At 37.0% G+C, this 71,175-nt stretch overlaps 5 protein-coding genes across 12 annotated transcripts in view; 3 read left to right on the top strand and 2 right to left on the bottom strand.

Annotated features, from left to right (window-relative positions):
- LOC133858159 (uncharacterized) overlaps positions 1–3,479 on the bottom strand; it is a 12,154-nt gene extending 8,675 nt beyond the window's left edge. For 3 of the 4 annotated variants that reach the window (XR_009898458.1, XR_009898461.1, XM_062293619.1), the window contains exons 1-2: positions 3,054–3,479; positions 2,402–2,679 (exon numbers count right to left, since the gene is read on the bottom strand). The gene's annotated coding sequence lies outside the window, so the exon portion shown is untranslated. Of the gene's footprint in view, positions 1–2,401; positions 2,680–2,749; positions 2,834–3,053 lie in introns of those variants that run through there. The other variant, XR_009898460.1, reaches the window with a different exon arrangement.
- Positions 3,480–3,892: 413 nt separating this feature from the next.
- Positions 3,893–23,519, top strand: LOC133857162 (transcriptional corepressor LEUNIG_HOMOLOG-like). 2 transcript variants are annotated; one of them, XM_062292306.1, is made up of 18 exons: positions 3,893–4,048; positions 4,653–4,735; positions 4,836–4,933; positions 5,174–5,283; positions 5,406–5,698; positions 5,801–5,876; positions 5,998–6,109; positions 15,492–15,541; positions 15,636–15,893; positions 17,060–17,125; positions 17,315–17,536; positions 17,848–17,989; positions 18,075–18,184; positions 19,908–20,057; positions 20,272–20,427; positions 20,519–20,635; positions 20,791–20,988; positions 23,164–23,519. In XM_062292306.1, exons 2-18 carry the CDS (start codon positions 4,704–4,706, stop codon positions 23,305–23,307), a joined length of 2,334 nt encoding a protein of 777 aa, XP_062148290.1. In that variant the 5' UTR covers positions 3,893–4,048; positions 4,653–4,703; the 3' UTR covers positions 23,308–23,519. The 2 variants fall into 2 exon arrangements, with proteins under 2 accessions (XP_062148290.1, XP_062148291.1); XM_062292307.1 differs by lacking the exon at positions 3,893–4,048 and adding an exon at positions 4,151–4,519.
- A 5,289-nt stretch (positions 23,520–28,808) lies between these two features.
- On the top strand, positions 28,809–36,728 carry LOC133857159 (E3 ubiquitin-protein ligase PRT1). 4 transcript variants are annotated; one of them, XM_062292302.1, is made up of 8 exons: positions 28,809–29,205; positions 30,836–30,864; positions 31,028–31,128; positions 33,398–33,748; positions 33,864–34,055; positions 35,195–35,292; positions 35,827–36,301; positions 36,420–36,728. In XM_062292302.1, the coding sequence occupies exons 1-7, from the start codon at positions 28,942–28,944 to the stop codon at positions 36,190–36,192; spliced, it is 1,401 nt and encodes a 466-aa protein (XP_062148286.1). In that variant the 5' UTR covers positions 28,809–28,941; the 3' UTR covers positions 36,193–36,301; positions 36,420–36,728. The 4 variants fall into 4 exon arrangements, with proteins under 4 accessions (XP_062148286.1, XP_062148285.1, XP_062148284.1 ...); XM_062292301.1 differs by having other exon boundaries at positions 28,810–29,205; positions 33,864–34,067; positions 35,827–36,290; XM_062292300.1 differs by having other exon boundaries at positions 28,811–29,205; positions 33,864–34,067.
- A 12,750-nt stretch (positions 36,729–49,478) lies between these two features.
- LOC133856563 (cyclin-dependent kinase inhibitor 3-like) lies at positions 49,479–52,909 on the top strand. The gene is made up of 3 exons (XM_062291617.1): positions 49,479–50,176; positions 51,897–52,097; positions 52,476–52,909. The coding sequence occupies exons 1-3, from the start codon at positions 49,710–49,712 to the stop codon at positions 52,543–52,545; spliced, it is 738 nt and encodes a 245-aa protein (XP_062147601.1). The 5' UTR covers positions 49,479–49,709; the 3' UTR covers positions 52,546–52,909.
- A 6,552-nt stretch (positions 52,910–59,461) lies between these two features.
- LOC133857726 (uncharacterized) lies at positions 59,462–70,071 on the bottom strand. The gene is made up of 5 exons (XM_062293055.1): positions 69,745–70,071; positions 68,980–69,092; positions 67,327–67,424; positions 59,748–59,929; positions 59,462–59,633 (listed from the first exon to the last, which is right to left on the bottom strand). Exons 1-4 carry the CDS (start codon positions 69,932–69,934, stop codon positions 59,791–59,793), a joined length of 540 nt encoding a protein of 179 aa, XP_062149039.1. The 5' UTR covers positions 69,935–70,071; the 3' UTR covers positions 59,462–59,633; positions 59,748–59,790.
- Positions 70,072–71,175: the final 1,104 nt, after the last annotated feature.

Raw genomic sequence — 71,175 nt, 5'->3', positions numbered from 1 at the left:
TGGATGGGTTTCAGGAGGCTTTGGAGGACTATCAACTTGGGGACTTGGGATAGTTGGGGCCGAGATTCGCGTGTAGCAACCGTAGACAATATGGTAGCTTTACTAAGGAGAGACTTGATAGGGTTGTAGCAAACTTGGAGTGGTGGTCTCAGTTCTGGTTGTTTCGATCCACATCTTGGCAGCCAAAACTTCGAATCACAACCCTATTTTTGTGGAATTTTTTGAGCAACCAGCAAAACCCCACTCCTATAAACGCAGCTTCAAATTCGAGGCTAGTTGGACTACCGATGAAGAGTGGAAGGATGTTGTACAGTCTGCTTGGGAAAACTGTCTACCCGAGAGGGATCCTATGCAGGATGTTCAAGCCCATTTGTCCCTCTGTCAACAAGCTCTTTCAAGGTGGAGTTGGAGGAAATTTGGGAACGGAGCTGAGCAATCAAAACGAAAGACTAAGCAACTGGCTGAACTCAAAAAACAAGAAAATCTGGCAGTGTTTGCAGAAATCAAAAGGCTACAAGGGGAAATCGATGACATACTTGAGAGGGAGGATATTTGATGGAAACAAAGAGCTAAGCAGAATTGGTATTCAAAGGGGGATCGCAATACCCAATATTTCTACTATTTGGCTAATCACAGAAGGAGGTTAATACTATAAGGAGCATTGTCGATGAGAACAACAGAAACTGTACTAAAATAGATGAAATCAGCAAGGCATTCATTGGTTACTTTGAAAAGCTATTCACCTCCCAACAACCAAAAGGTATTGTTAAGTGCATCTCTAATGTGGATTGTCGAGTCTCTGAGGCGATGAATGCAAAATTGCTACTTCCTTTCACAAGTGCTGAGATCAGTATTGCACTTGCTTAAATGCACCCTTTGAAATTCCCCGGGCTTGACGGATACTCTGCAGGGTTTTTCCATAAAGCTTGGCAAATGGTTGGTGATGAGGTAACAAGAGCAGCCCTATCTTTTTTTTAATGGGGGTCATTTTGACACCCCTATAAATTCCACTAATATTGTGCTTATCCCTAAAGTGGCTACCCCTTCTAAGGTGACTGATTATAGGCTTGTACAAGATCATTGCAAAGGTTCTTGCAAATAGGCTTAAAGTGGTGTTGCCCCATATTATCTCCCCGGAACAAAGTGCTTTTATTCCGGGATGACTCGTCTCGGATAATATCTTGGTTGCTTTCAAAACCCTACACATTATGGACACTCGGTTGAATGGAAAAGAGGGATTTATAGTTCTAAAGCTCGATATGAGCAAGGCCTACGATCGAGTAGAGTGGGACTTCCTCTAAGCTATGCTTATCAAGTTGGGGTTTGCAAACCATTGGGTTAATCTTTTCATGTCATGTGTAAGGACAGTTTCCTATTATATTATTATTAATGGTCAACCCCATGGTCATATTGCATCCACTCATGGTCTATGACAAGGTGATTCGTTGTCACCCTGTCTTTTCATTATTTGTGTGGAGGCAATGAGTTGCATGCTCCATCCAGCTGAATATGAAGGGCATATCACAGGTATTCCTATTTCTAGGGGTGGATCATGGATTAATCATCTGTTTTTTTTGTAGACGATAGTCTACTGTTTTGTATAGCTAGCACCCCATAATGTAGACATATTCAGGGCTTGTTGGGCATGTATGAGGCAACCTCGGGGCAGAAACTTAACTAAGAGAAAACTTTGATGTTGAAGAGCGTGTTGTTTTCTTAAATGAGGCAGAACTTAGCCATACTAATCACTATGAGAGGTACCAAGGTATTTCGGCTTTGATTGGGAGATCCAGGATTTCTTCTTTCAATAGTATTAAGGGCAGGATTTGGAGTCAGATCAATGGGTGGAAAGAAAAATTTATTTCCGTTGCAGGGAAAGAGATCCTCCTAAAAGCAATTATCCAGGCTATGCATACATACACTATGTCTATTTTATGGTTGTCGAAAACCCTAGTCCATGAAATTAATGTGATAATGAGCAAATTCTGGTGGGGTTTCAAAGAAAACACTAACAAGATTAGTTGGATGGACTGGAATGGGTTAGGCAAGAGTAAAGATCGGGGCGGTATAGGCTACAGAGAATTGGAGAATTTCAATGGGGACCCTTCTTGCCAAGCAGTGTTGGAGGCTTGTCCAATTCCCTAATACTTTGGCAGTAAAAGTGATCCGAGAGAAGTACTACACAGGGAACTCTTTCCTGGATTCTCATCTAGGTAAGAGATTGTCTTTTGCATGGAAAAGTATATGGGGTGCTAAGGACCTTCTCAAAGAATGGATTATGTGGAAGGTGGGGGATGGTTCACAAATAAAGATATGGGGTGACAAGTGGGTGAATTTTGTGCACACAAGGATGCTAAAGTTTATGAATTAATTGATCAGGTGGCCAACTGGTGAAATGTACCTTTAATTGAACAGATTTTCCCGCCTGCAACAGTTGAACTCATCTGTAGCATAGACATTTGTCCTAGGCACCAATCTGACACTCTTATTTGGGCTAGAACTACAACATGAATATTCTTAGTGAGGAGTGCCTATCATCTTGCTTTGGAATCCAGGGCCAGAGATTATAGCAGTAGCTCCTCCGACCCTACATTACACCAAGCTTGGTCCCCATTTGGTAATTGAAGGTACCACGAGCTGTACAATTACTCTTATGGCTGGCGTGCAACAACATATTACCTACAAAAGAAAAAGCTATTCAAACGCAAGATAATGCAAGACCCACTGTGCCCTATGTGTGGGAAGGTACCAGAATCAATTGGCCTATCCCTCTGGTGGTGGGAAGTAGCCTAAGCAGTTTAGATAGAAGCAAGCAAACGACTCCAAAAAAAGTACTAGTTTGGAGGAGGATATCCTTGCCATATTTGGGCATTTAAGCGAACAGCTGGAGTGCAAGGAAATGGACCAGTTTGCCATCATAGCTCAGTGAATATGGTCCCGGCGAAACAGGGTGGTTTTTGGGGGCAGTCTATTATCCCCATTTGCTCTAGTGTTAGAAACTGTTGAGAGCCTATCAGACTACGAGAAAGCTCAAGAAGCAGCTGTAAACTCACCTTCGGCTGCTCGACCAGATATCCAGCTCTCTTGGACTCCTCCACCACCGAGGTACATCCAAACTGAACTAGGACGCCTCGGTTGATAGAAGCCAGAAATTCATGGGGGTGGGTCTTATTGCTCGGGATCAGACGGGAATTGTAAAGGTCTGCATGTGCACTACTCAATCATACATATCTGATCCGGCCACGGCTGAAGCTTATGTAGCACGGCGAGGTTTGGATTTTTGCAGAGAATTAGGGCTTCGATCAATAATCCTTGAAGGGGATTTGAGGGAGATTGTCATGGCACTAAGGAAGGAGGAGGGCTGGCTGAGAAAGTATAGCAACTTCTTGATTGATGCTCACAACACTTTGTCGACTTTCCACGACTAGAGTACGAGCTTTGTTGGATGAGAAATACTCTATAAAATTGATGTAGCAGGGTCTAGTAGCCCTTGTATCGGTCGTTGTTAAAGAAAAAAAAAATCCAATGATTATTAGAACTTGTCACATCAGCTTTATGATATATTTGTAGCTCGTTTATGTTGTATGTAACATTACTCATATTGTATACTACATTTTTATCTTACAGTTATTTCACAATACTAACGTGCTAGTTCAATCTGTTATTGATTTTTTTTTTTTAAGAATGATTGATATAAGGATTGGTTGAGGACTGCCACATCAACATTGCAGGATAGTTGTGGGATAAAAATATGGTTTCTAGTTTTACTATTTTTATAATTTTATCCATAAAAAAAATTATTATCTCAATAATTATCATAAAATCAAATTTTAAAAAATTATTAGCATCGAATGAAGTGTGTATCGCTCCGAGCCACAGGTTCGGCACCCTCCATAAATAAGCCCCCCTAAAATATCTCCCTATCCCTCGATTCTTACACACCTTTTCACTTTAAGTGTTAAAGCTCGAGCTGCTCTACTTCATTTGCACTCAAGGAAATTCCGTCACTTTCCAGAGAAAAATTAAAATTTTCTCGGCCGAAACTATTGTAAGAGTGTAGACAATTCATGCTCTTCAAGTGTGTATAAGCATTTAAGGTTTTCAGATCAGTGTTAATGTACAGAATGCACAATCTATTAGGAAGAGAAGGCTTTCAATTTTCTTTTTTTTTTTGTTTGAATTTTGTTTAATTACAGTTGTCTTTGGTTGGATTTAGTTCGAGTAAGGATTTTGTGAAGTGGAAATACTTTGGGATGGTGTTGTAGGCTTTGATCCATTTCACTGGTGTGGTTTTTGAGTTTAATTCTGAATTGGAACAGTTTGAATTCTGTGATTTTAGTTCTTGGATTTCACTCTGTTTGTTTTCTGAGAAAAAGCTGAAGAAAGGAGGAGGAAAATAAATTGTAATGGCATACTTTGTGGTTCTTAGTTAGAAGCCAAGAGAGTTCAGTTTAATTCAGAATAGTAGTAGTTCAAGACAAACTTGAGCTGATAATTTTGCAACAAGAAAAGATATAAGGTTTGGGATTTTCCTTTCTTCTGGTTTCTCGGGAACCAAACGGAGAATTTTGGTTGCTTTTAGTTTTTTGGTTCTTTTGGGATGTGAATTATGCTTTATGAGGGATCTGATGCTATGGATGGCTTAATGGCAGGCAATACCAGTGCTGATTCATATTTCTTTTGTTTGTTGTTTGAAACAAAACATGGGACAGAGTAATTGGGAAGCCGATAAGATGTATGTACACTGAATTTGTTTTTGTTCTCGTTGTTTTAGTTGTTTGAAGTTATCGTTGTTGCGAACTTACGTTTGCCTTGGTTTGCTTATCTTGCTGTAGGCTTGACGTTTACATTCATGATTATTTGTTGAAAAGAAAGTTGCATGCTTCTGCAAAAGCTTTTATGACCGAAGGGAAAGTTGCCTCAGATCCAGTAGGTAATGTTGTAAGCTAATTCTTGCCAAAGCTCGAGTTTTATTTTCCATGAATTATTTGGTTGTTTAATGTATTAATCCATGTTGCTTGTTAATAAATGACAAAATATAGCTCAGTTTCTGTTTTGGATAATTATGGTTTACATTGTAATTATCACATTTTTCATCCACTATAAAATTATGATTTCCATTATTAAGAAAGAGAATGATCTGGGGTTGTTAAGTTTTAGTCTGGATGTGCAGCAATTGATGCTCCCGGAGGATTTCTCTTTGAGTGGTGGTCAGTCTTTTGGGACATATTCATTGCAAGGACAAATGAGAAGCATTCTGAGGCTGCTGCTGCTTACATCGAGGTGCTTTGATATTGTATTATGTAGATTGATTTGATTTGTTTTGTCTTTTATGGGTAACGAAATAAGAGAAACATGTCCCTTCTCTCTTTTTGTTTTATCTGTTTTATTTTCATTAAAATTAGGCTCAGCAAATTAAGGCAAGGGAGCAACAACAGCTGCAAATGCAGCAATTGCAACTCGTGCAGCAGCGCAATGCACAACTACAGCGCAGGGATCCTAATCATCCTGCTCTTGGCAGTTCTATGAATGCTATGAACTCTGAAGGAATGTTGGGGCAGCCATCAGCCAGTGTGTTGGCAATGAAAATGTATGAAGAACGTATGAAACACCCTCATTCAATGGATTCAGAGACATCTCCAGCTCTTATTGATGCAAATAGGATGGCTCTTCTTAAATCAGCAACCAATCATCCAGGGTAAGTTGGCTTTACTTTCTGTCTACGTACCAGATCTCTAATTTACCAATCTTTTTGATAGTTGGACTGGATCTACATCTGTGGTTATTGTTGTTGATTCAGCCAGTTGGTACAAGGTAATTCAGGGAACATGTCTGCAGCTTTGCAACAAATCCAGGCACGGAGTCCTTTGACAACTGTAACTTCTTGGACTATACGCTCTGGTTAAATTTGCCCCATCTTTCTTCCTCCCCGCTCCACCTACATCCCCTCTCCCTCCTACCAGCTCATGCTGACGGTTTAGTATATGGAGTTTGTAGGACATCAAAAGCGAGGTTAGCTTGGGTGGAACTCAAAAAAGTTTGCCTATGGATCCTTCATCAATTTATGGACAAGCAATTTTTCAGTCAAAAGCTGGACTAGGTGGTGCAGGTAACATTTCCCGACTCTCAGTAACTGGAACAGTTTACCCTGTAACCACATTTTCATCTTTTTGACAGTAAGCGTAGTGTGTGAAATGTTGTTCTCATTTGCCCCCTTCCGCCTATTTTCTAAAGAACGTATGGGTTTGGGTTAGTGACACCATTTAGAAATACCGTACCAAGCTGCAATTTAAATTGCCTGACTGTGGTACTTTCTATTCCAAAACAGTGTATCTTGAGACCCCCTAATGGCATCTTTGAAAGGCATGATTGATGTCAACTTTTCTAACGGTTGGGATGTATTTATTTTATTTTATTTTTTTGCTTACCTAAGGGAGTATTTAGTCACTTTTTAAACCCATTGAGCTATTTGTCAAAACCTCAAACCACATGGACCAATTTTGCATTTTTCCCAATCTTTAGTGTGAATATTTTTAGCCCAAGATGGTGGGTCTAGAGGGTCTGTTAGGGAGAAAAACATCCAGGGAGTCAAACAAGAGTAAGTTAATATACATATTAGGACACTACTTCTAGGCTAAAAGCTTAAGCTAATGGGCTTTGGTCCACTTAATTATATTAACCACTCACTCTTTTTATACTTTACCAATGTGGGACACAAACCTCATAAGTGCACTTACAACAAATCTCTCTCTTACTTGTGAGTCTCTTTCACATTGACCCAACTCCCCCTCGTGTATAAATTCTTTTACAAACGTCATGCGTACTCCAAGAGCGGCCGCACACTTTTACCTGAGTCAAACTAAATGCATCAAACCAAGACATTCGTATCAGCAGCAGTGGAAGGCTAACATGGCTTTGATACCAATTGCTAGGGAGAGAAACATCTTGGGAGTTAAACAAAAGTAAGTTAATATACATATTAGCCTATTAGGACACCACTTCTAGACCAAAAGCCTAAGCTAATGGGTTTGGGTCCACTTAGGTATATTAACCACCCACTTCTCTTTATATTTTACCAATGTGTGACACAAACCTCACAAGTGCACTTACAACAAGGTCCTTCCTGAAAAGTCTCAAATTTAAGGGGAACTATTTATGAAAGACTAAATGCCTAGATCTTTATCTTATGAAGCCTCCTTTTTCAGGTAATATAGGTTCAAATATAAATTTCAAGATTAGTAGTTTGGTTGAGAAAGCAGCAAACAATTATGACAAATTTGATTCGACATGATTTTTATATAGTAGCTTCTATGTTAATCTTTTAGGGAAAAATGCAAATGGATCCATGTGGTTTGTCAAATATGATTGGTGCTGATGTGATTAACTGATTTTGTCAACTTTTTTAACAGTTGAGACCTTTTTTTTTTTGCTTACCTAAAGGAGTATTTAGTCACTTTTTAAACATGTGGAGCTATTTGTCAAAACCTCAAACCACATGGACCAATTTTGCATTTTTTCAATCTTTTTTAGCCCAAGATGGTGGGTCTAAAGTATCTATTAGGGAGAGAAACATCTAGGGAGTCAAACGAGAGTAAGTTAATATACATATTAGGACACCATTTCTAGCCCAAAAGCCTAAGTTAATGGGCTTGGGTCCACTTAGGTATATAAATTACTCACTCTCTTTATACTTTACCAATGTGGAATACAAACCTCACAAGTGCACTTACAACAGGGTCTTTACTGAAAAGTCTCAAATTTAAGGGGAACTATTTATGAAAGACTAAATGCCTAGATCTTTATCTTGTAGTGGATAAACTATTGGATGCATCTGTCTTAGTATAAGCACATATGGATATGTGATGCAAATATGTGTATAGTTATTTTAATAGGGCAAAGTTTGAATGTCAGGATCTCTCTCTCTCTTTTTTTTTTTTCTTTTTTTTTTTTTAATTTTTTATTTTTTATTCAAAGAGGGGGAAGAGGAGATTACAAGAAAATAAAAAACAAAGGAGACAATGCTAACCGTAAAGGAGCTGGGAATGAGTCAAATAAACGACCCGGCCCCATAGGGAGAATTGGGGCCGCCATAAAAGGCTGTAAATGTTTGAGCTCTGTAAATAGAACAATCTACGGAACAACAGGGGGTGGGAAGGGGCATGAATGTCACAGTTGGAGTTAATTATTCTATTTTATTATCATAGGGTAGGCAGATGCATATATATTTTATGTGGGTGTTTGCATGTGTACCTATGTATTGAGTTAGTTTTTGGTTTTGAACACCTAAATAACAAACACTAAATGGTTGAAAATAGTTACAAATTCATTTTAAGATTGCTTTTTGAAATTCTAAGAGAAACTTTAATTATGAATATCCTTTTTTTTTTTGATAAGTAATTGTAACTCAGTTCATTAAAAGCGCAGAGGAGCGCAACCCTTATACACGGGAAGTATACAAGAGAGCTCCTAAATGGGACGAGAAGAGAATAAATTTAAAAAGTCTACAAAAGTAAAAGCGTTTAAGCAATGATGGGACGCTATCCAAATATACAACATATTAAGCAAACACTTCCTTAGCTCCACCATTGATGTCTCTACACCTTCAAAGAGCCGCGCATTCCGTTCCCGCCAAATACACCACAATAAACACAATGGTGCTAACCGCCAAGCTTCTTTATCACGACCATACCCAACCGACGCACCCCAACTAGTCAATAACTCTAACACCGTTTGTGGTATCACCCACTCTATCCCAAATAGGGCGAGAATGTAACTCCAAAGATAATGGGCGACTTTGCAGTGAAGCAACAAATGATCAATAGACTCCCCATTCTTCTTACACACACAACACCACTCAATCACTACGACATTCTTCTTATGCAAGTTATCACGCGTCAAAATTTTACCCAAAGCTGCTGACCATACAAAAAAAAGCCACCCTAGTTGGAGCCTTAACACGCAAATACTCTTCCACGGAAAAGATTGGCCATTTCTTCTAATCAGTACTTCATAATAGGAGCTCACCTCAAAAAAACCCTTTTTAGAAGGGTTCCGAACTAACCTGTCGCCCTCTCCATATCGAACATTAGAGGAGTAAATCTGATCGAAAAAAGAAATAACCATCTCTATCTTCCAATCCTAGATTTGCCTCGTAAAAAGAACATTCCATTGAATAACTCCATTATGAACGACCAAGTTATCATCCACCATCGCATCTTTGTCCTCGCAATACTAAACAGAATTGGAAAGCACTGCTTCAAAGAACTATCCCTACACCACTAATCATGCCAGAAACTAATACGTGACCCATCCCTTACCTCAAAACGAACACCACCCACCCTTTAGGCTTTCAAATTTTGAGTCAATCACCAATCGCCATAAAGCCTCTCTTTCCCTACCATATCTCCACAACTATTTACCCAGAAGAGCTTGATTAAACTGGATGAAGTTGTGAACTCCCATCCCACCTGAATGCAAAGGAGTACAAATCTTGTTCCATTTCACTAAATGAAATTTGGCCTCATCTCCAATACCACCCCAAAGAAAAGCCTTAAGAATCTTATCAGGACGATTAGCCACCTTCACTGGAATAGGAAACAGTGATGAGATATGTAGGAAGATTGGAGAGCGTACTTTTAATAAGAGTCAGCCGCCCACCCTTAGACAAATACATACGCTTCCATCCAGCCAACCTCCTTTCCATTTTCTCAACAACACCATTCCAAATGGACACGGATTTGTAAGAAGCTCCCAATGACAAACGCAAGTATGTCAAAGGCAAAGAAGTAACTCGACATCCAAGTAGGTGAGCCAACCTATCGACATCCTCTACCGCACCAATAGGAACAACTTCTGATTTTCCTAAGTTAATCCTTAAGCCCGAACTGCCTCAAAGCATAGAAAAATACACCTCAGATGTCGAATCTGTTCTTCCTGCGCACCACAAAAAATCAACGTATCATCATCGAACAGTAAATGATTCACAACTAAAGACTCGGACTCCCTGGATCCCATTGAAAACCCTGTCAAACTGCCTTGATCCAAAGCGGCAATCAGCATCCGGCTCAAAGCCTTCATAACCACGACAAACAAAAAAGGAGAAAGAGGATCTCCTTGTCACAAACCACGAGAGCTATAAAAAAAAACCCGACGGGGTTCCATTCACAAGAATAGAAAATCTCACCGTAGAAATACAAAAACGTATCCAAGCCCGCAATTTTTCCCCAAAACCACAACGGTGCAATAAATATTGCAAAAAATCCCAATTCACATGATCATAAGCCTTCTCCAGATCCAACTTACACAACAACCCAGGGTCCCTTGATCGAATTTGACTATCCACACATTCATTTGCAATAAGCACAGAGTCTAAAATTTGTCGACCACCAATAAACGCATTTTAAGTGTTGGAGATAATCTTGCCCAAAACTGATTTAAATCTGTTCGCAAGGACCTTTGAAATAATCTTGTAAATCCTCCCTACCAAACTAATAGGGCGAAAATCTCTCACATCCATGGCACCAGTCTTCTTAGGAATCAAAGAGATAAAAGTAGCATTAAAGCTCTTTTCAAACTTGCCTCGAGCATGAAATAATGCAAAAAATCCATAATGTTAGTTTTTAAAAAATCCTAACACTTTTGAAAGAAAGCCAAAATGAATCCGTCAGGGTCCGACGCCTTATCTCCATTCAAATCCTTGATCACATCCCACACCTCCTTCTCCTCAAACACTCTTTCTAGCCAAATGCTCTCATCCACATCAATGGATAAAAAAGATAGGCCCTCCACCCTAGGCCGCCAAGAACAGTTCTCAAAGTACAAATTGTTGTAATATTGAACTATATGCTCCTTAATCTCCGCAGGATTCCTGGAAATTGTACGATTAATACTCAAAGAATTCACTTGATTGAATTTACGATGTGAGTTGGCCACCCTATGAAAATTTTTTGTGTTCTTGTCCCCCTCCTTCAACCACAAAGCTCTAGATTTTTGCCTCCAACTCATTTCCTCAAAAAGAAGAGTCTTTTCCAGCTCTCTCGACATATCTACCTTTCGAACTTTTTCGTCCTCCTCTAGGCAACGACATTCTTCAATTAACTCCAGCTCTCAAATACCCTCCAATAATTCTTTCTTCTTCTTCCCTATATCACCAAACATTTATTCATTCCATTTCTTCAAATCAGACTTCAAAGCCTTCAATTTATTAGCCAAAATGAAACTTGGCAAACCATCATAAGACATCCACCACTTTTTAACTTGCTCAACAAAACCCTCGTATTTCAGCCACATGTTCTCAAACTTAAAATACTTGTTTCCCATAATCCAATAACAAAGGAAAATGATCCGAGAGAAGTCTTGTCAATCTTCTCTATGACACTTCAGGAAAGCGTTCCTCCCACTACGGAGAAACTAAGAACCTATCGATTCTAGACCATATTTGATCTTCCTGATTATTAGACCAAGTAAACTGGCCATCTTCAAGGGGTAGGTCCACCAAATTATGCATGAAAATGAAGTCTGAAAACTCTTCCATAGCTGCAGAGTAGCCGACACCACTAGATCTCTCACTAGGAAAACGAACCACATTAAAATTCCCCCAATCCACCAAGGCATCTCCCACCAACTCATCAATCTAGCTAATTCAACCCACAAATCCCTCCTCTCCCTGTCATCATTCGGACCATAAACCCCCCCCAAAAGCCCAAACTACATTATCTCCAGTGTTGCGCAAAGAACAAGCAACGGTGTATCTACCTATACATTCCTCCACTTTCTCCACCACCTTTCTATCCCACATTAACAAAATCCCACCCGACGCTCCATTGGCACCCAAATAGCACCAATCAACATGATAGCAACCCCATAAACTTCGCACCACCTCCATCGAGATAACTGTCATCTTTGTCTCCACCAAGCATACAATATCCGCCTTCAAATCCCTTAGAAGCCTTCTAATTTCCAATCTTTTCTCAATTGCATTAAGCCCTCTAACGTTCCACATTAATATTTTAGGCGTCATATAAGCGAGATGGACCCTTACCCTTATGCCTGCCTCTAACAGAATGAACCCCTTTCTTCTCATAGTTAATAGACGAAGCCAACCTATTTAATTCCCTCTGCCCTTTCACCCCTTAAGACAAATAATTAGTCTTAGGTTCTCCCAAAGTGGTCTCTGGCAGCTTCAATCTCCTCAAACAAAGCCAACAATCTGTCCTCAAATCGACTACAAGATAGCCCAATAATTGGATAAAACCTCTTGATTCTTTCCACCACCCATCTAGGTGACACCCTCTGCCCGTCTTCACCTTCCACTACCAGTGGAGTAATGACCATTGGCTCATTTCTCTCTAACTCCCCCTTACCATCCCTTACCTTGTCTTGAAGTAAGAGGCCTTCAGGAATATGTACTAGCAAATTCGAAGAACATTCAAGATGACCTCCCTCCTTAGCCACCACACCTTTTAAAGAAGACCCAATCTACATTTTGTCTCCTGTTCCTTCCCAGAGGCATTTCTCCACTTGAGACCCCACTGAAATTGCTTCTGTTTCGTTACCCACTTTGCCTTCTTCTGTGGAAAAAATCACCAGCCCAAGACTGCCTTCTTCATGCCTCTGATCCACTAAGTCCACACCAAACCCAGAATTACCCAATACAGCACACAACTGCGAACTAGATACCTGAGGAGCCAACAATAAATCTCCACCATCCTCCGACAAAGCCATATTATCTCCTTTTCCAACGACAGAACCCTTCTCCCTTAAATCGGTGGTCTCTCTAGCTACATATGAGCCGAACCCAGACTGACGAAAGTCATCTGATTCTAACCCTAGATATGTGACTGCTAACTCCTCCGATTGTCTATTGGCTAACTGCAAGACTTTTGGCTCTCCTTCTCCACCGCACAACACCTCCTCGGAAGCTGGAGAGGTGTCCTCTTCTCCAACCATCGAAGAAACCGCATCCTTCTCCCTGCTCTGACTCGTTCCCGCATCCGCTTTGGCCTGCCCTTGCTTAACTTTCCAAATAGCCGAAGATTGATGATTTCGTAATTTCCGACGCTGATAAACTCGGCCAGAAAAGCCTGGTCTAAACACGGACTTGAAATGGCAGAACCCAGACCTAACAACTCCGACTGCACAGCGGAAGTAGAAGCACCGGCGTCCAACGAGAAATGGGGAGTTGGAATAGGAAGAAGAACCGAACCAGCCTTAGCCTTAATCATAATCTTGGGCCTCTTGATGGGAAAAAGCAAAGGGGCTTTACCTTTAGAGAGTTGGGTTGGCTCTGAAGGACCTCGGGTCAAAGAGGGGCTTGTGGGCTTCATGGATTTGGGCCGAGGGAGTCTGGAGCCCAAGGAATTAGACTGGGTCCTAGGTAAAGAGTTAGGACCGGGAAGCTTTGGACCACTACCCAGCAAATCATCTTCCAGCAGGTGCAAACCTTTAAGACAATACTCGATTTCCACATGCAACTTCTCAACGTCTTCCTGATGTTGCGCAGATCGAGGCAAATCACCGAAATGTGACTTGCGTGAGGCAGAGGGCAACATAGAGGGGCTAGAGCCCACCACCCTACTCCTTTGGCCTGAAGCTAACTCTCTTTCCGACAAAGTAGAGAGAGTCGCTGGAGTTGTCATCTGTAAATTATCCTTCGTCGGAAAGGCCTTCACCATCTTTTCTATTTTCGTCATAGCAGGTTTCGCTATAGATAACTTTGCTGTTAAAAGCGTCTGTTCACGATAGCCCTTCGCTAGAGGTGTCGCCCGGGCCTGGATATCTTTCTCCGTAATAGAATATGACGCCTTATTTTTCGGCAAAGAGGCTCTCAGAACTTCAACAAAGCTCCTCCTCATCTCGAAATGAGGCTTAGGCTGTGAAACTTCCTTTACATGTAAATGCTTCGAGTAGCTTGTACTGCCTGCATGCAGACTATTAAAAGCTAAACGAAGCTCTTCCCCGAAACGCTTCCACCCTTCGCCAAATTTCCCTTTAGGCACCAAGATAGAACCTTTCCTTCTTCTACCCTCATATTCTTCTATGGTCAGAAAGTAACCATGCCTATTGGCGCATTGCTGCGCAAGAATCCGAGGAAAGCCCGAAACAGATTGGTTCCAGAACACTCTACAGTCATGAACCGTAACCAGATCATGAAAAGACTTAAGCAACCAAGCAGCCTCATCTTTGCCTATAAGAATGGACCTCGTCACTCCTTTGTGTTTTTTATGGATCCTAATACCTGTGAAACCACCCACCATCGACAAAGCAAACTCCTTTGACTCAATTGACCACCAACCCGACGAACTCACCATCGAGAGAAAGAGAAAGAGAGAGAGAGAGTAGTACTATTACCTTGTCACGTGAAGATGTTCCAATTATGAATATCTTATTTTGTTAAATATGGATTTAAACCGTAAATTCTACCATGATGCATTTTCGGGAGAATCAGCTAGCACTGGGTGGGAGTGGCATGTTACCCTTTCAACTACTCATAAATTGTGCCTATGTCTGTAGAAGTTTATCTGCTTGTGTGTAGAAAGTGTGCTCTGTTTGCTTGCAAAAAATGTAAACAAAGTCAAAATCGGGAGTTGACTATTTCTGATAAACCTATAGGTTTTAGAGAATCTTTTCCTTTTTTGAAAATAATTCTCAGAAACCCTAGAAGAAAGAAAGAGATGAAAAAAGAAAGTGTGCTCTGTTTGCTTGTGAAAGATATTTTAAGAGTGACAGGAGATTGGCTTATGCAATAGAATTATCTTTTAAAGTAGGAGTTTCAATCCCTAGATAATGAAGGTTTAGTACATCAAAAGTGCCAGAATTTTTTTATAAGTTATTCAATCTAATTAGAAAAGCGCAAAAGGGTACAACCTAGTACACTGGAACACCAAAACTGCTAGATGAAACAGCCAATGTTCTTACATGGAAGGCATTGAATAAGAATTCTTTTTACAACTTGGCTTGATTTTGTATGGCAGCTTATTTGAAGTTGAGTCAATTTCTGTACACCAGCACATGATCTCTTTTAATCCTTCCATAAAATCCATCAACCTCCTTGTGGGTCTTGCTTTTCTGGAAGTTCCAGTGATCTACCTATATTGGTTTGAATATCCTTGGTCTTTTATATATATATATATATATACATATAACTTTCTGAGGCTGGTGGGTTGGAACAGATACATGGAGCTGGAGAGGACAGTGGTGGGGAGTTTCTTGATGTTTGTATTAGAAACTAGAAACCATTCATCAGAAAAAGTCAATTCTTGCACGTTTTACCAACTAAACTGGTTTTCCTGTATAAAACAGCTTTCTTCTGTCCATATTGCTTTAGAATGATCTCTAATATTGCGCACACGCATGGATTAACTTCTTAAGGGAAGGCTACTTAACTGTGATTTTAATTGGCATTTGTTTAGGAGACTTTGTTAAGGTGTGATTGAAATAATCATCATTTTAGTGTAAAGATTGTGTTTGTAATTTTTCCCTGCTTCCTTCAGGATTGAATCAAGGTGTCACGGGTCTTCCATTAAAGGGTTGGCCTTTAACTGTAAGTTGAACATGGTGTTCTATATTCTGCACATTCTACTCTTCTGTATGGTATGAATTTTGGACAATTTCTCGACTCTTGTCAAATTGTGCAGGGAATTGACCAGCTACGACCAGGTTTAGGTGTACAGAAGCCTAATTTGCCGACCCAAAATCAGTTACTTTTGGCATCACAACAACAGATCTTGGCACATGCTCAGGCACAAAGCAACCTTGGAAATTCAACTAACTATGGAGATATGGATCCACGTCGATTTGTTGGAATGCCTAGGGGTTGCTTGAATGCAAAAGATGGTCAATTCACCAGAAATGATGGATCTATATGCTCTCCAGTGCAATCAAGTTCACCAAAGGTAAGGATACCTTTCTAATGTCAAGATCAAACTTCAGGAAGATTAGCATTCACAATGTGCACAAAACACACTTCAAAGGATATCTGTACAGTTGGTGTTAACATTATTTTCTTCTAAAATATCTGCATAACTATTCTCTGTGGTTTTAGGAGATTTTCCTCTTTACGGTTCTCTTTCCACAGTTTATTACATATCTCTAATTACAAAAGGAAATATAAGTGGGCTTCTGATACTATTTAGCATTTGCACTGCATTGTATGTGATGTGACAGCATTGAAGAACATAAACGCTTGAACGGAAGGAGGTGCGATGTGTAGACTTGTCACCCATCAATTGTTTTAAAATGAAGTACAGAAACAAACTTGCTTTTAGAATTGAGCAGAAGAAGATAAATTGTGTTTGGAGAACTCTACAGTCTAGGGCATAGTTGAATTTATTGTTGCCATATTTTCTTATGTAGATGTTTCTTAATCATAATTTCAATATTTTTGGAAACTATGGCAATTAATTTATTCTATTGAGTAGGATGGTACTTTTCAAGTTAGTTATCATCTCCTTTGTGAAAGTTTAGCGTAAAGGATTTTGTTTGTTAGGAGTAGGAGCTGAGGTAAGCCCTGATTTAATTTAAAAGAAACTGTATTGAATCTCTTTTTTGTCTTTTTTTGGGAACTTTTAACTAATAGGAAGTGATAGTTTCAACCAAAAAGATGAATATATAGATCTGTATGTACTTTTGTTTGTGTGTGTGTGTGTGTGTGAGAGAGAGAGAGAGATGGGATCAAATAGGAATTTTCTGAGTGGATCAATAATTTAATTGATTTTTGTAATGCATGGGTGCCTGCCTATTTGAATGCATGCGTATAAGGTACTACCATCCATGTATCTTGTTCAGATGATCATGCAAATATAGAAAGCTTTGTGTGTGCCCAACTTTCCCCTTGGAAAAGAGAAAAGAAAAATTAATGTGTGCCAGCATACTGTGTATGCAGAAACATTCCAACTTTCTTCTTGCAGATTGTGTGGTATTCTAAAAATTTGTTCGTTGCCTACCATCAATGTTTTCTTTATGAAATACTTGGTGTTCTAGACGTCATTTAGTGATTCAGTGTTCATAGTCTCTTTATGGCCAGTGCCTTCTTTCTGAGCCTTTGGTGGGTGTTCAACAGATGAAGATGGGCCAGATGCAACACTCTTCGTCTCAACAGCAGGAGCAGCAGCAACAGTTGCAACAGGTTGTGCTTAGTTATGCAGATAACTAGATATTTTAGTATTATGGGATAAATTAATGAACTTTCAACTGTAAGCCATTTCACAGGAATATTCCACTTACAATTCACAGGATTCCTGCAGCCGTTTTTGCAATAAGAAGATATATGTTGTTTAATTAACATTTATGGAATTTTTTTTTCTTTTGTCTGCAGAATAACAGAAAAAGAAAACAGCATTCTTCTTCTGGAGCTGCTAACAGCACTGGTACAGGAAATACGGCAGGCCCTTCGCCTAGTTCTCCACCATCAACCCACACACCTGGGGATGGAATAACAACAGCAAGTAGTATGCAGCATCTTAGCAGTGTGCCCAAAAGCTTGATGATGTATGGTACTGAGGGGACGGGAGGCCTTGCATCATCTTCTAATCTGCTGGTATGTTGATATTAAGTCTATGGTTGAACACATTTTAAGAACCATTCAGCAGAGACATCCTAAATTTTATTCATTGAATTTAGTTAAAACGTATGATATATATGGCACCTTGATCTATTAATGTATTAATAACTCATTATGTATTGTTTCACAACAATTTTATGCAATCCATGGATCCTGTTGAGCACTCATTTAAAAAGATATTCGAGTATCGTGTTTTTAGGGATGTGTCTTCCTTATAGATGATTTGATATAGAAGCTAAATAGACTTGACATTTCTATGCTTCTGAAAACATTACTTCTGACTTCAGGAAGACATGGAACGATTTGGTGATGTTAGTGTTTTAGATGATAATGTGGAGTCATTTCTGTCTAATGATGGAGGAGATGAAGGGAACTTATATGGAACATTGAAGCAAAGTCCTACTGAGCACCAAAAAGAGTCTTCTAAAGGTAAACGTATCATCATATTGTATCTATGAAGACTTATGGCAATGTTTTTACTCTCCAATGTACCTATGGCTACACTCCATTTCAGCTTTCACCTTCAGCGAAGTTGGTTGCATACGGCCAAGAAACAGCAAAGTTACTTGCTGTCATTTTTCTTCAGATGGGAAGTTGCTAGCTAGTGCTGGACATGACAGGAAGGTATGAGTAATAGAGAAAATGCCACATTTGAGGAACACATCTACAAGTGTAGAATTGGGTTTCTTTCTGTTTTTGGCGCTCAAGAACAGCGGTAAATTGTATTAAGCTCTCTTTGTTCAAAGCTAACTACTAACCTCAGACTTGGAGGTCACCTGGGAAGAACCAATTTTTATGCCACTAAATCCGTAGGACTTTGGCACTGATAGTTACCTGTTTTTGTTGTGATCATGATATTGTCTGAAATTCTCCCAACGACCCCAAACAACACTTAAAAGGGGGGCTGAATATATGTTTTCCAGCAAACTCAACTAATTAAAAATTTGCAATCATATAGACAATCACCAAAACTAATCAAAGAAATAAAAAGATCAAACACAACAATTTTGGAGACAAAGTGGAAACCCTTTAAAGAGCTTTTTTAAGGTAAAACCACTCCAAGACAGTTAAACTCTAATAATCAATTCACTATAGAAGATTAAATATACAATCAGTTCGTACTCACAAATCCTTTCATGTAAAAACTTGACGTGTACCCAACAAATAACCTGTTTGTCTTCTACCCTAGTAGCTCTAGAACTTTGGTCAATCTTCTATTTGGTCTCCTATGCAACACGGAACTCTTGTGGCTTGAAGGTTTTAGAACATGTGTGGTTTTCTTCAAACTCTTAAGAGATTGAAAATTGAAGGCATAGGTATGTGAAAGGTTTCTCTTAGCTCACAAAGTAATGGCCTCAAGGTATATGAAAAATCGTGCACTCTGGTGTTCGTATAGACTTTGGGAAAGACCCAATGTTTTAATGCAATTAAAACACTGAAATGGTGATTTTTAAAGGTGGTGTTCGGACGTTGCTAGGGTTTCACAGATTACTCCTAGTGGCGTTTGGACATGCACTGACCAAGCTTCTCTAATCTTCACTTTGTTCGGACGTGATTCGACCGAGCTTCTCTGATCTTTACCTTGTTCAGATGTGATCCGACTGAGCTTCCAACTGAACATCTTTGCCTATTTGCAATCTTCACCTCGGTTGAACACTCTCCAACTGAGCCTCGCGACCGAGCTTCTCGGGAGTAAACTTGAACTTCAGTTTTTCTTCAGTGAAACCTAATCATTCGTACGGATACTAATCAAGCCTTTTGGACGAGCTTCTCAGGTAGACATGATTTTTTGCATTGAACTTATTCATTCGATTGAGCTTTGAACGAATCTTCCAACTGAGCGTCCCTGTAAGTCTCCTTTAGTAACTTGTCTGGACCTGGTGCGAATGAGTATACCAACCGAGTGCCTCGTGAGTTCTTCTTAAGTACGTTTGGACATATAGCGAATGAGTGTCTCGGTACTCCTCGCTTGATGTAGCTCGTTTGGACAATCTGTGAACGCGCATTCCAAACAAGTGTCTCGGTTGTTTAATAAAGCACAACATTTGAAAACCATTTTAAGTACCAAACTTAGCCCAACAAACTTAACTTGCATTAAATTGTTTTGAACACCGAGCTAGCGAACAGAAAACCTAACATTGTCATCTCTACTTTATAACATCATTTATACAAGTGTGATGGCAGTCTCATGAGCTCTTTTGTTAGGCTTTGCTTCTAAATTTTAAATGTTATGTTCTCCAATTTAGTTCAGCTCCTTTTATGGCATGTAGACGAACCATATAATGGAAGTTAAAGAAAGATTCATTATTATTTGAAAGTATATTTACATTTGCTGTATGTATTATAGGTTGTTCTCTGGAACATGGACACCTTGCAATCAGTAAGCACACCTGAAGAACACAAATTGTTGATTACCGATGTTCGTTTTAGGCCAAATTCATCTCAGCTGGCAACAGCTTCATGTGATAAATCTGTGCGATTATGGGATGCAGCCAATGTAATTGCCTTGTACCACTTCTGCCAAAAACTCGGATGTTACTTAAATGTTTATAGTTAAGACTTTGCAATAATGGTTTCATGATTCTAGACTCTAGAGGCATTGTTTCCCTAGTGCTGTCTATTTTCTGGCACTATGATACATGCATTTAATAAATTTTATCTTCAGTTTTTACTGTACGACTAAGATGAACTTATTTAAGTTATCATGGCAGCCAAGCTATTGTCTGCAAGAATATACCGCGCACACTTCAGCTGTTATGTCCCTTGATTTCCACCCTAAGAAGACTGATCTCTTCTGTTTCTGTGATAATGACAATGAAATAAGCTATTGGAATATCAATCCATTCTCTTGCACTCGTATCTCCAAGGTTGGTCCTTTTGTTGCTTTTGATCCATATTTCAATTACTGAAGCTGCTCTTGATTATCTACTAATTCTAATCTTCTATTGTTTGGCACAGGGAGGTATGGCACAAGTGAGATTTCAACCAAGAATTGGACATATGTTGGCGGCGGCATCAGATAAGGTGGTGTCCATCTTTGATATCGAAACTGACAGGAAAACATACTCATTCCAGGTATGGAATACATAGTAATTGTATTTCCTTAATAATTATAGGCTAAGGTTGAGCAACTGACACAACCTTGTCTTGAAATGTGGATTTGTGTCACCTTCTTTTGCTAGCATCTGCTTTAGTAGATTTTGTAATTAGATCCTCCATCTCATTCATAGGGGCACCCCGAAATGGTAAATTACATTTGCTGGGATGCAAATGGAGATTTGTTGGCATCTGTCAGTCAGAACTTGGTGAAGGTCTGGTCATTAACCTCAGGAGAGTGCATTCAGGAGCTCAGCTCTAATGGGAATCAGTTTCATTCTTGTGTTTTCCACCCAAGTTATTCAACTCTCTTGGTCATTGGAGGAATCTCGGTAATTCCTTATACTCTTCATGGGGTAAATTTTTAGAAAAAACAATAAACTATTGCAACATGTGATGACAAGTGTCTACTATTAACGCTCAATGCATGGTTGTGTTGCAGAAGGTTTAAATCTTTTTTCCCCTTTTGGTTGCTTACATTGACCTAGCTCAATCCCGTTCCACCCCTTTAACACCAAACCTTTGAACCCTTTGGTTTAAGGGAATGGTTTTAGTACAATTATTTGGTGGAAACATATATTTTTATCACTAGTCAACCTTCACCAACTATCTGGGGGCGTTTGGAATCCCTTTGAAATGAAAGTAATACATATATTTTACAGCGTGTTGCATTTACTTAAATTTAGTTTACATCCTTAAAGATCAACCTTCGGGTTTCAAGTCTTTGGTGATGAATTCTTTTGTTTTGTTTGGTTTATTTTATTTTAATCTATGTTTTTGGTTGCTAAGATTTGTAACTAATATCTAAGCCAACCTTATGAGACTCCCTTACCACCAAAGTTTCGAACCACTAATTTAAGCAAGTTGATGTGAGTCAAATTATATACAGTGTGATTGATTATGTATACCCCTATTCAACCTAATGGCAACTATTTGGGGGTGTTTGAACATCCCTTGGGAATAGAATCAAGTACATATGTTGTATAATGCAGTCCAACTGAGTTGGAGTGTTGTATGTCAGTTAATTTGTATACATCTGTGAAGATTAATATGCAGATTTTAGGGAACGGCATTTCCAGAACTCTTGTGTGCATATACTTCTTGCTTCTTTTTCCCCCCTTACGATGACTTTATTCCTGCTCTGTAATGATTCCACTTTGAAGACGGATTTGAAATTTATGTTAAATGACCACTCAACCCAAAAGCTTAAGCCTATGAGTTTAGGTTCAAATATGCTATGTTAATCACTCAAACTTGTTACACTTTTCTAATGTGGGACTCAATCTTTTTACACTCACGTGTAAACTCATTACACGCACGTGTAAACTCAACAATCTCCTCCTCATGTGAGTCCATCATCACATTGCTATACTCCCCCCTCAAATGGAAGCCTCTTATCAATCTTATGGGCCTTCTCCAAGATCACTTATGGGCTAGGTGGGTTTACCCGCACCACCACCTTTGTCCCTACTCCAAGAACTCTTGTTTGGGTCTGTGCCATGAATTCTTTGCCCCTTACTCCAAGGACCCCTGTCCATGCTCACATTGCACTTTTGTCCCTACTCTAGGAACCCTTGTGCATACCCATGCCATGTGTTAAATTATCATTTATCTTAAACTCAAACTACTCTTTAATAGGTGAGGCCCAACATATGAAATATGTAATTGAAATGGGGCTAAATAACGGAGTTAAGGTTCAAATTCATGACTTTTGGCTCTGATATCAATTAAACCACCACTTATTCCAAAAGTTTAAGTTGATAGGAATGGGTAAATTTAATCACTTAATCAATACTTTAACACCATGAACCTTTGCCCCTTATTTCAAGGACCATCATTTATGCTCATACCTTGTACCTTTGTCTCTACTCTAAAAACTTTTGTACAAACTCATGTCATGAACCTTTGCCCCTTACTCGTCCATGGTTGCACCTTACACTTTGTCCATACTCTAAGAACTTTTGTTAGTGCTTGCGACACTCCATTATACTGCACACCACCATCAGCTTTGATACTATTTGTTAAAGAGATTGATAACTTGGGCAATCTTTTAGTGAGCTCATAATATAGCATGTTGAGACACTACTCAACCCAAAGGCTTAAGCTTATGGGTTTAGGCAAAACTATGTTGTATTAACTACTCAAACTTGTTAGACTTTTTAATGTGAGACTCAATCTTTTTACACCGACGCGTGTAAACTCAACATTTTACAATACAAATTACCCTTATTTATAGGTGAAAGGTAGTAGGTGAAAACAATACAATTATTTGATTACAATAACTCATATGGGAAGTAATCTAATATGAAAAATATAAACCCAATATAGAAAATCTATATTCTAACAACTTCATGTCAATGAGATTTCAAACATGATCTTAGCCTTCTAATTGTGTCAAAATACATGCTTAACGTACAGAACTGAGCTTTCATGACATTTTCCTTGTAAAGATTGATTTTAATAAGCTGATATATTGCCGATTGTTGTTTTCAAACCATTGGTGGCAGTCTTTGGAGTTATGGAACATGGCTGAGAATAAAAGCATGACAATTCCAGCACACGAGAATATAATCTCAGCTTTGGCACAATCACCTGTCACCGGAATGGTTGCCTCTGCCAGCCATGACAATTCTGTGAAGTTGTGGAAGTAAGTAGAAGCCCATTTATGCTAGTATCTAATGTTTTGGAGCTTTTGGCGTTGCTTTCAATCCTAACAAATCTTGAGGAAAAGAAATAGCAGGCTGTTAGATTTTATTTGGAATAATTGTGTTCCGATTCCGAAATGTGTTATATTCTGATGATATATAATGCAATTTTAATCCTCCTGTTTGGAGGAGGTGAAAATCGAGAAGCATGCATAGAAGTTGTTTGGTGGAAGGTGAGAGGAGTAGAGTATCTATTCATCTCTTGCACTTATTTTTTTTTATTTTTACACAAATTTACCATTGAATATATGAATTCACATGTAGTTTCAAAGATTCAACGGTGGATTTAGACATTTCTTGTACGGAGATGGACAAGAGATCTCTTGTGCAAGAGAATGAAACCAAACATTTCTCTTAAATTATTAAGAGATTTGACATGCATACTGTGTTTGAACTTGTTATAATATTTAAGCTCTATTATAGTTTCCCATTATGTTAGAATATTTTATATTCTCCTTTATTATATTTTCATTCCTCAATTAGTCTAGATTTACTTGCTCATCACTCCTAGTCCATCTATAAGGGTCTGTTTGAGTTTGCGATTTTGAAAAGTGAGATTTTAAAATAGCGATTTTAAAATGTGCGATTTAAAAAAAGTGATTTTTGAAAACGCAGTTAAGCGTTTGGCAAAATTGCAGTTTGGCTTTTAAAATCACAGGTTAGCCTTTTAAAATACTGCGTTTTCAAAAAAGCACCCAGTTGCCTGCGATTTGAATAAGCACTTTTCTGTGTTTTCAAATCGCAATTTTTTAAAAATGCAGTTTTCAAACAGTTTATTTTTTTTTATTTGGTTTAAAATTACACTTTTTTTCTACGAATTCGCAATCTCAAACGTACCCTAAATTGAGGGCATTGTAATGTAGTTTGACACATTAAAAATGTAACTCAAACGGTTTCATTTGTTTCTCTCTCTCCACTTCGGTTCTCTTTTTCATATATTATATTTTATATAAAATTCTAGAGGACTTATTTAGATATTAAAAATCCTTCCATGTCTTTTATGTATAAAATAAAAATAATAAATTAAAAAAAAAAAAAAAACACTAATTGATAAATACTCCATAATGAATATTCATCTTCTTACGGGTTTAGTTGCACCTTAATATCATTGGGCATTCATGTGGATAATTTTTTAGTGTCCACATAGGTTTCAAGATTTTTGCTAGTTTTAATTAAGGGTTAAATATATATTTGGTACCAGTTGTTTAAAAACTTTATTTTTTGATATTTCAGTTTCATTTTGCTCCACAGATAGTACCTGATTTTTAGAAAAAGACTGACTTGGTACCTTCGTCTATTTTTCGTTCAAATTTTACAGTCCTGTCACGTGTCATCCTCTGGTGATTGACATGTGGCAAAATATTAAAAAAAAATTAAAAAATATAAATCTTTAAAAATAATAAAAATTAAATATTTTTTATTAAAAACAAATAAGAAAAAAAGAAAAAAAAAATAAGAGAAAAAAAATAAGAGGGTGTGGTTTGGCCACCCATGGCCAAAGAAAAAAAATATAAATTGAAGAATGGGGGTTTTGGCCCATGGGGGTAATTCAACCACCCCAGACCGGTCAAGGGGTGGCTTAGCCGCCACTTTTCTTTTCTTTTATTTATTTTTCAATTTTTTTTTTTAAGTTTTATTTTTTTTAATTAATTTTTAAAGATTTTTTTTTTTAATATTGTGCCATGTGTTAACCCCCGAGGGTTGACATGTGGCAGGATGTTAAAATTTGGATGGAAAAATTGACGGAAGTACCAAGTCGGTTTTTTTTCAAAACTCATGTACCATCTGTGAAGCAAGATGAAACTGAGTTACCGAAAAATAAAATTTTTAAATCACAGGTATCAAATATGTATTTAACCCTTTAATTAATATAAGTGACTAAGATATAGATTGTAAAAAGTTTGAAACTAGAGAATGGACATTGGTACCATTAAAAATTCAAGTTTTATATGAAGTTAATGTCAAACTTTAGGATCTATCGTATAATTCTCTCTAATCAAATATAAACGTGTGAATATTGACCACCGACTTTTCTCCACTTATTTCTAATATATTTTATTATATATCAACTATTGTCCAACTTTACATACGTGGCAGTTTTTTTTTTTTTTTTTTCTTCAATAAAATGACCTAGCATTTTTTCCCATGGTGGTTTCATCATCGTTTGAAAAAATAAAAATAAACTGTCACGTAAGCAAAGTTGGACGAGAATTATATGTACGGTTGTAGAACAATCATTTCTCAATATATATTATAAAGGTTTATTTTGTAATTATTCTAATTTGTGTGTTACAAAATAATAATTATTTTTTTTTCAGCATAAATAATTCAGTATTAGTAAATAGTTTGGATGTTACCATCTCAACCTTCAGTATATGGGATACACTACTGTCTAGATATACCCCCATCTTCCATACCTTCCGCCATATTTTTCTCTACCTTTCTTACTGGTTGTATGTCTTTTCGGCCATTGGAGCTAAGGCCAAACCTCCATCTATCCACCTTTATTTCTAAGGTTTTTCCATGCTTTTGGCCATTGGAGTTAAGGCCCGATCTCCATCTACCCATCTATCTTTCCAGCTCTTGCTTTGTCTTGTCTTGGTTTGTGTCTTCACAGCAGCAGCCCACGTCCTCTACCTTCCACCGTGTTTACTGTAATTTTTGGGATCGAGTTTTGTTTCAATTTTTCCGTTCTAGATCTATGCTCTTTTCCCGACCTCTACATGACACGCTCCTCACCACCGGCTTCCTCGGCGTCTCCGTCATCTACCGCCAGTCTCCGTTCATTCCACCGCCTTTCCCAGGGCCGTGCGTGGTGCTCACGCTCCAGAGGGTTTTCTGCTCTCTTCGGCGCGTGGCTGCCATGTTCGGCCTCCCCGCTTTCAACCGCCTCCTCCACCGGTGTTTCATGGCTTCGCCGGCGTTTCTGGCCGCTGAGAGGCTCTCCCTTCGCGGCGCGTGTTTCTCACGCGCCGTCAGGGATAACTCCCATTCCGCCTTCTGTTTCTGCTCTTCTGTTGTGTTTGTTTTTATTTTCTTGTTTTTTTGGGCTTACTTGTTCTACTTTTCTCATGTTTACCCCTGTAATCGAGGTGTTTGGGTCCTTGTGACTCAATACACTCTTTAAATCACATTTACTGGTGACCCAGGCTTTGTGGCATCCATGCCTCAAGCCAAAGGGCCCGCACCTCAAGCCAAAGGGCCCGCATCTTCAGAAGCATTGCCCCCTCGTACTTTCATTCTTAGCTTTGTTCTTGGGTTGCCCAGCCCAATCGTATTTTATTTTGTATTTATCTTTTTTATGTAATCTGTTTAGCAAGTATCTATAAAAAATAAAATAATAATAATAATAATAATAATAATTTGAAATGAATAATCACAATTTAATAAATTTCATTAAAAAACGTTAGAAAGCCCAAACCAGCCTCCAGCATTTTTTTTTTTTTAATGTATTTTAATTTTTTCAATTTTTAAAAGTAGTTATCAAAATGAGTTTCAGACTTGACTAAATAAACAAGAACTTTTAGAGGTAATTACCATATTTTAGAAAATGGATCTAATATGAAGTTGCCCATTGCATGTGCAAAGAGTGAGGATATCCAAGTTCCACCCACTTGGATAATTCAAATACGTGCCTAATCACCTATTCAAACATAAAGTAAGACCCGAATACATTCTCACATTAGATTGTCCTCTCAATGAGGGACAATGATCATCTCTAATATTTTATTTGAAATTGATATTCTCACTATTAGAATTTAAAGCTTATCATTTAATGGTGTACATGATGATGCATTATTTATTTATTTTTTAAAAAATTTGTCAAACATTGACATCATTAAACTGTTAGATGCACAAACGATTATAATTTAAAGTTTGTGTTTTTAATGGTGTACATGATGCTGCATTATTTATTTATTTTTTAAAAAAACTTGTCAATATTGACATCATTACACTGTTAGATGCATAAACTTTAAATCTTTATTAATAAAATAGAGAGATCATATTCCATCAAGTAGGGTTATAAATGAACTGAACCGCTTGCAAATAGGCTCGGCTCAGGTTTGGTACATTTATTAAACGAACAGAGCTTAAAAAAAAAAAGGCTTATTTATTAAATGAGCCGAATCGAACTCGTATAAGCTCGACTAAACTCGTACAGGCTCGAATAACTTCATTTTTATTATTTATAACTTTTTAATGAGAACATGTTAAGCATATAAAAAGATTAAAAAGAATTTTTGGTGTAATCTAATAAATATAAATTGAATTATTGTAATTGTGAGTCTGAAAATAGATGTGCATTTGTGTGTATGAGTGGGCTTATGTGTATGTATATATGTGTGCAAAAAACGTACATACTATAATATAAGCATATAAGCTTGAGATTAAATTGTTTAAGATTTGAGTTAATTTCTTTAATTACAAATATAATAAATCTTAACCATAATTGAATGACTGATAATTAATATAAATTTTTTTAAAAATTAAACAATCACAATATTTATTTTATACATAAAACAAAATAACTTAATTAAGTAATTTATGAACAACAATAAATTAACAAAACTTAATCGGATCATTTCCAAAATCAATTCCCACCACGTTTCGAATCATTCCCCCACAAACAATTTAATACTTACTTTAGCCAACAGATGCTTTACTTTAGCCCAAAAAGTTAAATTTAACTATTTTTGACATTTTTTCTTCTCCAGCAAATTAGTTACTTTAACCATTTTTTCTTAATAGTAAACAGTAAATAGCCAACAATGGTTATTCACTATTCAACACTACAAACATTTTTTATTAATATTTTCTCACTCCCCTTGTTCGTCCCAACACTACAACCCCCAAGTTCTCACTCTCCCATTTTTCCAGCACCGAAAGCGCAGTGTCCCTCCTCTCCTCAAACCCACTTTCGGCCACGGTTGTTGCCCCGCATGTCAGCTTGTAGAGCAACTCCATGCCTGAAATCTGAGTAAACCCAGAAACCTCATAGAGAATGGAGCAGCCAAAGAGCTGGACTCTCGCGGCTATGGTTTTGCTGAGACTTTCGGTCAAGATTGGTACAGAAAATCAGAGAGAGAAGAAGGAGAAGTGGCAGGTTTTTTATGGGGGGTTATGAGAAGTGGGTTTTGGTGAAACTGAGGGGTCAAGATTGGTACAGAAAATCATAGAGAGAAGAAGGAGAAGTGGCAGGTTTTTTATGGGGGGTTATGAGAAGTGGGTTTTGGTGAAACTGAGGGAAGGATCTCTCATCGCATCAATGGGTTTTGTTTGATTTTTTGATTTCTGCAGCTTTTTTGTTGGGAAGGGTTTGGATTTCAGATTTGGGAAGGGTTGCCCTTTGGCAACTGCACTTGGGGGTTGGGGGAGACCGGAGAGTGAGAGGGAAATGTGAAAAAAAAAAAAAAAAAAAAAAAAAAGAAAAAAGAAAGAAAGAAAGAAAGATTAAAAAATAATATTTTAAGAAAGTGAAGAATGGAATAGAGATTATTGTTGGAGTGTTTTTAAGATAGCCAGTGGTTAAAGTAGAGATTGATACTTTTTGAGTAGCTATTTTAACTCCAACCGCCGGAGATGGCAAGAGGTGATAAAGAAGGCCGATTGGCCCGATTCACCTCTGCGCCATTAAATTCTGTGCGGAGTCTGCCGACACACGTCTCCCCCAAAATAAGCATTGACATCTATCAGCTTCAGCCTCTCTCTCTCCCAAGGGTTTCTCTCAAGAATTTGGCCTTCGAACTGATTGGCTTCTGGAAATTCTCATATGGAAGATCCAACCTTGCACGACGACGTCGAATCAGAGGAAATCTACGAGCCCTTTTTCTGCTGCGTTTGCCTGTAAGTTCCCCTTACCCTCCCCATTTTTTTTTTATTTAACCGGGTATTTCGCCCCGATTAGATCCTAAGACGTCATTCAAAGTGCCCCTCCACGTGGGTTGGATAAAGTTCGGGCTCTAACCCGCGAGCGTGATCTCAAGGAATTATTTACAAGAAGGTGGAACCAGGCCAAGTGACTTACCCATCCCCTTTGGGGTTAAAAATTAGATAAATCAAACAACATAGAAAAGCCATTGCAATTTCCTTATCCTCCCCAAAATTAAAAGTAAAATTCCCTTATTTTGGCAATGGCTTTTCTGTTTTGTTTGATTTATCTAGTTTTTACTTGTTTGGCATCAGTTTAGTCAAGAATTTAGCTTCCCCGTTTTCTATTAATGGGTTTGTCAGCCTTCAATTTTGTTTAGCAATTAGTTGTTGATTTTTCATAGTGATATTTCAGTGCTGTAAAAAAATGGATCAACTGATCAAGCCCCAAAAGTGGCTCAATGTGCTGTATAATATATATAGATTGATAAATGTCTTAGAAGATGCAGAGAGCCGCTGTAATGCGATAGAAAATGACATTTTGGGTCCTTCAATCAAAACCTCTAGCAGTTGGTCCATAGACCATGTTTGTCTTATTTTATTTTATTTTAAAATTTTAATCATCCAATTTTACCAATATCTTTAGAACATCTCTTCTAGTGCTCCACGTGTGTATTTTCGACCATGCTTGATAGAGAACTTAAGTATGGCTACTTAGTCCTAATTACGGGGAGATTGTGCTTGATGTCTTGATGAGATAAAGTTTGTTGGCTGTCTTTGAAGAGTAAATAAAAAAGAGTAATGCTATATACCATATTTTTATCCCACAATGCGGACGTGACAATCCCAGCCAACCCTTGATTTTTATTTATTTATTTTTAACAATGACTCATCCAAGTGTTAGTTGGGAATGTCCCGTCGGCATTGTGGGATTAAAATGTAGTTTCTAGCATTATTCAATAAAAAAGTGGGTACATTTGCTTGTTCTTTTTTAGATCTTCAATCATTTTTGAATCATAAGAACCTACCCTAGTGGTGAGGTGCCAAGGTCCATTTTTGCTAGTTTAGGAGCCTTGGCAAACAGCATAGAGTTGTTGTTTTTCTCACAATGTATTTCCAATTTGCTTCCACATTTTAGGTTGGGTAGCTTTTCATTTCCCTGCCTCTACGAACACTTGTGGTTCCAAGATTTTGGTGCAAAATGCTTGCAGGGTAGTAGTTAAACACAAAGTTAAAAGTGTTTTTTGAGTGGAAAATTTGGCCTCCTGCGTATGATATCTTACACTATACGTATGAGATAAGTTGCAAACAGTTTTTATCAAAATGGATTTATATTGTGTTTTTGGACATCAAGGACCTAAAATACCTGCATGGACTAATTTATGGATAATACACAATATGTAATTCAATTTCCAAAAAGGAAAAAGATGATTGACTAGATGGAGTGGAGAATCACAACTTTAACTCTCTAGTTCTATATCAGTAGATATTATTCTGTAGAGGTTGTAGTCCGGTTCTATCCTTGTTTGTGCTTTTCCTTGATGTGTATCTTATTCATTCTCTTTTGAATTGCAACCTTACAAATTGAGTTCAATTTATGTTGCAGGGATCTTCTGTACAAGCCCATAGTGCTGTGTAAGGGTTTACTAATTCCTTGAGAGCATGAATTTTGAAAAGTTTTTACCCTTCAATAAATTTATGTCCTTTTGTTGTGTGCAGCATGTGGTCATATTTCATGTTTCTGGTGTGTCCATTATTCCATGGATGGCATGCATGAGTCTTGTTGTCCACTTTGTAGGCATCCCTATTATCACTTTCCTACCATCTGTCAGATGCTTCACTTTTTGCTCTTGAAGATGTATCCTGTTGCCTATAAGAGAAGGGAAAATAATACTCTAGGTGAGCTTCGTAATTTTTCATTTGAAGTGCTTACATTATGTGTCCTGTTACACCATACATATACAGGATGCATGCATGAGTTCTATTGTTGCAAAAGTATCCAGGAATAGAATAATTTGATTGCAACTGGCTATCAATGGAGGGCTGGTTGCCCAATAATTATTCTATGGTAAAACGATGTTGGGGCTAGAATTTCGCTTATTGGGAAGAACTTTTAGTTAGATGGTAAGATAGTTTGACCTTAATGACTTCTAAATTAGATGATGTCATAAGTAGTTCTAGTAATGGTCCTTGCACCAATTTACATTTGTTAGGAATCCATTTTAAGGTGATAAGGCTTGGAAATCTCTCTTCCTTTGTATGAGTACTTGCCTATAATTTGTTAGACACTCCTAGTGTTGACTCTCTCTCTCTCTCTCTCTCTCTCTCTCTATATATATATATATATATATTTTAAATTTTTGTTTGATGAATAAAAGCATTTATAGAACAACAAACCAGAATACACTCCAGAAAAAACTGGAACTCAGTCTCATAGGAACACACTCCCAAAGGCCAATCAAGCCAACTCATACAAAAACAAATACATCCTTGCAGGGAGCAGTACCCTAAAACCCAAACCAAAACAAAACCAAGCTCCCGTCTATACAACAGAGTAGCACAGAAAAACTCAGAAAAAAAGCCCAACAACCAACATCAGAAACTCAGCAACCCTCTATACCAAACAGATCAACTAGATAAGATTCTGCAGGTTCCATCTAGAAACAAGACTCATAGAATTTTGGAGGTACTTGAAATGCCCTTTAGCCACGATCCTGGTCCGGGCTTCCCACCTAATACGAGCCAGGAGTGCTTCCTCAATGCGTGGAGTATTATTGTCCAAGAGATCATTTCTCTGTTTCCATAAATGGTACACAGTGGCTCCAAGGCACAACCGACCCAATCTGGCTTTTAAGCTTTTCCCTTGCAGCGCCTTCAAACACAAGTCTTCTACACTTTCCCAATCCAGAGGCACATTGAGAAAAGAACAATCAGCCATGATTTCAGTTCAAATTCGACGACTGAAATTGCACCTAAAGAAAAGGTGATCACGGCTCTCTTGGGCTCTATAACAGAATAGACACAAAATCTGTCCTGTATAGCCCCAACCACTCATTTGCTGTTTTGTGACCAAAGCATCCCAGAAAACTAGCCAAAGAAGTAAGGAATGACGGAGGATAGAAGTGGGAGACCAAACAATCTTCGACCACCTGACTATCGGATGCACCTCTCTCAGCTTGTCCTAGGTATCCGAGCACTTGTAATGGCCACTTCTAGAATTCCACACAGGCTCATCAGAATCGCCTATCTCAACTGTATGTAGCTTACTTTGCACCTCTACTAGAGCGTCTGATCGGGCATGAGGCCAAAACCAATCACCATTCTTAATAACAACATCCAGCTTGGAATGCAGAGAAAGGCCAGAATCATGAACAATCCTATAACCGAAATTATCCAGAAGGTAGCTTGCAGGGTGCCAATGATCCAGCCACAAGAACACATTAGAACCATTCCCAACCTTAAACCGGATGCAACTCTTGGCTATGTCTCGGAGCTTGAGGATCTTCTTCCAACTCCAAGAACATGAAGCTGGAATAGGAACCATCCAAAAACTCCTAATTAATTAATAGCTAATGAAAAAGATGCTTCATGGTCCATTTTTTATACTGACTCAATGAGAAACACTCAGTCATAACAAAGTCTAGCATGTTGGATAGGTAAGCCACATAGAAAGAGAAAGCATTCTTTGTGATTTCAATATATGACATGATATTGACTTGCAACATACGTTGGATTTTTGCAATATGTTGGTGGATGTTATTGCGTGTCAATAGAATTTTTTATATTGGGGGATACCTCTGCTGTTCAACATGGCTATCTTCTCCCAAAACCTGGTTGTGGTTTCAAGTTTAGCTTGTAGCTCTGTTAGAAGTTGTTACTCAGAATTGCATTCAAGTTTCTCTTGAGCATGACTATCTTCTTTGTCCAATTGCCTTTAAAAAGAGATATATTATTATTATTATTATTTTTTTAAAAAAAAAACACAAAACAGAAAAGAAAAAAGATTGATTAACATGTTCTAGCTACTTACGCTCTGTTACTTAGGCATCATAATAACTGCTATGGTTATGTTCTTTTGTTTTTGGTTGTAAAAAGTCATCACATCTAATCTGGCACTTCTTATCATATTTCATGATTATTTAAGTATATTTGACTATGCATGTTGCAGAAGAGGAAATGAAAAAAGGCGTCTTTTCACCACAGTTTAATGCTCAAGCATGTGTTCACTGGGGTGATCCAGCCTCTTTCTCTACCATGGATTTTGAGTCAAACACATCTTTAGTCCCTTCTTCCACCAGGAAAGGGGAGCCTCATACAAATCTGGAGCTTTTGTTGCCGGATTCGCTCTTTCAAGATTGCGGCGCATGTACTCTAATAGAAATCTCTGATGGGAATTCTGATGTAATCGGGAATGTGGCTATCGAAGAAAAGAATTGCAAGCCGGTTTCAGTTGCTGATGTGCTGTGTTCGGCATGCAAACAACTACTCTTCCGTCCTGTGGTTCTTAACTGTGGCCATGGTACTGTTCACATAGTTAGCCTTCTCATATCTGATCAGGTTTCAAGTTTATCTGTTGTGGAAGAAAAATTAGTTGATATACAATTATTCTTATTTTCATTTCCTATATTTTACAGTATATTGTGAAAGTTGTGTCATCATCCCCGCTGGTGAGATGCTTAAATGTCATGTTTGTCAAACCTTGCATCCAAAAGGATTTCCAAAAGTTTGTCTGGTGCTTGATCATTTCTTGGAGGAACAATTTCCTAAAGAATATGTGCTGAGAAGAGATGCTGTTCAGCTCAAACAAGTTGATTTCGAACTCAAGAGTATGAGGATCTGTATGTCTGAATGCTTAGTTTCTTCTCAATGTTCAAAGTACATATAAGAAGAATTGGTCTTAAAAACATCTTGTGTTATAGTACTCGATATCTGTATTTAGTTTAGTAAAGCCACATGGTACACCATGTTTCATAAATTCATATAATATTTGTTTTGCCATTTTCATTGTAACATTTTTCACCATTACTTTGTAAGCTAAAATAAATCTTTTTCACACTGTCGATATGGTCAGCCCTCCAAAACTTGGTGGATCTTTTAGAGAAATCATAAGAATTTTGTTATGTGAACCTCACAAACTTCATAGGTAGAATTCTACGATACCATGGCCAACAGTGTTAACTTGGCTGTCTCCGTTTGGTAGTTTTAAGATGTAGTGAGAGTTTTATCAATCTTTGATCTCATGTGATTTGGACCTTTATAATACTGGATTGTTATGTTTGAGGCTAATGTTAGACTCTTAGTTGCCACTTCTCACTTTTCGTTCAGGAAGCTCTTAATTTGTTGGAATAAGGGCAGATGTAAATAGAGTTGAAATCAAGTCATCACTGATATATGGATAAAAAGAAATGAAAGTCAGGTTGAGACGTGAAACAGAAAGGCCTTTGGTGTATAATACTTAATACTATGGTACTGACTGAAACTGTAGCAATAAAGTTTACATCTGGTTCTGGAGATGAAATTATGTGTTGAGGTGCTGTAGTATTATGGAATAACTATCTAAGACCAACAAGTATTAAGTATTTAAATTTGGGGGCCATTCTTATACAAGTTTTTTTTTTTTTTTTATCAAAAAAAAGAACTTTTTTTGAACCAAAAAGTTAAAATCTTTTTAATGATCTGATTCTCAGGAAATTTATTGCTCTTCTTTCTATGGCATGGTTTGAGGTTTATCACGAAGTAGCCTTGCCTTGGAGAGTTTCATTGTCATAAAAAAAGAAAAAAGAAAAATCCAGTTTGAAATGTTAATGGTGTTTTGATGATTACAGTCCTGTGCATAAATGTAGTGAAGTATATTATTGATGCTGCTAAAATTTATCATACTTTAGTATATGTCATGTAATATTGTTTCAATGTGCATGTCCTGAGTACTTTTGACTTGCCAGTTACTTGCTACTGTATGCTTCAGGTTCCAGTTCCACTAAAGTTGGTAAACAAGGAGATAATTTACTACGGTCTGATACTCTCCCAAACACTCATTTTGGAGTCGGTTGTGATTCTTGTGGGGTAAATTCCTAATATTCCATTACTTGTATGTGCCCCTGCTGCCTTGATTTTTGGTAGCATGACTATATTTGCTACCAGACTTGCAACAAACTTGTTTATTCCATCTATTCTATTCATGGGTTAGCTGCCTTCTGATGTGGGTACTTTCTTTGCCAATTAGTTTTTTTTTCTTCCAGAATTTATTGTTGCTGTGTTTTGACACTTGTACAATTTTGTCCATGCTTAATTGCTTCTGTCTAAAATGTGGAGCCATTGGTTTATCCTTCTCTTTGTCGGAGAAACCATATTGTTTGAATTGATTATTGGACACTTTTGGATGCATTGATGCACAAACAGTATTATGATGTTTACATTTCCTTTTGTACACCTTGAGATGAGTGTCAATGGAACTGTCAACAATACTTTTTGTAGACACGCAAATGCTAAAACTCCAACTTCTGAAAGTTAGTGGCACCCATAATTTCTTCCATATTTTTGTTGGCTTTAAAGTGTGTGCAGTAGAGTAACATCTCAAGTTGTGTCGTTTGTCTATAGATTCTTCCCATAATCGGGGATAGATACAAGTGCAAAGATTGTACGGAGCAAATTGGTTTTGACCTTTGTGGTGATTGTTACAATACTCAATCCAAGCTTCCAGGGAGGTTCAATCAGCAGCATACCCCAGAACACAAGTTCGAGCTTGTACGGTCCAATTTTTCTAATATGTTCAGGCTGGTGGCTGTAGAGTTTGAGGAAAACTCTCTTTTAATTGATACTGATGCCTCGGAGGATTCGGAAAATGGATCTCCTGCTCCCGCTTCACCCAGTGGTGCTCAGGAGAATACTCATAGCGATTGGATTGCTACTGATGCCTCCACTGATGGTGGAGAGGATCAAACTGGTTCTCAGTCAACCACTTAAAATTCTAGACTGAGCTGAAGCCATGAGCATCCTTCCTAGGGTTCTGGGAGTTGCTTCCTATCCAGCAAAAATACTAAAATAGACTCCAACCATTCAAGGCACAGTATAAGTATTTCTCATCCCCTATTATCTTTCTAGTTCGATGCATAGTTATCATAAAACCATGCATGGCCTTTGTAGTTCTTTTATCTTTGTATAACTTTTTGCTGTTTATGTTTTCCGTCCAGATTGAAGCTGCTTTTGGGTATGTGTGAGAATACAAAGACCTGTTCTTCTCGTCGGTGTTTGGACAGAGTGTCTGCAGTCATGTGCATAATGGTGTCCCAATGTTTCCACAGGTTTTAGTAGGTGACTCATTCAGTTATTCAATCTTTGGTTGATGATACATTCACTTATTGTGATTCGTTATTTTTAAGAGTGAAACATAAGCTAGCTTTGTGTGCGATGAGTGATGAGAACATATTCTTTGCTCTTTTTGGCTTCAAATGTAATACTAATGAGAATACATTCAATATATCATATATGCATTTGCATCATATTTGCACTTTTACATAGTCGATGCATGAATGTAATTAGTTGGTATCCCATAATTCATTGGTAAGTACTGTATGAGATTTTGGATAATGTATTATGAAAATCTTACATAACTGGATTTCTGCTTGAGATCGGGGAAGAACAACCCCCGCCAACCTTTTTCTCTTCCTCGGGAGAGATGCAAATAGAAGTTGCATGAGTGTCCATTTGTTATGGCAGCAAATGAATGTGCCTGAGGAGCCTCGTATGTGCAATATATCCATTGATACTAAACTGAACAGTAGTCTCCAGGTTAGCTCTCCTTCACCCTAGTACTATGTGTTGACCTATAGCCTATAGGACAACACCCAGATACAACCTCGTACATAGGATTCATACTTCACTGGTTTTCATAGATTGCGCCCGGTGATCTCTCTCTTAAAGGTCTGCCACCTTTTGAGGGAACAGAAATCACCTGGGACATAGATGGTGTTCATGGTCCTTGTGAATCATATTATGTGTTTGGTATCATAATACATGCAGTTGTCTCACTTTACCATGCATATATGGATATTTATATACACACCACAAAATTTTGAAGCTTTCAGCATCAAGTTTACATGCGGAGCCTGATTGTTTCTTGCCCTCAAGCGATGTACGTAGTCAATTTAAGGAGGATTATTAAGGTAAAGTAATAGTTCACACAAAGCTCAAAGGGAGTTCACTCAGCTATTCCATGAGTAATTAGCTCAATAGCACCAGAAGGTGCTTCTTCCAGGAATGACCCAGGTAGCTTTGATATCCCGTGTTCAGAAACTCAAGCTTTAAGTAGAATATGTTGATCTCCATATAATCTTAATCTAGCGTATGAGTCCTACCTTGAGCATGTCTGATTGTTCCCCAAACAAATACATGTATATTGGAAAAACTTTACTTATATAATTTTAATTAATTAGCACAAGAAATGTAACAACTCAGGAAAAATGTTAGCAAGATGCGCCAGTGTTATTAACTTTAAAAGGATTAGTCAAGTTGCAATTGAAGTTCTTTAAAACCACTTTGTAAAGCTTAGCTTAGTAGGAAAACTAATTAGATGGATCCTCGCAAGGTACCAAGGGACCAGGGCCTTCAGAAGGGGGGAGAAATGATTGAGGGGGGACTTTTTCTCGTAAGGGACTTATCTAAGGTCAAGTAGGGCTTCTCGTTGCCCTATGCAACCCCTTTCTTTAAAATTTTTTCTTTGAGTTTGGCCACGCCAATATTGAGTACTAACCAATGGATGAGTGACACGTGCTTGAGCCATGCAAAGGGGGCAACCCTTCGTGTATGTAAGGTAAGGAGAACCATTATTCAAATACGATCAATTTCACCATTCTTCTACACCTTGATCTTAGTTTTCCTTATCCGAATATCCCTTGCTAACTTAGGTATCGGAAGCATATCTACCGGTACACTTGACAAGCTTTGTTGTTCGCATTTCATCTCTTTTGCATGTCCTTTTGACTAAGATTCGACGGTGTGATTTATTGTACCATCAAGGAGGAACAAATGAGTCAAAAGTAATTTAGAAAATAATTCAATTCCTAAACTAATTCAAGATGAGAACTTATTTTCTTTGCTAATACTGCAATCCAATACTATGAAAGAATAGAGAATAACGTAAATAAAAGAAGAAGAAGAAGAAAAAAAATATGGCTTTTAAGAGCCGAACTACTTGTGAGAATAATAATAAATTTGTTTATAACCCATTCGAATTGAGTGCTCACGTAATATGACACAAGCTTAGCCAAGAGACTCCACCTGAAAATTATGGTCTTGTTTAGTTTGTGAAATGTCTGTTCCATTAGAAAAATGAAAAGTTATTCTTAAGAATAGAAGGTGGTAGAATTGAATGATTATTCTTAATATTTAGTCTGGTAACAACTCATATACATTAGTTGAAACATAATCAAAATTATTAAAAAAATCCCCACATTATATTTATATATATGAAAATTATGGCATCGTTTGGTTTGTGGAATGACTATTCCATTAGGAAAATGAATAGTTATTCTTAAAAATAGGTGGTGGAATGGAATGGTTATTCTTAATATTTAGTTTGGTAACAACTCATATATATTAATTAGAATACAATTTAAATTACTAAAAAAATCCTACATTATATATATATATATATATATATATTTGAAAACTATAAGGTGGCTGACCACCACAATGGGTGGTCGCCCACCCATGAAATAGCCAGGGGGTGGCCGGGACCACCCCCTCCGGGAGTGGTTGCGGCACCCCCAAATCGTCCCGGGGGTGGTGCGACCACCCCCGGAGCCATATGTGGCTGGCTGACCACCCATTGGGGTGGTCAGCCCGCCACTTTTAAAGGGGGGGAGGGTTTCCTTTTTTTCTTTTTTCTTTTTTAATTTTTTTTTGAAAAAAATAATTGATAGAAAATAAAAAATAGTAGTGGTTTTTTTTCTGAAAAATATAGTCTTTTCTCATTGAAATAACTATTCCTCTCATTTTTTAGAGGAATAGGTATTTCTCTTCGTAAGGAAATAGGTATTCCATAGAAATAGTCATTCTATTCCAGAGGTCTATTCCACAAACCAAACAATACATACACGCGTAATCCTATTGACTCGTAGGATACTGCACCGGCTCAGTCAGGCCTACCATCTTCTATTTTTATTTTATTTTATTACATTTTAGGATGGAGTAGAATTGTGTAGATAAGGGTCATGACTCCTATGTTCTAATGCCCTCCCTTTCTCATTTAACATAACACTTAATGTTGAAATTTTTTTATCACAAAAAAGAAGAAAAAAAAAAGAAGATAGAGAGAAGAAGAAGAAGATATGAGTAGAAATTCAAAGGAGTGATGATTGGCTCCAGTAATACACGTGGGCCATTTGTACGGCTCTTTACTGCCCTAGCTAGGGAAGTTAAAAATCAATTTTATTTTACTTTATTTTTTTTTTAAAAAAAAAAAAGAAGCCAGGGCCAGGGGTTGTGAAATTTGTGTCAGATATATAAAATACTAGTGTACGTTTTCAAACAAACAAGTGAATATAATAGCGTAGGTACCTACCTACAACCTAGAGAGGCTTAGGGTTTTCAGGAGATTCCTTTCAAGTTTGAAAAGGTTGGGGTTCCAACGTAAGGACAGATTTCTGATATGAATGCTCACAGATTTCTATCATGTGCTACATTCATCATTAAGGATGATGGACTTCAAAATCGTTCATCATTTTCTGATTTTTTTTTTTTTTTTTTTTTTCTTGGTAGAGACTGAAACAAAAGAGTACCTTATCCTCTTAGTTTAATAAAAAAAAAAAACAAAAAAACTAGCTCTTATCACCCATAAATGGAGTTTCTTAGTTGAATGCATAAACAACCTACTAAACGGAATAAGAGGGCTGTTCGAATTTTATTTTGTGGTATTTAACGATGTATTTGATGTCTAACAAATTAACATGTCATCTTATTATTAACTCCCCTTTTACATATATTTTGGGTGAAATTTTCATTCATATATTGTGCTCATCTTTGGGTATCTTTAGTCCCTCAATTTCCACCATGTGCGGCATGAACACATTGCCAGCTAGGGCTTTTGGGTTTATAGTGATTATTGATATGCAATATGGTAGAATGGGCGATCCAATAATATAATTATTACACTAATTTGGGCAAAAAATAGTTTCAATTTTTAAATTTCGTGAACTACATTTCGAGTTTGAATTTCTCCTTCTCAAACTACCAACGAGCCTTCATCGCGCTACCACCGACCTACCTCCAAACATTATATTAATTACTTAAAATATATTACATCAAATTATATAAAATAAATATGATAAATAAATGTAAAAATAGCGTTAATATTTATTGCAAAATCCTTTGCCAAGGGAAGTGACGAAAGGCCATGGGGTGGGGGGGGAACTATGATAATCAGTGGCTGTGGGAATTGGGTAAAGCAGATTCGATTGGCAGTACATGGTGGGAGTGTAGGGCCCTAGGCAGTAAAGTTTGGACCAATGAGAATGGTGCAGTTTTGGCGGGAAATTTAGTGAGGGAAAGATTCCCTAGTCCCTAGGAATGGTACTGGGGTTAACTGAATTAATTGAGGGTTTTTGGAATGGCATTGAGAATTGTGCTTAAGCGCATTGATTAGGGAGGGGATTAGGAGGATCAAAATGTGTACGATAAAGCCCTAAAATGGGGAAAAGTCATGATTATTGTATGCCTAATAAAAAGGACTTCTTGCTTTAAGAGTTTTTTAGCATTTCAAGGACCTAAAAGATGCGAAAGTTAGTAATGATTTGGCTGATTAAGATTAGAAAATAATTAAATGGAAATAAAAAAACAAATAAAGCCTACCCAAACCGAGCCTTTTCCAAAATTCCCATATTCCAATCATCATTCCATGTTGTTGTTGTTGTTTTTTTTTTTTTTTTTTTTTTTACGAAAAAAATAAAATAAAAAAGAGTAATTATAGTGTGGTTGGATGTTCGATTTTTAAAATCAAAATTTAATTTTTATTTGGTGTGTAAATTTTGAGATTTAACTTTGTAAGACAAAATTAGAAAAAGTTGAATAAAATATAGTTTGTTTAACAAAAGTTGAATAAAATATGATTTGTTTTTAAAAAAATTTGAATAAAATATTATTTATTTTTGAAAAAAGTAAACACTAGCAAGTACAGTTTTTTTTTCTTTTAAATAGGATTAGAGTAAATTCTTTCAATTTGTTAAATTAGTATTTGAATTCAAAATACATAATTTCCAAATGTATTTTTAATAAGATGTGTGAGAATAATATGCTCTATTAATCATATTAAAAGCTTATGTATATTGTTAATATGTTTTAGGTAGTTTTTTTCTTTTTTTTTTTTTTAAAAAAAAGTATTTCTGACATGATATAAAAGTGAAAATTAATCGAACCATACCCTGGAGCCTACTTTGAACCATAATCTAGAAGATTTTTATCAACAAAACCTAGGGTTGTTACACCTATTCTTCTAATTAAGTAACCATAGGAAAAGGCATGAAAAACATCCAATTGCTCTGATATGTTAATCAAATTGAACTGCCAAACTTAGAATAACCCTAATGGTAGAGGGTTTAATCATAGGTATGAAAGTTTATGTGTAGTCTATGAGTAACTAACTTAGCTTTAAATCTTTCAACTAATCTATTAGACTTTTGTTTGATTTTATAGACCAATATTATGTTGTGAATGATGTTGTGATTAAGCGGTCGAGGGCATAAATACCACGTGCCATTTGACAAAAGAGCTCAAATCCATGCCCCCATTGCATTGCTAGCTCCATTGTGGATCAATGGTACTAGCTTTACTATAGCAACTTCGATCCGTCTCATAAAGATGATATGATGATTCAAAAATTGTGTTTTCTGTTGACAAGATAGGTAACGATGATATAGGTGCTGAAGAATCTGGTACAACGTTTGAAGGAATCAATGGCTCAAAAACATTAGGAATAAGACTAGAATCAGGTGATCGATCATGGTTCAATCATTGAATTTGAAGCAGAAACAACATGTGAGTCAGGGAAAGGAACACTTACAAGGATGAGAAAAAGGAATATCACCCTGTGGGCAGCAAGGTAGCAGCTCGATCCTTGGTAGGAAAAGAATTCTCATCAAAGCTTACATGCCGAGAAAGGCAAACCTTGTTGGATACATGATCTAAACATTTGTAACTGTTCATGCTGAAAATTAACAGGGACTTTACACACCTAATCATCGATCCGGCATCCTTGCAAAACAGCTAAAGGTCAGAGTGGTGCACTCCCAAGGGGTGAGGGGGGCGTTGACACCACTTTCGATGCTTTAGTCGGTTAAATTAAAGTACAAATGTGAGAATGAAAAAATAGATGGAAATTAGGGCATGCATGAGAGCATACCTGAGTTTAGCCTTCAGCTAAAACCTTATATAAACGTGGTCTTAGTTTGATTGGATGCCCGTGTAAGGCGAGTATCGCTTATCTATTATATTAGTATTAGTTAGTGATCCGGACTCAATAAGTTTTTTCTTCCGTAATGAACTATTGACACCAGTCCTACATTTTCTCTGTGGATTAAGAAGAAAAGGGGCTCAACGGGAAGAGTGATTATATGTTATTTTGTCATCTCTTCATCTTCTCCATCGATCAGCTTATGCATAGTTCGAATTGAAGTTGATGTTATCATGAGGTATATCTCAATCTGCAACATTATCTTGAACTTGAGTTTCCCTTTGGACATGATCTACTGCATCATCTACTTCATCCCATCCTCTTTGTCATCTACATTAACATTGACGAACAAGACATGTTTTAAAACGAGGGTCACATCAAATGACTAAGAATTGTGAAGTCAAGGCATATTTGATGCCTCGATGATGATGAGCAAATTAAGCATCATAATATTCGTAGGCCCCCTTCTAAAACTCAAAGAACCCCACAGCAATCTCAAACAAAACCCTCTTTTTGAAGAAAAGCAACGGACTAAATAAAGCAAATTAAGGAATTTGGCACTAAATTAAAGAAGAAATCATAAAAGAGATCGAGCAGGTGTTTTCTCCGACAAACTTTAAACTTACCACGTTAGCATGTTTTGATTTGATTAAGGTGATTGAAGGGAGACAGAAAAACCAAAAGAAGGGAGACCAAAAAAAAAAAAAAAAAAAATGAAGGAGAAGAAGAAGAAGCACGATTTTCTATTAATGCGTTTCTTAATTTGCTCTATAATGCGTCCAGATTCAAATTCAATTCAAGTTAATACAAAGTATCTCAATAATAATTAGTGTATGCTTTATACCATCGAACATATAATGATATATATATATATATGAATTTTGTTGTTAAATTTAATAAAAAAAAAGTTACTAATTAAGTAGGACGATAAGCACCAATCAAAAGGAGTTCTCTTTTGTCTTTTGAGTGTATTTTGCCCACATATCCAACTGATCAATTAACATAGACCGATGCAGGGGCGGAGCTACACTCCAGGCCTGTCCCCCCAAGCCAAAGGTTTCCTCCCCCCTCCAAAAAAAAAAAAAAAAAATTACCCCTAATTTTTTTAATTTTTTTAGTTTTGGCCCCTCCAAATTATTTTATTTTCATTTTGACTCCCCCAAAGTCTAAAAGCTGGCTTTGCCCCTGGACCGATGAGTGCAATAAGATTAATCAAATTGTGAGTTCATAATTTTGTAGCATTTATTTATTTATTTTCCTTCTTATAATTCTATTCTACATAGGTGTTCAAGTCTCTTTTAGACAACACACGGATAATAACTACATTTAATTTCCACAATAACCGTTAGGACACGGTTAGTAAAAACGTGATACGAATACTGATATTTAAAAGTACTGATATCCGCATTTTGCAGATGTGGATATTTTAAATAACTGCAACCGCATCTGCATGTGCACCTCGTCAAATTCCTAGATAATGTCGAGTCAGGTCAAGGGATAAGAGTAAACACAACTTAGCCAAATGAGCCGTTGTATCTAGATTTTTTGGAAATATTCCTTTTTGTTATTTTTTTTTTATTGAATATTCTCCTTGGTAGTAGAAATGATCCCGTTGAATAATGTTACATACTATATTTTTATTCCATAATTATCTTACAATATCGATGTGACAATCACAACTAATTCTTAAATCAATTATCGTTAAAAATAAAATAAAATAAATAAAAAATTGGCTTGGACTGTCAGTCTGCCACATCAATATTATGCAATTATAAAATAATTAAAAATATAGTATATCGATTGCTCCTTTTCTTTTGCTTACTTTGTTTCTTTATCCTGTTTGTATCTTATTCTCACTTAAAAAAAAAAAAATTGTACAAGGGTAAATAGTATGGCATGTCGTTATAAGATCATTGATAGGGTGAAAAATTGCATGTCACCATGAAAATAAGGCTCTTACTTTTGACTCTCAGCTCAAGTAAGGCATATGCAAGTATTATTTTAAATCCTTCAATTAGAAGGATATAATGTTTCCCTATTCTTGTTGACTTTTGTGCCTTGCTGTTGGAGAAAACTTCTATCATGTCTTTCGGCATTCTGAAAAACTAAAGTAACAAAACAAAACAAAGACATAGGTCAATTGGGCATTATCCAATTCGAAATCATGGTTTGCATAGTTTTTCCTCTCTCTCTCTCTCTCTCTCTCTCTCTCTCTCTCTAATCATGTCATCCATGAGAAGTAATATTAGTTTAAAGATCAAGTGCACTTTTCTTTTTGTATTTGTTGGGCTTATGGGCCGACGGCCCATGTAACCGACAAACCAACCTATTGACTCGAGCTTACTAAACTATTGGTACTGAGGATTTTTTTTCACACCCCACTTGGCCGCCTTCATGCCATCTAGGCAATTTTTATAACTACTTTGTGAGCTTCGAATTTCAAGCATAGGGCATGATGAGAAGTGAAGGAACGTGGGATAAACCATCCCAAAGATCATCATCGGGGAGGAACCAATGGTAAGCAGTTGATGGCATGCAGTTAAAAAAGGCAATCCAAAACCAGATACAAGGGACTTTTTGTCTCCTCCCAAAGGTCTGCCCTTCTTTTTTTTAGATACATATTAACTTAAGCATTAGAGTCATCCCTGATAGCTTACACTAACAAGATTTTTTTTTGTATAGTTCTCTCCTCTTTTACATGTGCTTTCAATTGATATTCCGGCGGAGAAAAATGTTATTAACATCTACCAAATATTGTGATAAATCTTTAAAGGTGATCCAAAAGAGTTGACTAGATTAAAATTTATAATGGAAAAACTCGACTAAGAAGAAATATGAGTTGGAGGAACGTCGAGTCCTTTGGGTTAACTGAAATGAAACCATTTGCCTTTACAAAAAGGCAGACTAAGCAACAGTAAGATTACTATTGTACTTTGACCATAGTAAAGTTTCTATGTTTCAAAAATAAATTTTAATGCAATAGAATAGATCACACTTCATAAATTTCAAAGTTCAAAAAAACAATAGGAAAAAATAGTAAAATAAGCCCTACTGTAGCACAGATTTGCAATAAGTTTTCCAAGGTTTAAAAAGTGGCTTAAAATTATGTGATAAGCATAAATGACAAATAACTTTCATCCTAGACTTCTGCTTGAAATTTTGATGGAAACCAGTAATGTGTCATATCAACACTAATTATAATATGACACGTGTTTTCTATAATAAAAATAAATAAAAGAAAAAAGAAAAAAGAAAAAAAAAGAAAGAAATTGATTGGGGGGTGATTCGGCCAACCCTTTTAGCCAATCTAGGAGTGGTTGGACCGCTCCGAGTAAATTTCTTTCTTTTGTTATATTTATATTTATAGTTTTATGCTTTTTCTTTTTATAATATATATATTTTTTTATTATAGTGAACATGTATCGTAAATGGTGTTGATGTAGCAATCTGGCGATTTTTGTCAAAACTTTAAACTCAAATTAATTCAGGTGTAAAGTTATTTGTCATGTATGCTTACCACTTAAAATTTTGAGCTACTTTTTAAATCCTAGAGAGCTAATTGCAAATCGTTGGTATAACATTCAAAATTTGCAATCCTTACTAGAGTTGCCAATGGGGTTGATCAGTTCAAGTTCAGATTCAGGTGAGTCCATTAACTTAGTCTAATCTCGTTATTAAGTCAATTTTCTGTAAGAATCCCATATGCTTATGCAAGAATTTTAATTTTAAAGAAAATGGTATGGCCTTTTTTTGTCCTTTGGAAGAAAAAATCTTTCCAAAGTTAAGAGAACGTGGATTTTCCACTTTCTATAAAGGAATTCACGTTTAGAAAAGGGAATCCACATTCTCAATGAAAGACAATTAGGGGGAATTTAGATAGGGGTGTGCACGGGGCGGGGCGGGGCGGGGCAGATTTTCGCCATTTTGCCCCCGCCCCGCACCTTTGCGAATTGTGAAAATTGCACCTGTGAACCACACAAAAAAGGGAGAATTTGTGCGGTGCGGGGTGATGTGAGGCAGGGGTGCGAGTTCAGCGGGGCGGGGTGGGGTGGGTTTGGGCGAATAAGATGAAGAGACAAAATTACAAAAACATGAAACATCTATCCAGAATCCTAGATTGAAGACAAAAATAGAGAAACAAAGATAAGAAGATTACAAATGTATTGGATTATCGTCGACCTCGTTGATGTAGAGCAGCCATCAACGTTCCACTGGACAACAAGGCCAAGCGAATGAGAGATCTGCTCTCGAGCTTCTATTCCTCGGATCCTTCCATGTCCTCCTCCCCTGATATGGTGTTGTCTTCCTCCAAACGCACCACCCTCGATGCCATCAACTCCCCTTCCTTCAATCTTGACAAGTACATGAATCTTCTGGTTCGACCTAACCCTATTTGCGAGTCGTTGAAGAGAAAGGGCTGGAAAAAGGTGAAGAGAAAATGGAGACTAAGAAAGATGAGGTATGAGGTGTTAGATTTTTTTTTTTAGGTTTTATGTTTTGTCCAGTGCGGGGCGGGGCGGAGTGGGGACCCAGTATTTTTTAAAGCACAACCCGCTCCCCGCCCTGATCGGTTTGGAAAAAATCCAAATTGTGACTGCATATTTGAACTTAAAAAACGTGGTGTGCGGTTCAGATCGGGGCGAGGACAAGGGGTCAATACTGTTTTTCACGGTTTTGCACACCCCTAAATCTAGATACCCACATGCACAAAGGATTCTTATCACGTAAATGCAACAAAACGCCATATAAGAGTAGTGCTACACTTACAACAATTTTACAGTGATCTCCTTACTCCCTGATTTGGCACTACCAGGTTAAGTACAAAGATTTGCACCTCCTCCTCCTGGTCGGTGCCATCCTAGCTACACGCAAGGGTGGTTCGACCACTACGAGAGTGTGTATGTGTGTATATATATATATATATATATATATATATATTGGGGGGGTGGGGTGGGGTGGGGTGGGGTGGGGGGGGGGGGGGGGGGGGGGGGGGTAGGTGGCGCTGACATGGTTGTCTTAAATCACACTATCACGTTGGGGAGTAAAATCACACTACCACGCTAGGCAGTAAAAGGGAAGGTCGTAAAATAGTTGTAAATCTGACATTTTTTCATTTCATAAACCTCTAACCTTAATTTTTTTTTTTTTTTTTTTTTCCCTATGTCTCAAACTCCTGCACCTCCGACCGCATCTTATTTTTTATTATTTTTTTTTAAAATTAGGGATTAAAGTATATAAAGCTAAATTTTAAGTAAATTAAACATAACCCAAATTTTATATTTTTATTATTTCCTTCAAATTAAAAATCAATAACCAAAATTGAAAAGAAAGTTTTTGGAAAAAAAAGTAAAGATAACTACTGTCCAAACATTCAAAAAATGAAAAATAAAAAATAAGCTCTCAGTTTTTGTGCTGAAATTGAAAAATTTCAGCTTGATGAATTGTATACTTCTTAGCGTTCTCGCAAGGCTTTACTTGGATGACAAGGCTCTTGAATATAACATTATCTTGCTCCTTTTGTAAGAATAACCCACTCTAACTAATACAGTAGCCCACTAACATACTGTTATACAAAACACACTATATTCTATACAAAACACATTCTGCTAAACGCAACAGAAAACAAATGAAACACATATCTTCTAGACTTTTCTAATGCCATCTAACTATATTAAAATGAATTCCCATTTTACATTATCTTTTCCACGCATTCTTAAGAAATCGAGATTTGCTAAGCGTATGACTCTTCGAGTCCACACGTGTCTTCTTCCAATGCACTGCTTTACTAACCCCTTTAATTTACTTGGAACAAAACCTCTGCAAATTTGTAAAACTCTTTCCATTGTTATCTTTCTCAAACATTTGCGTTGCTACCTGTGAAATATTAAAGGAAAAAGTTTTAACAATGAAGCTATTGTTCCAAATGAGATGAAACCAATTGAAGAGATGATAAAAGGAAATAGGCCAAAGAGACAAAAAAAAAAAAAATTTCTTGTTAGAGGCCAATAGGCCAAAAAAAACCCTTATAATTTTATTTTTTTTACCTTAAATTTTTTTCCTTCTTAAAAGTTTGCTTATTGTTTAAGAATGAGCTAGAGTCCCATTTGCTACATTGAGATTAATTTTGAGATTATAACAGTGACGTAGCTAGCGACGAGTTGGTGAAGGCCTAAAGGGAAAATTGTGTTTCCCTCCACAAAGTCTCGACACGTTTAAAAGTGGAAACCAATAATTGAAAAAAAAAAAATAAATTCCAGAAATTTGAGGGGGGGGAGGGCCGGATGGCCCCTACCGGGGCCCCCCTCTCCCTCCGTCACTGTGGAGAAGTAGCTCTGTTATCCTTTAACCTTTTTCCTTTGAATTTTTATTTTTAATTATGTGATACGTGACGTGCCAAAATGCTAATAGCATGCAAATAGTTTTGGATAACAAGAGGTAAGAAAAACGTGAAAAATTTTAAAAAGTTAAAAGTCGAATTTAATGAAAATCGACAAAGTTTTTTTTTTTTTTTGAAATCGAAAGTTCACGGTTTTTAAGGACCTGTTTGGCTAATAATTTTTTTTTTTATTATTTTTTAAAAACACATTTGTGCTTTTTTTTAAAAAAAAAAATTAAAATTTTAATTAAGTTTTATTTAATATTTTTTTTTTAAATTTTGTTTCAAATTTTCTAAACTTTCCAAATATAATTTTAAAAACAAATTTTTTCGATATTTATAATTTTAAATATAAAAAAATAAATACATAAAAAGAAAAAGAAAAAAAGGGTTGAAAATCTACTCACAGGTAATGAGAGTAGAGAGAGAGGTATAGAAGGACAGAAGGAAGGACCACAGAGAAAGGAATATGACGGGAATATAAATGAAGTGCTGTTCCCTAAACCCCCAACCCTAACTTTTCTTCTCTCCCTCTCAACCCCTCCACCTCCTCCCTCCCCCACCTCTTCGCTCTGTACAAAATCTCTCTTTCTTTCTCACACGAACCAAAAGAGTCTCGCTTTCACGAAAAACTGTGAGACAAAGAAAACAGACAGAGATATGGGAAAGTACATGAAGAAGCCGAAGATCACTGGTGAGGTGGCGCTGCTCATGGAGCTCTCCCACTCCATTGGCGTCTGCACCAGAGCCAAAGCACTAGCGCTCCAACGCCTCCAGAAGACCACTCCGTCACCGGCCGTTGCACCCAGCGCGGATGCCTCCTCCTCCTCCTCCTCCTACCTCCAGCTCCGCAGCCGCCGCCTCCAGAAACCGCCTTTACTCAGAAAGCAACAACAGCAGAAACCCAGTGAGTGTTGCAGAGAGAGCCTTTCTGGGCCTCGGCCCAATTCCAGGCTGGACGTGGGCTCGGTGGCCTCGTCGGGGTCGGTGAAAGGCAAGGAGGAGGAAGAGGACGAGCAGGGGTGTGTTGGTGAGTTTTGGAAGGGCGATGAAGCAGAGGAGGGTAATGATTTGGGGGTTGAGGCTTCGTTTGGAGAGAATACTCTGGAGCTTGATGGCAGAGACAGGTAAATTTTTATTCTTTCTGTGTTTTTCTGAAATGGGTTTTTTTTCTTTTAATTATTATTTTGCCTCTCGTTATTGTTCATTTCCATTTTTTTTTTATTGGTAGAAATGGGATTTTCAGTTCATGGGTTACTCGCTCAGTTGCTTGGCCTTTTGTTTTTTGCTCTTTTTTTGGTTTATTTGATGAATTTTTCTTTTGGGCTTTTGGGTGTCGTTTTTTCTTCGTTCTTAAGAAATTTTTTTGGGAAGCTTTTGCTTTCATCCTTCTATCACTTTTGTGCTAAAAGAACTCTTTGTGGGGGCTTTAGTTTTTTGTTTTTTCCTTCCTTTTATTTTTTATTTTAGAAAGAGCCTCTTTTCGTGACACGCCTCAATTTTAAAAGAAAAAAAAGAGGGAAAAAAAAAACAATTAAATTTTACTGTAAAAATGTCAACTTATTATCTTTTCTAGCTTGCATGAAAGGAGTTTTTATTTTCTACTTATGCAACTTAAAAGAAAGAAAAAAGGGGAAAAATTAAAACCAGTTATATTTTGCTACTACTTTGGTGGATTCCTTTCTGTTTTGGTTTTTTATTGTTTATAATTTTTTGGGTGGCTATCATATTCTGTTTGTGTAAATCATGTATTGCAAGAAATCGTCCTTTTTTGTTTCTTTCATGATTTCTTTTTGGCTACCTCCAGGAAATGAGACACGGATTATTAAATTACATGGTACATAAAAAATTAAAAGAAAGATGATATATTTTCCTTGGACGGGTGTCGGCCATTTTAATTTGTATCTGTTTTTTTTGTCCTCTTTCACCTGATTTATCAATGTTGTTTTGTTTCTGAAGCAACACGGATACCGTGATAAATCATTTTCATGAAAAGGCAGTGATATTGGTTACTTTTGAAGCGTCTTAATGAGCAACATGCAGTTTATGTATCTGCAACTTGTGTACCTATTAGCAGAATTTATTACTTTCAATTTTGACATCTCCATTCATGAAATGCTTTTTTTTGTTTTTTGCATGAATTCATGAAATGCTTTAACTGCTTTAAAAGATTGTCAAGAAATTGAAGTGGAAAATAAATTTCCTAAGTCATTCTCGTCAAGTGTCTGTGTATACTTACTTTACTGGATCTAAGCCTACGGGTGGCTACTATCACTCTATCAGTTCATTGGTGTCCATTTTTTGCTATCTTCAAAACTAGCATTTCTATGTTGTTCTTTAATATTTACCTCAAATTTAATGCATCAAGCAAATAAAATAACTGGATATCCTCTATAATAGTCAACTTGGTTGTCTTTTGTTTTCTCTTTAATGATGGTGGAAAAGGGTGATGTAATTAATTTGTACAATACTTGCAGCAATACTTTTTGCCTAATTTGTGTTAGCAATGATATATCGTATTCATAGGGCCTAGTTTCTGGCTGAAAGATGTGTAGGATACTCCATTCCGGGGGATTTTTAGTAGGTATCAAAAAGTTACAGTCCTAACTTTAACAAATCGGTGCTTGTCATATTAATCACCTGCTACTTTATTTGGTGGGTTTCTTTTCCCCAGGAAGAAGGATATGAATGATACTCTAGGATATATATTCAAAAAATTTTAAAGTTGCTCAACTATATATGAAGCTGTTTCTAGAATAAATTTGTATCAAGTGTATTTTCTTTGTTTTTTGTTTTGCTGATAACTTGTGTTAAGTATAGTTGTGAAATGTTTTCGTATGCATGAAGGAGCACCAGGGAGAGCACGCCTTGTAGTGTAAGGGACTCGGATTCCATGGGAACCCCTGGTTCAACCACCAGGCGAACAACTTTTACTGAAACAAACCGAAGAGTTAGGAATGACATGCGAAGAAACATCCCAACAGCACATGAGATGGAGGAGTTCTTTGTGTATGCTGAGAAACAACAACAGGGAATATTTATTGAGAAGTACGCTGCTATATCCTTTCCACTCTTTGCTTAAGAGCCTGTTTGCCTTAAGAAATAAAACTTTTGTTTATAGAAAAAAAAATCAGAAAAAGCTTTTTAGAAAAAGTTTCATTTTCAAGCTTCTTTAAAATGCAGTTGTGGGCTTTTTCAGAGAAAAAAAGTCTAGTGTTTTTTAAGTTTTTTACCCAACGGGCCAATTTTTGTCTGACAACTTGTTTTGCAGTAAAAATACTTTTTAAGTTCATTATGCAATCCAAACACAGGCTCTAAAAGTTTAGTTTCTCTTTCGTTTTAAACTCAGATTAGGTTTTACTTTAATCAGCAGTGCAAGTGGCTTTTGACTAGAATTGCAGTCAGCTCACAAAAGCATTTCTACAGGTATAACTTTGATTTCGTGAATGATTTGCCCCTCCCCGGACGGTACGAATGGGTGCAGATAATTCCCTAAACAAAGTTAATTCACTCGGAGTTGCTATTATTTCTGGCTGAGCATTTGAAGTGCGAGCATTGAAAGGAAACTAGAGCTAAGGAGTGTGGTTTAATGATCTGTAACATTACAGAGCTTAATTACACACTAACCAGCTAAAAATACCAGAATCCTTGGTTCAAGAGATTTGGGGATTCATTAGAGAGGAGATTGGGTAGGGTAGTTTTTAGGGTTTCGATAGTTTCATGAATTGTAATTTTTAAGGGGTATATCTAATTTACTAGATTTGCATTTCCAGTCTTCTCTTCTTAATATTTCAGTTTTGTGTATATTTTTAGGTAGGGATTAACCATGTCTCATTGGAAATAAATATATGCTTGTCTTATCCTCTGTCTTAATGGCATTTTGATTAGTGCCTCTCTGAACTTATTCATTTCATGCAATTCCAATTCTAGTCTTGATGTTGATGTTTCTTATTATGGAAACAGTAAAATCTAATGTGAGATTGTTTTCTGCCTTGGATGCTTTAACATGTGAGGAGTGGTCAAGGTGGCAGTGGCCTATTAGGCTGCTTGTTCAGGATGGCTGTCCTTTTTTTAACCAGTTCAACCAAAGCAGTGTCCTTTGGCTGTCCATTCCCGTGGAAAAATAGGCTCCTACATCACTAGGTATTTTCATGATCAAATGTGATGCATTAATTATGAGACACTTTTTCAGTTCAGTCTGTTGTCTGCCAAAACTCTTGAGGGCAAAACCATCCCCCCTGGCCCCTCCCCCTTCCCGCCCCGCCCGTCCACCTAGCTGTAATCCGACACCTTTTTAGCTCAAGCTGCTGCGTGCCGGAACTTCGAGGGCAAAATCATTCATATGTTTTCTCGGAATATATGTCAACCAAACTCTGGTGAAGCTCATGCTGCTCTCCTTGCGGCAAGGCTAGTAGTCTCCCTTCAAAATCTTTCATATCGGAAGGCGACTCATTGGAGGAAAATGATTTTTCAGGGGACGGTGTTTTATTAAAAAGGGACCGTAAGGGGACGGTTTTCCGCCCCGTGTATCACCTCTCCTCATTGTGCCTTGGCCCTACAACATCCCTATATCATCTAAGATTGAAAGATCTCTTCAATTGTCTTAGATATTATTGACATCATCCTTAGCCTCCTTTTAAAAATTTTAAAAAGTTAACAGAGATGCAAACTTTTATGCCTATCAAGCGACACATTGGGCCGTAACCAATTGGGCCGTAACCAAAAATCACATTGGCTGCATTCTCATTTCCTTCTTGTTCTCTCCATTTTCATTGTTAGTGGAAAAGATTCAACCCCCCTCTCTTTCTGTTTAACTGTTTTTTGTCTTTTCAGTTGATTGTTGTACTGTAACCTAAAAAAAAAAAAAAAAAACATTTAATATCTTACTAATCGGACCCAAATGAAAAAAAAGTGTAAATGGCATTTTTTTTTTTTTAAAAAAAAAAGTTTCTATTCCTTTTTAAATCATGGCCTTGCAGTCGAATTGGCAACTGGGTCCTTCAAACTTGGCACACCTGGTTTAAAAGGCACTGATGGTGGTGGGGTTGCTCAAGCATTAATGGATTGTTGTGAAGAATGCTACTTCTGCGTTTCAGGTTCTTCTGACATGGAGTTTTCTTTTCTTATAGAATTCTACCTTTCTTTCTTTCTTCTGATATATGATAGTAAAGCTGCTTCAAATTGTCAATGGGGTGAGGGCATTTATGGCATGTGCATGAGTGCCTTGTGGTGGCCAAGCTCTTTGGGATCAGGATCATAAGGGTCTCTCATCATCGTTTGTCTAAATTTTCTCAAATTCTGATAAAAAAATTGTAAAAGATTTTACCCAGATGTGTTTGGATATTCACATGGGATACTGTACGTTTCTACACTGATTACATCACGGACTGCAACATATTGTTCAACATAGATTTTATGATGTCCTCTCTTCCATCCCCCTTCTTCTGCCAAATTATTTCATCGCTCCTTTTTGGGAGACTGGAAGGTGTAGGACCGGCTGGTAAACCTAACGGCATGCTTTTGCCTCTTTGTTTGGACATTTAGCAAAGAGATCTGTTTGGACAGATGGAGAAGAGATGTATTTGTGTCATTCTTTTGCACGTCTTTTTTTTTTTCTTCTTTTTTGTTGCAAATTTATCATTAAATTTGCGGGATTCACACACGAGTCCTACATATTTAATGGTAGATTTGCACATCTCATATACGGAGATGAACAAGAGAATGAAACCGAAAATTTCTATTTAGGAAAGAAAAAAGTCTTATAGGAGTGATGTGATATAGTGCATGCTTTGTTTGTTTGTTTACGTTGTTTATTTTTCTTTTATCATCTTTTAGCCATGCAGGGCACGGTTTAGAGCTTTAGACTTTAGAATCTCTAAATTATTTTTAAAAAATAACCATGTATTTCACATCTATAGATATCTTTATATTAAATTATTAATTAGACTATTAAATTTATCTTTTTCAATCCGCTTAAGTTTTGGTGTTAAATTATTAATTAAATGATTAAATTTATCGTTTCTTATCGGTTTAAGCTTTTGGGATAAATTAATGTTGATTTAGACTAATATCAAGTCTTAAGTTCAAGAATAATTTCAAATGTTCAACTCTCATCCTGCTCTCACCCTCACTATGCTAATGTGACATGTCACATCAGTCAAGTGGGATGAGAATTGAGTATGTAACATTATTCTAATTTCAATTAAATATTTTACTGCTGAAAAATGTTGGATAGATGTTTTATATTAGTTGGATATTTAGAGGGTGTGAGGAAATTTTATTAAATTCTGTGATTTTTCTAAGGATCGAAGGTCCTAAAATCCAATGCAAAGGGGCCAAATTTGTGCATTCCTAATCAACCTCTCTGTCATACCAGGGTGAAATCACATGAAAGGTATGTGGATTACACCCTAATTATTGTACTTCTCTATTATGATGTATTGAACTAGACAAAATTAAAGGGATTAGTAGAAAGACTATAGTTGTTTCCCTTTGAAATGAGAGGTTAGGAATGATGTCAATCTAACTTTCTATGAGCTTATGATAGGTATTCATAAAACATATTTTTGAGTGTATTTCGTACGTGATTTTGCACGTTAAACATTCGTTTTTAAACAAAATCATAGAAAGTGTTTTCTTTGGAAATGTATTTATTTTTAAAAATACAAGTCAAATTACTTGTTTTGAAATCATTAAACTATGCAGACACTAACTCGGCCAACTCGCCTTTAGTAAAACGATGTCGATATTCTTTCATATTACAAATAGCCATATTTCATCATATTATCAAGTTTATATGGCCGGCTGGATAGATTTTAAGGTCTCAGGTGACAAATTTAGGTGGAGCCTTTTTTAATATTTAAATATTTAGTTAAATAATTTTAATTTTAAATTATTCCTCTCGCTTTTTTCCCTTATTTTTTTTCAAACGACTTGCAAAATTCATACATGCTACGAGACATTTAATTTCAACAGATAACATATGTTGTGTTGTGTTGAGTTACATATAGTTCTTTTTATGTAGAATTTAATTTGTGCAAAAGGAAATTTACTTTATTCTAAAAATGATTTTAATGAACAAAATTAGACAACATGTTAGTTTTCAGTGTCGGTGAAATTATGAGTTTAGTTACTACTTTAGGAGTGCCATTAATATGACTTTCTATTTTTTTCTTTATTTTCCCTTAAAATCTCAAATAAATTCTTTGTAATTATTTTTATCATAATTGGAGCCTTACTTAAAGAGCATTGACTATCTTTTTTTTTCTTCTCATAATTGAGACCTTAAAAGTTTTTATTTTTATTTTTATATAAAAAAAAAAAAACTTAATTACACTATTACTATTTGAAGCCTTATTTTATTGGGAGCCTTAAGCAATTGATAAACGAATCATTTCCATTTAATTTGAAATAGAGATGAGCCGGTTAGTATGTTTAGGATGGTTAAAATGGTTCAATTGTTTTTTTATATCATTTTACCCTTCTTAAATACACTAACCGGGTGCTAATGAAATGGAAAGGATCCTTCTCCAAGTATTTGCCTAATTCGTGCCTAGGCATTCAATCAATTAGTACCTCGTCTAGTAGGTCTAGGTGGAACACAAAAAAAAAAAAAACAAAAAAGCAAAGAAAAAAACAAAGAAACAAACAAAAAGTAGGTCTAGGTGGTGGTATAATAATGGTATGTCACCTTCAAACATTAAATTCGAAAGACCGACCACCCATTTAATTCATCACGTCTCCTAATGCAAGGCTTCGTTATATCCAACCTAAAACAAAATATCTTTTGGCCCCTTTGTATGTATGAGAATGTGTGGTAAATGATGATATGCTCACTTTTTTATCAGTTGAATATAGATAAAATATTTTTATAGTATATGTAGGACTTGTAACATACATATCAAAGTGTAGGTAATTGTGTTTTACATCAATAAATACTTGTTTTTAGTTATAAATAAATATACATATTTTCAAATACATTTTGTCTTGTCAGAAAATGTGAGACTAGTTAAATTTATGAATTGGTATGGGAGTGAAGAAAAATGACAAAAACATTTAGGACATGTTCATTAAGTATGATTTATTTCTCTTTCATTTTTTCACATGAGTTCTTACTTTTCTGTCTGTAAATTTATTTACATGTTCTTTAAAGAGAGAAAGGACAAAAGAGGTGGGTTGAAGAGGTTGGCATTGACCTTTTCTCATTGTATTTATGAAGAAAAAATTTCCTGTCCTCTCCTTGTCTCATGACTTTGACCCTCCTTTATTTCTCATCTTACTCAAAAAATAAAAAATAAAAAATAATAATAAATCAATATCTAAATATCAGTATAATAAGACACTGACCTTTGTGGGGGGGGGGCATGTCCCTCCCTATTCCTTTGGGAATGGGTAACAAGCCTAACCCTTGTTCTTCACTCTCAGCCATGCCACATGCATAGCTGCTGCAACAGAATTGATGGATGCTCAGAAAATTCTAGCTTTGCATCTCATTGTATAACGACAATTTCTAAGTATGAACAAATCGAATGAACCCTAATAGGCAGGATCTGTTTTTTCTACGGCAATAACTGTTCAATCCTTTTTTTTTTGTTCTTCCGACAAGTATATGTTCATACTTCATAGTTGTAAAAAATACCTTGTTAGTCATTTCATGATTAAGACATATTAAATCGTCACTTATAAATATTTGACCGGAATAAGGTTTAAATTTAGAACCTTAACTCTAATACTATATTAAACCACCATTAAATCTAATACTATATTAAATCACTACTTATTCTAAAAGCTTAAGCTAATTAGGAATGTGTGAATTTAATAATTTAATAAATATTCTAATGTTTATCTTCACGTATGGGCTCAAACTTTCATTCAACAAGTGATGCTCAACAAATAAAATATTTAACTGAAATGATGGGTGGATTATAGAGTCAGTGTTCGAACTCATAACTTTTAACTCTGATACCATATTAAATCACCATTAATTTTAAAAGCTTAAATTAATAAGAATATGTTAATTTAATCATTTAACTGATATTCTAAGAAGATATACATTGAAGAATACATGAGTTTAGGTGTAGTCCATCGTAATTGGAATGCATGTTTTCAAACCATATGAAAAATATTTAGAGTAATACAACTTTTACTAATACTCCCTTTCAAATTGACGTGACACCTTTTACTATGAGAGGAATGGAGTTTCTATACGTGACAATACATGCAAGTGTAACCCAAATACAATTTGATGTGTTTTGTAAGAGTAATACTATACACACTCCCACTTCTCCACACTCATTTTTCCACACTCTTAGGTGGCTTTTAAAATTACCAATGAATTAAAATCCAATAAAGATCCGTATCAAAGTTAAAGGTAATTTTAAAAACCATATAAAAGTGTAGAGAAATGGGTGCGTATGTAACATTACTCGTTTTGTAAAAGTTTTTGAAGTGAATTTTGTTTTTAAATAGTAATAAGAAGTGATTGATATGATATTGAGTAGAAAGAAGTTTTGAAATTTTTGTATGGACAAGTAAATAAGATTTGTTTTGTAGTGGGTATTTTTGTTTAAATAGTAATAAAAAATGAAAAAGTTAGAATGCTTTGAAGTTGATTTTTTTAAAAAAAACAGTGAAGGTAAGGAAATATGTTTGCCAAACAAGATTTTGTGTTAAATAAAATATCGCGTTAGCTTGTAAGGCACTTGTAGGAAAAGTTATTGTATTCCCTACAATACTCCAACTGTATATTGGAAAGCCTAGTACCCCCATGCACCAAAATATTGACTCACATTAATTATAGATCGAGGTTGCATTCAAAGCCCAGTCCTCATCTCACCTAGTAAAGAATCAAAAGTACCCATGAGGACTAACGTTATGAGATGTCACAATTATAAAACAACCTCAGAGCATGATGTGCTCATAATTATATCAACATTTTCAGTATGAGAACTGCGAAGGAAACTAGGGATATCACAGAAAGTATAGAAGATCTTTTTAATGGAAAGCCGAATCAAGCCCAGTAATGCCACACAAGAACAAAAACAAAATCAAAAAAGACTGCTTCTGTTTCCACTGTGTGTGTGTATTGATCCGACACATCTTTGCGTGACAGAGTACTAGCATTCTTATCTCTTCAGCTATTTGTCATCTAAAAAGCCTGCCTTGCCAACTAACTCAATAGGATGAAACAAAGAAATTCAGATTCATGTTAATGTTACTGGAGATAAACACAATTCATTCACTCAACGTGGGACTAACTTTCTTAAGTGTCACAATTATAAAACATGAAAAATCCTATTTCGCTTTCTTCAAACAACTTCTAAAGCTACAAAATCTTACACAAAGTGCTTCCACGTTTAGAAGCAGAGGATAAAAATGCTGTCATACGGCTTAAAGAGTTGGGGAAAAAGATCTGATGAAAGAACTCTTATAAACATAAAAATTGTTTGTATGATCGTATCTATCATAGCTTACAAAATGTGATCAGGCCAGCCCATAAAAGCCATCTTCGAGGTTTCCTTCAGGATCCAAAAGCTTTGCAATTTAAAATCTTCACTAGTTTCCCTCTAGTTATGGTCAAATCATCTAATGGGAAGTTAAGAGAAAAGGAAACAAAGTATGTATTACTCGATAAAATTATGTAGCTTTAAGCACGTTATATATCATCAGCATATTTCATGAAGTAAAACAAATAACTACCTGCTGCGTTCCTACTTTAGCTGAAGAGAAAATGCATTGTATTCTATGGAGTGGGAGGCGCTAAACTCTCTGTGTGCTTTGCCTCTGCCATTTCAACTTCATATACACTGGTCTCTGAAGATTTCTCATTCTCCATTGCCATACTTTTCAGTTTTGCTACTTGAACTGCACGCAGCTCATATCTGATAATCAATGCAAGAAATAACATTTCGTGAGTGCGTGAAAGAGAGAGCATTCAAGTGGTAAATAATAATTATGAAAAGAACAAACAACATTCAGTGTTAGAAGTAAAGGAAGAAAAAAAAAAGGGATGGGGAAAGGTTTAGCATAATTATAGGATAGCTGGAGCTAGTTCGTTTATGTTGGCCTAAGATCAGACATCAAATTTCCTCAGCATGAATATTAACATGGAAATTGATCAAAAGAATATTTGCAAACAAGTATTCTTGAAGAAATAAAAGTATTTCACACTCCTATTTTCTGTATTTTCTTTTAATTATCTCTTTTTCATAACTTCCCAATTTTTCATTAGGTAGAGGATTCTCATGGTGGTGCTGTCCAAAGTACATGGTTCACAAACAAGAAAAACTAATATGCGAAAGTAGTTTCCATGTCTAATCCAAGCTTGGGTTTCAATTAAATTGGTGCCAAGTGCATGGAGAGTGCAATGTTGTTGAGAAACAATGAATCACTCCTATCTTTTCTGAGGAATCTTTAAGTGACTGATTTTTCTACTCTGCTATTGGCGTGAAAGGCTATAAAACTCTAAGGTTTAGTTTGGTACGCGGAATGGCTATTGCATTAAGAAATATATATATATATATATATGAAAAGAGAAAGAATGTGGAATGAAATAGCCTTGAAATAGTCATTCTCATGACCCATGAGAGAATGAATATTCCTTAAATTGAGGAATAAAATAGTCATTCTCTCATGGGCAATGGGAATGGCTATTCCAATTGGCAAGTGTTAAATCATTATCATATACTCTAACACTGATGCTATTATATTTCACATTCTTTCATTCTTAAAAAAAGTTATTACCTTTTTCTAATGGAATAGTCATTCTGCATACCAAATATAACATAAATATTGAAGAAACTGGTCTTGTAAAAGAGACTAAGACGAAAATTTTGGGCTACACTAAATGTGATATGCATCTACTTGTGGTTGGTTGGAAACCAATCATTGCCTTCCATTTCTACTCATTGGAACATCACCCTCTCCCCAAGGACTGCCATATTTAGAGTCCAGAACCAACCTCTAAAAGGCCTTTCTCTCATGAGCATAGCACCAAAGTCACTTCCCTAAAAGAGCTCTATTGAACGCAAACAAATTTCGAACCCCCAACCCTCCTTCTGAGATCTGAGTACACACCTTAGTCCAGCTAACCAAGTGATATTTAAACTCTTCACTTATGCTACCGCACAAAAATCCCATTGCAACTTCTCTAACCGATTGGTAACACCAACTGAGAGGGGGAAAGAGACATGAAGTAGGTAGGCACATAGATAAAAGTGTTTTTAATTAGAGTAACTTTCCAACCCTTTGACAGGTACATTATTTTCTAACCAGCCAAATGACGCTCTATCTTCTCAATGATGTCGTCCCAAATATACTTGTCCTTAAATGAAGCTCCCAAGGGAAGATCGAGATACTTCATAGGTAAAGAGGATACCCTGTAACCCAAAATAATAGCCAAACCTTCGGCATTGATGACATTGCCAACTAGAACCAACTTTGATTTAACCAGATTTACCCTCAAACCCAAAACTGCTTCAAAGCATAAAAACAAACAACACAAATTGTGAAGATGATCTGGATTTGCCCCACTAAATATCAAGGTGTCGTCCGCAAACAAAAGATGAAAAATATTGATAGCTCCACCACTCCTAGGCCCCACTATGAGTCCTGTTAAAAGACCCCCATTCACTAACATGGAGATCATTTTACTTGATGCCTCCATAACAATAACAAACTGAAAGGGAGACAATGGTCTCCTTGTCGTAGGCCCCAAGAGCTAATAAAGAAATCCGTTGAAGTGCTATTCACCAATACAGAGAAGTGCATCGAGGAAATACAATAAGCTATCCATTTACACAATCTACCTCCAAAGCCGCATCTTCTTAATAAATACAAGGGGAAATCCCAACTAACATGGTCATAAGCTTTTTCAATGTCCAACTTGCACAACACACTTGGGTCTGCTGGTCTAATCTTACTATCAAGGCACTCGTTGGCAATGAGAATATAGTCTAGAATCTGCCTACCTGTGATGAAGGCATTATGAGGCTTAGAGATGATCTTCTCCACCACCATTTTCAACATGTTAGCTAGAACTTTAGCAACAATCTTGTATGGTCCCACTAAGCTAATAGGACGAAACTCCTTAATGTCAATTGCCCTTGGTTTCTTTGGTATAAGAGAAATAAAGATGATATTGAGGCTTTTTTCAAACATACCTCTAGCATGAAAATCATGGAAGACATTCATAATGTTTGCTTTAAGCACCTCCCAACAAGCTTGGAAGAAACCCATAGTAAAACCGTCAGGACTTGAAGCCTTGTCACATTTAAGGGCTTTCATCACCTCAGAAACCCTAGTCTCCTCGAAAGGTCTCTCCAACCAAATGGCCTCCCCCCCCCCCCCCCCCCCCAAATTGACAAAAAAAGGAGGCCATCCAATTTAGGTCGCCAACTGTAACGCTCGGTGAACAAGTTATCATAGAACTACACAATATGTTCTCTTCTCTAATCCCTGTCTGATATGAACAAACTGTGTCATTAACCATCAGTTGTTGTATGGTATTATTCCTTCTATTCTAATTGGCAACTCAATAAAAAAACTTTGTGCATTTGTCGCCCTCCCTTAACCAAAGCACCCTCAATTTTTGCCTCTAACTCACCTCCAAAAAAATTTACCTCTCCAAGTCATTAATCAATGTAGCCTTCCTCGTTATCTCCTCCTTATATAAACCTCTCTCTTCCTCCAAACCTCCAGAACCCATAATTCTTCCAACATCACCAGTCTCTTTCTCCCTATGTTACCAAACTCCTTATTCCAAGCTCTTAAATCAGCTTTTAGAGCCTTGAGTTTGTGAGACAAAATATAACTTGGAGAGCTTTGAAAGTGGTAAGAGGAGCACCAAAATCTCACCCTATCAACAAAACCCTCATATTTTAGCCACATGTTCTCGAACTTGAAAAAGATTTTGGCTCCATGATGACCTCGCAATCGAGAAGAATAGGAAAGTGATTCAAGCACAGTCTAGGTAACCTCTTCTGAATCAAAATAGGGAATTGGGTTTCCCAATTCAGGGAAACAAGAAATCTATCAAGGTAGTGTCTGTAGAGCGGATGGCATGTCCAGGGATTCAGCTGCTGGGGGCGATGTTTCGATGCAAGGGGATGGCGTGTTTGGAGTGTTCGAGAAGTTTTTTGAAATTCTGGGTCGCTTCTCCAAGGCGCTGGTTTGGGCTTGTGGTTTTTCGAAACAGTTGGGCTTTAAGTCTTTGTTTGGGTTTAAATGAAGGGTGGGCTATGTGGCGGGCCGGGTGCTAAAGAGGGTTAAGTCTGTTTTTAAAGGGATTCGGGCTGGGGCTAAAGTGATTAAGCCTAATGCCAAGTTGGACGCGATTTCGGGCCATAAGCTGTCTTCGAGTTCTGGTGCGATTTCGGGGCGGGGATCGGGTCTGGGTTGTCTTCTACGTCCGACGGAGGTCCTTGGGAGCGCTATTCGGCCGGAGGTGACGTCTGTGGCAGATTTGGGGGTGGATCTGCGTCTGTCACCTTTCGGGTGGATTTAGTGATCGGCAGCTCGTTCCTGTGGTCGAGTCCGTCAAGCAGGCCGTTCTTCCCCCCCTGCCGGCGCCGGTGTTGCTTCCTCCGGTGCTTCTGAGTGATTTTCCTTCTAGGGCGCAGTCTTCTGTGGACTTACGTTCTTCCGATTCAGGACTCATCCTTCGGCAGGCAATTCCGTCGGCTGGCTCTGTCTTGGTGAGGTCAGGTTTTGAGGACTATCAATTGGGTAAGCATGGTGCCTCGTCTGGCGGTGCTGGGCATGCAGAGTTTGGGCGTCCTTTGGTAGGCAGCGTTGCTTCTGGTACTCCTTTAGGTTCTCTCCTTCGGCAGGCAGTGGTGTATTCGGATGCCCCTGCCTTGGTAAGGAATTTTGGTGGGGGTCCTCATTTTGGGAAGTTTGAAGGTCCCTCTTGGGGTTTCGGCTACCATTCCTCCTTTTCAGTGGGTTTTATTTCCTCCGTGGCCAAGGCCGTTCTCCCCTGTGTATGGGTGTCCCCAGTTTGTGTCGTTTGGAGTCTTTGAGGTGGGGGAATCTTCAAAGGGGGCCGGTCCGGAGGAAAGAGTTGTGGTTTACCCCAGGGTTGTGCAAGATGCTAGATCTTGTTTTCACACGATGGGGGTTTCGTTCTTGGGATCTAATGAGAAAGGTTTTTTGGACTTCTTGACTTGGACCGAGGATCAGTGCTATGACTCTGACTCCCCTCTTAAGAAGGAAAAGAAGATAAAAAGGAAAAAGGGGAAAAGAGAGGTCAAGAATTTAGAATGCTCGTTTAATTTCGATGCTAGGGGTGTGGGTTCCAGTAGGGTTAGAGGCAAGAAGTTGGGGGTTTGATATAACTTTTCTACTGTCTTTTGAGTTTTTCGGGTGTTCTTTTATTTTTTGCTTTGCTTTAGTTTTGGTGTCCTTTTTGTATACTCCATGTATGCTTAGGGGCGCCTTTACGCTTTTTTAATGCAATTTGTTTACCTATCAAAAAAAAAAAAAAAAATCTATCAATTCAAGGCCAAGAGAGGAAGTCCCGATTACTAGACTACGTAAAAGAACCGCCTACTAGAGGAATATCCATGAGCCCCTGCTCCGAAATGAAATAAAAAAACTCCAACATAGCTAGACAGTAACAGGCCTCACCCAATCTCTCACTAGGAAAGCGCGTGACATTGCAATCGCCCCGATGCACCATGGTAAGTCCCACCAACTACGCAAACCAGCCAATTCATCCCATAAAAACCTTCTATCACTATCAGAATTTGGTCAATAAACATACGCAAAAGCCCAAGAAAATGATTTTCTACATTTTTGAAAGAAATGGCAAGCGAGAACTCACCCACTCACTCTTCGATTCTCTGCACCACCCTTTGCCAATGGAGGCCCCCCGAGAGTTCAAACAACACCAATCTACATGATTGCAATCCCATAAGCTATGCACAATACTATAGGACATAATCTCCACCTTGGTCCCTGCAGACAAATAACACCTAGCTTCCATTTTCTAAGTAAATTCCTAATTCCAAGGCACTTCTCCCCTTCATTTAATCCTCTCACATTCCATGATAATAGTTTGGGCTTCATGGATAAACCGAAATACCCCTCCCCTTCATTTTGCTATGGCTTGAACTTCCATATGTGGAATCAGTTTATTGAGAAAGGATAATCTTTTCAGCTCTCTATTACTTTGAAAGGTTGCTTTGCAGTTAGAAACCCATCCCTCCTAATTATGACTCGCTTCGATAGCTGTAAACAACGCCATAAATTGCCCTTTAAACCCATCACAAAATAGACCAATACAATGGCGTATATTCTTCACCTTCTACAAGACCCAACTAGAAGCCAAAGGCTGTGAACACTTAGGTTGAGTAAACAAGCTAGGGGAGCAACAATTCAAAGGTTCACAAACGAATGGTTCCTCCCTATTACAAAGAACCAATTTTGAACCTGCTCGTCCATGCCTTTCTGCACAATGGATATCAAGCCCATCTAGACTACAAGATACTTCACCACTCGAACCACTTGCTCACCCACCCTTACCTCCAGGCTCCAGCTCATTTTCCTCTCTTCCTTATTTGATTGGCCATTTTAATTGATGGAGCCATCCAACAAAGTAGATAGATTCCTTTCCAAGGCCAAATATTGCCATCGGCGGTTGGTGAAGCTTCATGCATGGACATTTTGGCCAAGCCCGATGACTCAAACCTATCGACAATGGAATCAACATCATTCATGATCAGAGTCCTAGGCCTGATAAGCATCCGTCCAAGATCGTTGGCCCTGTCTGAGCGTGAATCTAGCACTGTGACGGGGTAGCCTCCAGCAAAACTGATTGCTAACACCATCAACCTTCGAACTCCTTTTCCCCTTATTGCTTGACTACACGACATCTACTACAGGACCCACCAATGATGCTTTCAGAGCGCCATCAACTCCGCCTTAGCTTGGCCCTACATCCACCCGATCCACGTTAGAACCTGAGTCCAAACCTGAAACAGTATAAGCCTCGGCCCGCGTCTTCAACTTCCACGAGATGGGTTTAAGGCCGGGCTTGGTCAGGTGCTTAATATCCGTCCCTTTAGTATGACCCATCAAAGTTGGAGCGCGACTTAAAACAACATATTAGACTATCGGGCCTAGGCCAAATTTTGGCCCCAACTTGGCACATTCCACTAGGTCAGCTAAAAAATATGATCCAGCATGCCCCAGGTCCTCGACAAGGCTAGCAATGAAACCCGACCTAGATTGACCCAAGCCCGCATCCAACCTTTCCATCATTGGGTCCCCTTCCTCCCTTATACGCGCCAGTTGGGAGCGGGGAGCATTTCCTACTTCTGCCATGCATACAATATTATAGCCGTCATCGAGAGAATATTTGGAGTGTTCCATCCTCGTACCACCCCGACAGCTGGTGGATTGCACCAACGTCCCTGCATCATCGGAGAACGCATGGGGTCTCGCACGGCCAGCCAATGCCTCCTTATGCAACTGTTGCTCCATCTACTTCCCTGTTTCTAGCATCATGGACGCATTCCTCCATAATTTCCGGTGCATGCGCAAGAGGAGCTTTCCCCAAACGCAGAGTTCCATTACCACCTTCGTATGGTAGCCGAGGGTCCGATCCACCCCTTCGACCACTGCCAAACGATATCTGAAACTGCAGCCTTTCGTAGCTCCTTCTCCCAATTGAACTCAGGTTGTTACTTAATAAGATATATGATCCACCCCTTCGATCTAATGACTATTGTTACTTAATAAGACACCATTTGGAACGCTATTCTATAAAATAAATGTCCCAAGCATTTCTAAGTTGGAAGAAAACCAAAAACAAAAATCCCAGTTCTGCTGCTAAAGTCATTGGAGAGTATTGCCAAGAAAAAGAATAACAGACCTTAAAATGCCTACATATGGCAATTGAGAAGTTAATTTTTTTGATAAGTAGCAATTGAGAAGTTAATTAACAGTCATTTAGGTTTTAGGTGATGAATCCGAAAGGAAGAAACAACCTGAGTATTTCCTTCAAACCACATTTCCTTTTTTTTTTTTTTTTTGTTAGTGACAGAACAAAAGTGCAACACTTTAGACATATCATTCAAGTGGAGGACACTCTTATCTTCTGCTAATAGAGAGATATTCTATGAGAGTAAGACTCCGTGAAAACTTAAAGATGCTTCCTTTTCTCAAGTGGTAAAGCCAGGTAAAGTTAAAGAAACTGGTCGAAGTTATATTATGACAAACCCTGATGTTACAACATGTTTTTCGTTATTTATGGATCAAAAACTTGGAAACTTACTCAGCCACATAGCTCTTGACAAGCTTAAAATATATTCTCCAAAATTGACGTTCCTTCAAGTGACGAGGGCATAGCATGTATCTAAGTTGGGAAATTTCCTGAAGAATAAGAAAGTATTCATAAAACTGAAAAGCAAAATCACTTCATGTATCAATGCCACTGTGTAGGTAAGTTGAACAGTAGAAGCTACTAAGAAATAGGAAATGACTATCAAACAAGATTTGATTTGAGCATTCAAAGCAATATATTGAGTACTCAATGTATTGGACACAGTTTCTATAGTCTTCCAAATCCGATAAGTGCAATGAAACATACTCTACATGGAGAAACATAAAACAACTAAAAGCACTGAAATTCATATAAGTGATAATTTCAAAAGCAAATCCCCTTTCTATTGAAAAGATAATACACAACAATATGTAAACTGCTCAAAATGTAAAAGAAGGCTACCATGCAAGGATGCTGAAAAAAAAAATCTCAATTTTGTATATAACTGCAATTTTTCTAACCATGAAAGCACAATTCAGATAAGTTTTTTTTTTTTTTTTGATAAGTAATAATTCAGGTAAGATTTATCAAACATATTAGAAAAAACCATTTGGATGTTGAAAATAGTAATATATAATTGAGTTTCTATTAGCTCAACTCCACTAAGTTTTAATTTCAGTTAAATTGGAGTTGGCCTTAAGATCTTCATCAATTAATCAGGATCAGCCGCATGTAATCTTTGTCACCATCCTATGCTATTCAAACATAGTAGTTAAATTAGGATAGTGTAACACCCCTATCCCACATTGGGAAGATAAGTAACCCACATAGAGTGTGTGGTTTATAAAGATACTCATGGATACCAAGTCCCACATTACTTACTTACTAGGTAAAACTGGACTTTATAAGTGATAATAGAGAACGTCCAAATTAACGAGTCATTTTGAGATGATAGTGCATATGTGGTATACGCTTTTCCTGAGTCGTTATAGATAGGCTCTATGGATCCTAGACAACTAACATTTTTTTTTCCTGCCATCCTATCCCATCCAACTCATACCCTTTGTTGCCTCCAAATTAAATATGACCTTCTTCACTACTTCTACTCATTATTTAGTGCCTCTTTCTACCTCTTTTCACTCTATTAATTTGAATTAAATCACTCTTTCTCACTCTTGCATTGATTGGTCTCCATTTTAACTGAGTTTCCATTAACCATAAGAATTCATTCTTTCTCTTAATGGTTTTATGGCTACCCATTGTGCCCACACAAAGGTCAAATTTTAGTTTGGTCATTTCCTTTTCATAGCATCTTGAAATTATCCAAATTCACCACTGTAAAGGAAACTGCCCATGACACCACCAACTTACTCGACAAAGAAATTGCTATTTACAAAATAACCAAAATAGAAAAATGCAGTTATATAGAATCTCAAAAGTCCATTTATAGGACACTCAAACCCAACAAAGCAATTCTCTTTGATTATAAGTAGAAAATGCCCTGGCCAAAAAAGACATATTACATTGTTGTCAAAGAAAAACACACTACTATAATAACTGTTATTAACTACAAGGCAAAACTAGGTGGTAAATATACGTCGACATTGTGAATATCACATAAACTATAAATTCCTTTAAACCCAATGCAAAGAATTAGAAATCAACCTTAACTTTTGTGATCACAAGAAGAGCATGCCGCTCTTGCCATTCGGAGAGATCCTTGCGAACATTGCCTGAAGTTGATGGGGTTACATCACCACAAGCAGCTCCCTCATCATCTGCACCAACCTCAATGAAATTTGCACGTCCTTTAGATTAAATTACAGACAATGAGAACCTTTTTATATTAAACTATAGGCTAGAATCGCAATAGTCCTTGAATTTTTTTAACTTTAAATGGGATGGGAGGTAGGATGGAGTCTAAATTCGAACTCAGTATCACCTGCTCTGATACCGTGATAAGTTACCAATTGTCCTAAAAGTATAAGCTAATGAGAAATAATGAATTAAATCTCTTAACCATCAGTCTAACAAATTCCAATGAAACCACAGAAAAGAAATGAACACGTGAAACTGTTACACAAATCTTGGACATTGAGTTGAAATGCAAATTTTGTTCTCTTCTCCTCTAATTTTCGAGCAACCAAACACTGCATAACAAAAACTAGATTCAAAAAAAAAAAGTACATGTTTGGTTGCTGATAAAAATATAGGAAGAGAAAAATAACTAAAATTTTGCACCCTTAATTATTTTTTTATCAAAAGAAAGAAAGAAATGAACCTAAATCCACTTTTTAGCTTAATTAAAGAGAGTTGTTCATTAGCTTATAAAACCAACCCCACATAAAACATTGAAACAGTCATAATTTTCTTTTCTTCGTTGTTTCTCGGGAACCAAACAGAGGGTACAGTGTGAGGGCGGATGAATACCTTGGAGAGGGAAATTATTGAAGGTGTCGAAAGTGAGGGACTTGACGAACTCAATGAGTTGCTCTGTGACTCCGAGTAGTTCCTCTTCTTGTCGTTGCTGTTGTGGGTCTGGGTGTGATTGGTTCGGGAGATTTGGGTTTTTGGTCTTTGTGCTTGAAAGGCTGCGTCGGAACCACGAGGACAGGTCCATGGGTTCGGTGCCGTTGCTCTCGTTTCGCAACCTTTGGATGATTCGATTCAGGAAGTTAGTTGTATTCCGGCTGATTGATGTGGTGCCTTCCTCTGTGTGGGTGGTTTGTTGTTGTCAGGCGGATCTAAGATTTTGGTTTAGAGAGGGACATTATGGACATATGAACAAAAATTAATTAAAGAATATAATAACATAAAGAAATAATTCAACTAATTTAATTATTGTTTAAAATATATGCACGTAACTTATAATCTATTTCTTCAAGTCTAGCGTTAATTTGTTTAGTTACTCCGGAGGAGTTTTTATATTTTGAAATTGTTGTATAATTTATCTATTGTTGATGATTTTAAATATATTATTTTCATTATGCAGCATTTTTCAAAAATGTTGTATTCCAACTAGGGGTGTAAACGAGCCGATCTTGAGCGGGTATTGCCTGTTCGGGTTCGGCTCGTTTAACAAACAGTAGAGCTCGAGCTCAAAGCTCGAGCTCGACACGAGCTGAAAAATCTTGTGCGAACTCGGCTCGCATAACAAAAACTATTGTCCGAGCTCGAGCTCGAGCTCGGCCATTTTGGTCGATCCCGAGCTCGAGTACTCAGCTCGAGCTCGGCTCGTATCATAATTTAAATTATTGACTTTAGCAAAAAAAAAAAAAAAAAAAAAATTAAACCACAAATTTTCAAAATAATGTGCACTTGCACGTATTAAAATTTTGCAATAAAAGCAAACAATAAGGCAATTGCCAATGAGTCTAGAATCTGAATTACAATTATCTATGAATCTATAATAAGTAATTAAATATGGTCAAATTGATCATTATGAATTTATGAGTCATAAATCATAATTTATAACGACCTACTAATAATACTAATATTATATGATCATACGATCTAAGTATTATCATATGATAGCATATTTAATGTATTAACATGATTTAACAACTCGTATGATCTTAAATCTTAGATCTTAAATCACGTGATGTAATGATAAACTCATAACATATAATAAAGTGATTGCATATTTTATATTTACATGTTATATGGCACAATGTTATATTATTATATGATCATATAGCCATATAATCTTATTATATAACATGAATAATATGATTAAGTATACAAATTGTCATTATATCATATGACTAATAATTAATTATTGATATTATTCACTTTTATTATTTTATATACCTATAACCAATTAATATATACTAACTATTGTTATTTATTACTTAATTTATG

This window comes from Alnus glutinosa, chromosome 14, assembly GCF_958979055.1.
Source record: "Alnus glutinosa chromosome 14, dhAlnGlut1.1, whole genome shotgun sequence".
NCBI classification, from domain to species: domain Eukaryota; kingdom Viridiplantae; phylum Streptophyta; class Magnoliopsida; order Fagales; family Betulaceae; genus Alnus; species Alnus glutinosa.
The sequence above is the reverse complement of the archived record's forward strand: the minus strand, read 5'-3'. Positions and strand labels throughout refer to the sequence as shown.

Excerpts from the sequence above, each read along its gene's own strand:
- LOC133857162 (XM_062292306.1), top strand. The coding sequence starts at position 4,704 with ATGGGACAGAGTAATTGGGAAGCCGATAAGAT. Across the intron at positions 15,542-15,635 it reads TAAAGGGTTGGCCTTTAACT|GGAATTGACCAGCTACGACC; the intron begins GTAAGTTGAACA and ends CAAATTGTGCAG. Across the intron at positions 20,989-23,163 it reads TGGTCATTGGAGGAATCTCG|TCTTTGGAGTTATGGAACAT; the intron begins GTAATTCCTTAT and ends CATTGGTGGCAG.
- LOC133857726 (XM_062293055.1), bottom strand. The coding sequence starts at position 69,934 with ATGGACCTGTCCTCGTGGTTCCGACGCAGCCTTTCAAGCACAAAGACC. Across the intron at positions 69,093-69,744 it reads CAATAATTTCCCTCTCCAAG|ATGATGAGGGAGCTGCTTGT; the intron begins GTATTCATCCGC and ends AGGTTGGTGCAG. Across the intron at positions 67,425-68,979 it reads TTGTGATCACAAAAGTTAAG|GAAATTTCCCAACTTAGATA; the intron begins GTTGATTTCTAA and ends CTTATTCTTCAG.
- LOC133857159 (XM_062292301.1), top strand. The coding sequence starts at position 28,942 with ATGGCAAGAGGTGATAAAGAAGGCCGATTGGCCCGATTCACCTCTGCG. Across the intron at positions 29,206-30,835 it reads TTTTTCTGCTGCGTTTGCCT|GGATCTTCTGTACAAGCCCA; the intron begins GTAAGTTCCCCT and ends TTTATGTTGCAG. Across the intron at positions 35,293-35,826 it reads TCGGTTGTGATTCTTGTGGG|ATTCTTCCCATAATCGGGGA; the intron begins GTAAATTCCTAA and ends GTTTGTCTATAG.
- LOC133856563 (XM_062291617.1), top strand. The coding sequence starts at position 49,710 with ATGGGAAAGTACATGAAGAAGCCGAAGATCACTGGTGAGGTGGCGCTG. Across the intron at positions 50,177-51,896 it reads GAGCTTGATGGCAGAGACAG|GAGCACCAGGGAGAGCACGC; the intron begins GTAAATTTTTAT and ends GTATGCATGAAG. Across the intron at positions 52,098-52,475 it reads CAGGGAATATTTATTGAGAA|GTATAACTTTGATTTCGTGA; the intron begins GTACGCTGCTAT and ends GCATTTCTACAG.